Raw genomic sequence first — 72,089 nt, 5'->3', positions numbered from 1 at the left:
GCTTATTAGTGTAAAATCCAAGGAACTATTAATAGTGTAGATAATCCATATATATACTTATTAGTAGAATTCATGATTAATTAGTACAAATGCGTAGTACTGTGTCTTTTGGTAGTGTAGAAATCTAGACTTAATAGAAATATATTTGCAAGAGTATGTGTGAGGCTATTTATTAATTGATATGTTTTTCTTATTCAGAGATTGCCAAAGAACCTATCTGTGAGTTGTGGTATCGATCCTGATGAAGAAGGCTCAGTTGGACTACGCCTTACCGCAAGGGGCTCCGTCACCACATGTACTTACCGCATGGGCACAGATGGTCGCACACACTTGAACTCGGTTGGGTGGAAGAGATTCCTCGTTGGCAAGAATCTTCGTACTGGACAGGCCATCCTAATTACTATCAGGAACACCCACCGCCCAGGCTTGAGGATGATGATCGTCGTCGATATCATCTAGAACTACATATGTGTGTGTGGCTATATCATCTAGAGCTACATATGATGATCGTCGTCGATATCATGTAGAACTACATATGATGATCGTCGTCAATATCATCTAGAACTAAATATGATGATTGTCGTCGATGTCACCTTGTACTGCTTGAGGATGCATGTTGAGTATATATGAAATTGTTATCTAGTACTCCCTCGGTTCCAAATTACTCGTCGTGGTTTGAGTTCAAATTTGAAATAAAACCACGATGAGTAATTTCGAACCGAGGGAGTACTACCTAGTACCTATAATGCTTTATGAAATTGATATCTAGTAGTACCTAGTATCTGGAAATTGTAGTTTATCGAAGCTGGAATGGGGAAATGGTGAAAGATATAACAGTAGCGCTGGACCGGGAAATCGCTACAGCTAAGTAATAGCAGCGCGTTCCTGAAAAGCGTTGCTGCTATAGTCAATAGTGGTAGCGCGGGTACAGGCAGCGCTACTACTAAGAGTTAGCTGTAGCGCCTTATTGGTAGCGCGGTCACCCGCGCTGCTGATAGGCCTAAAACCCGCGCTGCTGCTAGCCTTTTCCCTAGTAGTGTGCCCCCCAAGCCAGGAGGGGAGGCTGCCCTAGGGGAGGCGCTCCCACCTCTCCTGGTTATGTGAGATGGGGTGGGAGGGGCTCACAACCCCTTAGTGGGCTGGTGTGCTCCTTCCGCTTGGCCCATAAGGCCCCCCAACACTTGTCGGGACCTCCGAAACCACTTTCGGACACACTGGTCATCACCCGGTACCCCCGGAACAATTTCGGACTCCAATACCCTTCGTCCAATATATCGATCTTCATCTCCGGACCATTCCAGAACTCCTCGTCACGTCCGGGATCTCATCCGGGACCCCGAACAACCTTTGGTAACCACATACTATTTCCATAACAACTCTAGCGTCACCGAACCTTAAGTGTGTAGACCCTACAGGTTTGGGAACCATGCAGACATGACCGAGACATCTCTCCGGCCAATAACCAATAGCGGGTTCTGGATACCCATATTGGCTCCCACATGTTCCATGATGATCTCATCGGATGAACCATGATGTCGGGGATTCAATCAATCCCGTATACAATTCCCTTTGTCAATCGGTATGTTACTTGCTCGAGATTCGATTGTCGGTATCCCAATACCTTGTTCAATCTCGTTACCAAAAGTCACTTTACTCGTTCCATAACGCATGATCCCATGGCTAACTCCTTAGTCACATTGAGCTCATTATGATGATGCATTACCGAGTGGGCCCAGAGATACCTCTCCGTCATACGGAGTGACAAATCCCAGTCTCGATTCGTGCCAACCCAACAGACACTTTCGGAGATACCTGTAGTGAACCTTTATAGCCACCCAGTTACGTTGTGACGTTTGGCACACCCAAAGCACTCTTACGGTATCCGAGAGTTGCACAATCTCATGGTCTAAGGAAATGATACTTGACATTTGAAAAGCTTTAGCAAACGAACTACACGATCTTGTGCTACGCTTAAGATTGGGTCTTGTCCATCACATCATTCTCCTAATAATGTGATCCCGTTATCAATGACATCCAATGTCCATGGTCAGGAAACCATAACCATCTATTGATCAACGAGCTAGTCAACTAGAAGCTTACTAGGGACATGTTGTGGTCTATGTATTCACACATGTATTACGGTTTCCAGTTAATACAATTATAGCATGAACAATAGACAATTATCATGAACAAGGAAATACAATAATAACCATTTTATTATTGCCTCTAGGGCATATTTCCAAGAAAAATACCCTGGGCACCGGCGGAAACACAACACGGACGGACCTGAAAGTACTCCCATAAATTTCCTTCTTTTTATTATTATTTTTCTTTCTTTCTTGTTTCCCTCCACAAGTGGCTCAATGGTTGGCCTCGGACCCTATCGGAGTTCGGGTTCGTATGCTCACTTAAGGGTTGTTTCCGTCAAGGAGTCCCTTCACCGAGGACAGGCGGCGCAGACGTGCGACAGGAGGTCCAAAACAACTTTTTGTAGGTCGCACTCTCTATTTCGAGCCTGTAAAGTGCCTTTTTCCACCGCCTTCGGCCCCTGGCATATCAAATAGCCGGGGTTGCGGCTGTATTATCTATATATACGATTGGCACATCACTCAGATCCCAGTAAAAAATAATCCATTCTTTTCTAAAAGGACCGAGTTTTGCCCCTACGGCTGTCTCAAACGTACACCTCGGCATAATTTGCCAGGGGCTCAGTATGGGAACAAAGGAGTTTCCGACAAGTCCGAACAGCTCTATAGCTCTGAATCATATCTTAGGTCAATAGTTGGGTTGCCCGGCTCCTGTGCTTGCTATCCTACGTTCCGCACTATCGCCTAGGGTAGTAAAGGGAGAACTACTGCGATTGTGCTTCCGGTTCACCTGGTTAAGCACCTCAGTAGAGAAAGCCGAAAACTGACTGTCATGATGCAGCGAGAGCTGGTCAACCACTCAATGACTTATCAGAATCTTTCGCTATTCCCTCCGTGTTACACGAAGCACCTCTTTCCGGTCGAATATGTAAACACATCGCATGAATAAGTCACATACATACCAGGGGTTATGTCGTAGACCCACCATAAAACTCCTATGGCTAACTGAAAGTGTTAACGCCCTATAGTCTGGTTACCTGGTTCGCCGCATTGACACCTCCTTCACGGACCAAGACGTTGGGTCAAGAGTGATCAAATGCTTTTCCAAACACCCCCGTACTTCCTATGAGGGGGCTGAAGCTGACGACTGGAAAACTTTCAATTCATATACAAATGGCCGCACAGGAGGAACAAAAGCCTTTAGGAAAAATCAACATATAGACTGATTATAACAATTGTCTTTTACAACCCGTAAAAGGTTCACTCGAATATTATGCCTTTCGAACATTGACTCTCTATCAAGCGGGCAGCCTCTAATACGCCCTCAAAGTATGATCTAGTGCGTGATGGTCCTTGCCCTTGGGTGGACCCTGCGCCGCAACATCGACGGCCTTCATCTTCCCCCAGTATGTCTTAACTCGGGCAAAGGCCATCCATGCACCTTCAATGCATGCTGACCGCTTCACGGTATCAATACGTGGCACCGCATCAGCAAGCCGCCGCACCAAGGCTAAATAGCTATTCAGAATCGGCTCAGTCGGCCACTGTTGAAGTATGACGTTCTTCATGGCAGCGCCGGACATCCTGTGAAGCTCAGCCCATTGGGACATCTGTTCATTCAGCAGAAGAGGGCGTTTTGATGCGCCGAACTGCGACCAGAAAAACTTCTCCGTTGCATATCCCTCTTGTGCTTGGTAAAACTGCGCTGCATCGGATGAACTCTTCGGCAGGTCCAAAAACACGTCTGGAGAACTCCACACTTGGTTAAGCTGAGCATAATTTGGATCTCCGAACTTCGTCTGTAATAAAAATGGCTTACCAGCTGCGATCTCCCCAGCTTGCCGGATCTCCTCACGGGCCGCTCTGGATTTGGACCGCGCTTCTTTCGCCTCTCGCAGGGCCTTGTCAAGCTCAGTGATACGTCTCCAACGTATCTATAATTTTTGATTGCTCCATGCTATATTATCTACTGTTTTGGACTATATTGGGCTTTATTTTCCACTTTTATATTATTTTTGGCACTAACCTATTAACCGGAGGCCCAGACCAGAATTGATGTTTCTTGCCTATTTCAGTGTTTCGGAGAAACAGAATATCAAACGGAGTCCAAACGGAATAAAATCTTCGGAAACGTGATTTTCTCATCAGATAAGACCCGGGAGACTTGGACCCCCCGTCAAGAAAGCCATGAGGTGGTCACGAGGGTGGGGCCCCCCCCAGGGCGCCCCCCTGCCTCATGGGCCCCTCGAAGCTCCACCGACGTACTCCTTCCTCCTATATATATCTATGTACCCCAAACGATCGGGGATGGAGCCAAAAACCTAATTCCACCGCTGCAACTTTCTGTATCCACGAGATCCCATCTTGGGGCCTGTTCCGGAGCTCCGCCGGAGGGGGCATCGATCACGGAGTGCTTCTACATCATCATCCAAGCCTCTCCGATGAAGTGTGAGTAGTTTACTTCAGACCTACGGGTCCATAGCTAGTAGCTGGATGGCTTCTTCTCTCTTTTTGGATCTCAATACAATGTTCTCACCCTCTCTTGTGGAGATCTATTCGATGTAATCTTCTTTTTGCGGTGTGTTTGTTGAGACCGATGAATAGTGAGTTTATGATCCAGTTTATCTATGAATAATATTTGAATCTTCTCTGAATTCTTTTATGTATGATTGGTTATCTTTGCAAGTCTCTTCGAATTATCAGTTTGGTTTGGCCTACTAGATTGGTTGTTCTTGCCATGGGAGAAGTGCTTGGCTTTGGGTTCGATCTTGCGGTGTCCTTTCCCAGTGACAGAAGGGGCAGCAAGGCACGTATTTTATCGTTGCCATCGAGGATAACAAGATGGGGTTTTATCATATTGCATGAAACTATCCCTCTACATCATGTCATCTTGCTTAAGGCATTACTCTGTTTTTAACTTAATACTCTAGATGCATGCTGGATAGCGGTCGATGAGTGGAGTAATAGTAGTAGATGCAGAATTGTTTCGGTCTACTTGTCTCAGATGTGATGCCTATATACATGATCATACCTAGATATTCTCATAACTAAGCTCAATTCTGTCAATTGCTCAACAGTAATTTGTTCACCCACCGTAGAATACTTATGCTCTTGAGAGAAGCCACTAGTGAAACCTATGGACCCCGGGTCTCTTTCTTATCATATCAATCTCCATCACTTTATTATTGCTTTGCTTTTACTTTTTACTTTGCATATTTATACCAAAAATATTATTTATCATCTCTATCATATCTCACTTTCGTAAGTGACCGTGAAGGGATTGACAACCCCTAAGCACGTTGGTTGCGTTGAGCTATTGTTTTGTGTAGGTATAAGGGACTTGAAGCGTAGCCTCCTACTGGATTGATACCTTGGTTCTCAAAAACTGAGGGAAATACTTACGCTACTTTGCTGCATCATCCTCTCCTCTTCGGGGAAATCCAACGCAGTGCTCAAGAGGTAGCACTCAGCCGCTTTGGCTTTATACTCCTCCTCTAGGAATTCACAGCGGCTCATAGCATTTTTCAGTTCGAGCGCCATTGAGGATATTTTCTCCTCATATTGGTGTCGAGCAGCTTGTTCGGCCTTTAACTTGGCCGATGCCTTTTCGGCAGCCGCATTACTAAACCGGGCCTGCTCCTTGGCCCGGGCCTGCTCTGCCCAAAGATTCTCAACGGCGGCGGCACCATCTGCAGCCATGCACATTCCAATATGCAATTTTCAGCGTCACGCTTATATTACAAATACGTATATGTAAGGATTGCTCCGAATACATACCTTGCGACTCGTCAAGACGCATGTTGATAAGCGCAATATCAGCATCTGCCTCATCAATCTTGTGTTGCAAATTCGCAATCTCCACAGTCCATACAGTTTCCGGGGAGGTTACAGCCTGTGTTCCAATTAATCATATTACTTCCTGGGCATATCTTTTGATCCTCTCATAGCCTCCCTCGGGAAGCCAATCAGAGTCTCGGGGGCTACTATCTATACACAGGTGTATTCTTGAATAAAACACAATCAAACAGATTACGGTACAAACCTCGAAGCCTCTTAGCAGGCCCACGGAGGCCTCATGCAATCCTCTTTTCGTGGCCAGGACCTTTTCAACCACCGTGCCCATCAAGGTACGATGTTCCTCTGAGACAGATGTCTGTCGCAGCATGTTCGTCAATATATCCGGCGCCTCTGGGTCTCCGGAGGCTGCCGTACGAGTACGACCTCCCGTTGAAGGAATCTATTTATTCGTATCCAGCTGTAGACCGGAATGTTCGGGGCCTTTATTGTTGGTCCCCGGACCCTGGGCCACCGAAGTATCACCTTCGGGTTGTGTCTTCATCACCCCTCGCACCGCTTGATGGGGAGAGACCCTCCGCGACGACACCTCGAAGTCATCCTCCCTGTTGGGCGAGGAGATTGGTGGAGACATCTCGCTTTCCATCATCTCCGGCAGAAGATCCCCCAAGGAAGAGGATTGTTGAAGAAGACTGCATACTGAACTACAAAAAACATATATTCTAGACGTTATAAGAAAGGGACAGGACGTGTTTAAAACACCCTTGTTCACTTATGATTTGGCATGAGGCTTGTCCTTGTCATGGGACTACGCGATGACGTTGTCCTCCGAGCCCGAGCCACCCGACGAAGGCATCTTGCCTCGCTTAGGAGCCTTTTCCTCCCAATCTTCGAAGGCGGCCCTTTTCTTCCCATGGGGGGAAGAGACATTGACTTCCCCTTCATTTTTGTCTTCGGATAATGGAATCTTGATTCCTCCGGACGCGATGCCTGGTGCATCTTTGGTCCTCTCTGCCTTGCCCTCCTTCACAGGCATCTAGTACGGTGTCGGGGTTAGCATCCTTGTTAATACAGGATCCGATGAACCCTCGGGAAGAGGGGCCGAACACCTAATCAGCTTCGCTCTCTTTATCCAGCCCTGGAAAGAGATAGTTTGCTCAGTAAAGTATTACAGCATACTTAAAAAAGAGGGGGTGTTCGGAAGTCAAATGCTTACCGGAGTATCCGGACGGTTACAGTCGAGGCATGTGTCCTCAGTAGTGTCCGGCCAACATTTTCGTTTTCCGAAAAACAACTGCCACATCCCTTTGTGCGTAATTCCGAAGAAGTGTTGGAGGGTTCGTGGTCCTGCTGGATTGAACTCCCACATACGGAGAGGCCTACGCTGGCATGGAAGGATTCGGCGAATCAGCATTACTTGAATCACGCTGACCCGATCGATGTCCCTCTCGAGGAGGGTTCGGATGCGGCTTTGTAGAGTTCGCACTTCATCAACTAATACCCAATCCAGCCCCTTGTTGACCCACGATGCAAGCTGTGACGGTGGGCCAGGGCAAAACGTGGGTGCAGCTACCCACTTGGTGCTGCGGGGCTCCGTAACGTAAAACCACTCTTGCTTCCATTGATTGGAAGTTTCGGCAAAAGAGCCTTCTGGCCAAGGAGTGTTGATGAGTGGGCTGACTACAACACCGCCGCACTCCGCCTGTTCCCTGTCGACTACCTTTGGTTTCACAATGAAGGTCTTGAGCCATAAGCCGAAGTGTGGGGGATTCAAAGGAAGGCCTCGCACGTAATGATGAACGCCGAGACATGGAGGAAAGACTCCGGGGCTAGATCGTGAAAATCAAGTCCATAATAGAACATTAGCCCCCGGACGAAGGGGTGAAGAGCGAGCCCTAGCCCTCGAAGGAAGTGTGAGATGAACACCACCCTCTCGCCAGATCTGGGGGTCGGGATAACCTGCCCTTGAGCAGGAAGCCTGTGGTGGATTTCCGCGGTCAGGTATCTGGCTGCTCGAAGCTTCGCAATATCCTCCTCTGTAACAGAGGAAGCCACCCATCGGCCTTGAGGGATGGACATAATGAGGAAGCTCGGAGCAATGAAATCGAAACCTTGGGTGCTAGAACTTGAGGCTGGAGAGGCTGAGGAGAAGTTTGGCGTCAAGAAGGACGGCCCTTGGTTCCTTTATAAAGGCAGCGGGGATTAAACGCCTCCTCCTGAGCCTGAAAGCCTGCCTATTCCTAAGGAATCTTTCTAATGGAGCGGTTGGGTTACCCGCGCTCGTATTAATGAGAATCCCCAATAAGGGGACACGATCTCTGCTTTGACAGAACGTGCCAATAGCAACCGCGCCTCGAAACGTGGAACGGCGGGACAGGAAACGGTTCGAAAAACCAGGCGAGCGTGATGTCATGTTGTAAAAAGTTGTCGGCAGTTTGGACTCCTGGAATATTATATTCTCTTTGCGGCTGTGTGGTGTGTGTGTGTGTGTGTTACAGGTCCGGACACGTTGATACATCCGAAGGCTATTGTGGAGTTTGGAAGGAGGAACACGCCTTGCAATGCCGAAGACAGGCCTATGCGTCGGATACCTTGTCATTGAAGCCAGGTTCAGGGGCTACTCGGGGAGTCCTGGACTAAGGGGTCCTCGGGCGTCCGGCCTGTTAGCCATGGGCCGGACTGATGGGCTGTGAAGATACGAAGACCGAAGACTACACCCGTGTCCGGATAGGACTCTCCTTGGCGTGGAAGGCAAGTTTGGTGACTAAAATATGTAGATTCCTTTCTTTGTAACCGACCTTGTGTAACCCTAGATCCTCCCGGTGTCTATATAAACCAGAGGACTTACTGCGGAGGACATACATTATCATAGCCGTACAAGCTAGACCTCTAGGGTTTAGCCATTATGATCTCGTGGTAGATCAACTCTTGTAATACTCATATTCATCAAGATCAATCAAGCAGGACGTAAGGTATTACCTCCATAAGAGGGCCTGAACCTGGGTAAAACATTGTGTTCCCTGTCTCCTGTTACCATCGACCTTAGACGCACAGTTCAGGACCCCCTACCCGAGATCTGCCGGTTTTGACACCGACAGCCGCCGCCCCGATTCCGGGCACTACATGGAGCACCCACCATTGCGCCAGCCATTGTCGCCGCCCATACAACAGCAACCGCCGCCGCGATCCCGCATCACGCGCCGTCGACGCCGGAGGAAGCTCCAGCCGCCAAGCGCGTCCTACGATGTCGCCGGGTGCGGGATCCCAAGATCCGCCGTCACCGGCGCCGCCACGAGGACTAACCATCTGGTCCGTCATCCTCGGCGGAGAGGATGCCACCGCTGCCATGTTCAGATCCATGCCGGAGTCGCCGCCGGGTCCACCAACACCGGATCCGGGTCGGACGCCGCTGCGACCACCACCGCCGCCATGAGGACCAACCATCTGGCCCATCATCCCCGGCGGAGGGGACGCCGTCGCCGCCATGTTCGAATCTGGGCTGGAGTCGCCGTCGGGTCCGCCAAGACCGGATCCCGGCCGGACGCCGCCACCGGCCACGCCTAGCCCCACCTCCATCCTCTGTCCATCTCACCTCGCATCACCACAAACGCCTCCAGCAGGAGCCACCACGCCACCATGGATCGAGGAAGAGGCCGCACCTCCGCGGATCTTGCGCCCACGTCGTCGTATAGGGAAGGAGGAACAACCCACCGTCGCCGCTATCGAACACACGGGCTCTACCCGGTGTTGTCCCCTGCCGGCGATAGAGGGGAAGAAGGGATGGGATCGAGGCGGTTAGGGGCTAGGGTTCCCCCTCCCCCCCCCCCCCCCCCCCCCCCCCCCGGATCGCCCTGGAGGGGCGAGTGATGAGGGGGTACGAGCGTCCACACCACGTGAAGGATGGAGGCGATCTTATTGGGGGCGGGCAATCAACCAACAAAGCGAAGTGGGACGCCCACGTACTAAAACGTGTCTGATACATTTGTATCTAAACAAATTTAAGACATGTAATATAGATCGGAGGGAGTATTTCCTATAACACTAATCGAGCATTGGAAATGTGAGAACAATTCTTAACATGTAGTGTTGATGGAAAACACCTATCAAAACTAAGTTTTTTTTTTGTGAAGCGGAGGTAAAAGATTTACCTCGTCTTATTAGTTACGAGAGGATAGAATTCGTTTGTGTTACAACACACCGATGTTACAAATACAGTTTATCTAATTCATATCTAAATGTCTTTTAAAGATGTCACATCTAAACTCCCACAAATATATAATGCAGCAACAAGAAAAAAAAAGACAAAAAATAGATCACAAACAGAGTAGACATCAGTTTAGATGTGACGTAACTAGATGTGTCATGTGTGTGCTACCGAACCGGAGGACACTTTTCATGCTCTTTGCAGATGTCCTCAAGCGGTCGTCTTATGGCAAGCTATGGCGCGGCAATGGAATATTCCAGACATCCGCCGAGTCATGCACACTGGGCCAGAGTGGCTTTTTCATCTGCTCGCGGACTTGTCACCAGAGGAGCGGATGTATACGCTCATGATGATTTGGCATTGCTGGCATGTGAGAAATGAGATCGTCCACGACAAACGACCACCGCTGGTCGAAGCCTCGACCAGATTCCTAACCAGCTATATCAACTCATTGCTAGCCATCCAGGCGTACCCTTATGAAGATCACATCAAAGGAAAAATGGTGGCTGCGCCCTTGTACAGCAGGAAATTGTTATCACATGTAGAGCATAAGAAGCCATCAGCACTTGGATGGGAGGCACCACCGGCCGGCTGGGCTGCGCTCAACATCAACGGGTCCTTTCCTGCCAAGGACGGAACTACAGGAGCTGGCATGGTTCTCCGGGATGAACATGGAAATATATTTTTTTTGTCTTGCCATGAGCTAAGGTCGTGTGCATCACCACTAGAATTTGAACTTGCTCATGTTCAGAAGGCATCTCTCTGACTACTCACTGGTCTGAGCTGCCTTTTGTGATTCAAATGGACTGCGTAGAAGTGATAAACTAATCGAAGAAGGTATTGGCGACTGGTCGGAGCATGTGATGTTGATCCGCAAGATTACTTCGCGTCTTCGGGAACATGATGAATTCTTAGTTAAGCTTGTGAGGTGTGAACAAAATGTTGTTAGTCACTTTTTAGCGAAATTTGGTCGAATAAAGAAGCGCACTGCGGTGTAGCTTCGTTCTAGGCCGGACAAGGTTTCGGACCTATGTAATGCAGACATGGTGCCACTTAATTAATGAATTCCAATCTTTCCTCACAAAAAAATGCATATCAACCTAACCAAAACCGAATTGCAGTTTGTCATCATGAACAAAAAGAACTGATATCTTAAATTTTGCACAGTACATCGAACCTGTAGTACGCACCAGGCCTGCAAAGCAATTAATAGATCATAGTTTACATGGTTGATCGCACTATGCACATGGAAAATCAACAAACTAGCTAGGGAACAAACCAACTAGGCTTAGTTGAGTATTCACGATTATCGTCTAGTGACATGTACAGGCACTCCATCTTGCCGTCATGCATCTCATAGTAGTACGCCGATGCTTTGGGATGCCACGTCCGGTGAAGAACATAATATATCCGAGCTCCGGTTCCAACACCATTATTGTCGCTAAAGGTCGCATGGTGGCAATCCATGAACACATCGTAGTTGCCACCGATTCCATCTCCTGTTACCTTACGCCAGGAGAGCTGGCCATCCCTAGATCCAGACGTTAACTCAAAGAAGGCAAAACCTGCTGGCTCAAGTGATTTCACGCTTAGAACGACCAAAAGTAGCTTGCTTGGCAATGCAACGAGATGGAAGTAGTCGAAATCGACAGGATCATCATGTTTGTAAGGCCAATATATCATGGAGTAAAGCTTGGACGTCGACTGTGGCGCATCAATCGAGCAGAGGAACTCGAGTGTGGTTGCGTCAAACACCAATGTGGCACCATTAGATTCCAAGCCATAAATCTTGCCCTGAAAAGAGGTTACATCGATGAAATAGTCGAAGCGAGAAGACGGGCGTTTTGGCAGCTTCGTCCAGGCCGCATCTCCCGGCCGGCAGACCACTATGCTCTCTCGTTCCAGCAAGCAGCGGTGGAACATGATGATCATCATGTCGTCTGTGCTTGCTGACAAAGAACCGGGCGGGGCATGAATGGCGAAGCGGAAGTGATCTGAGAATTCGAGGTATGTCCGGAAGGATACATCATAGAAGGGGGTGCGGATCTGGACCTTGCGCGCGCTCTCGTCAGCCGTATGGTGCACGTACCTGATGTCGGACATGGTCTTGCCGTCGTGGACCGCGCTGATCTTGGGCAGAGCGGCGGTGGCGCCGGTGGTCAGGTGCGAGAGGCGGCAGGACGCGTCGCGGGCATCGACGACGACCGACCACCCGCCCGGCAAGGGGAAGACGAGCGAGTGCGCTGAGCCGGCACGGGGAGCGGAGCGGTTCCGAGGGGCGGGGAGCAGCAGGCGAGGCGCTTGCCCTGACGCGGCGCGCCATGTCCGGCAGACAGACCGGAACGCGGTGAGCCCTGTGATGGGATCGCGGGATCGCTGGGCGATGAGCTCCAGCAGTTCGGAGGGGAGATCCAGCCAATCGAGCGGTTCGCGGTGAGCCGCTCTTGTGTTTCTCTTCTTCTTTGGCCGTCGGTTAATCGCCATTGTGACCACGGCCGTCTTCTTCCTTTAATTTGCTGTTATGTTACGTGTAGACCCCTGTAATCTAACCAGCCCGTAATATAACCAGCTTGTAGTCCGAACTGATTCCTTAGCTAGCCAGCCTGTAGTCCGATCCGAACTGATCCCGACCAAAAGCACCTTACTCGCGGGTAGCGTCGTCAAGGCACGGGCTAGCGTTCCAGATGGATTCCGATAAAACTACCGGGCTGAGATTTATACGAACTTAATTACGTAAACGTAGGGAAGAAATTCACACTAACCTCCTATTAACCTCCCTTGAATTTCGGATGTATCTATAGAAGACGTGATACAATTCTTTTCATTTTTGTGATGATAGGAAACGCGGCAATCTATATCTATATCTATATAGTGTTACTGTTCATCACTCAGGATGCAGAATAAATTATTCTTTATCCGAGGTAATCTTACGATCCCTTCTTAAATAAATTATGTTTAAAATATAAATAGTTACATGTGTATTGATTTAATATGTAAAATTTGGTATAAAAAACAAAAAAAATAGGTTATAAGACCAGAAAAATCATATTTTATGTATATTTTACACTATTTTTTACATTTGTAATTTTACGTAACATAAAATATTTTTACGGTGGGTACATATTTTCTTACATTCTCTTTTTATGTTGAAATAAGACAAAATTTACGAAACGTAAAAATACGGTTCATTGATGTCAAAATAGAGAGGGGATAAAGAATAACTATTCCCCACCCAGATGACGAATAGTACGACCCTATATATATATATATATATATATATATATATATATATACACCTACTATTAAAAGGAGGTGGTATTCTTGGTTTCTTCCCGCTTCGTTTGGTCCCGTTTCAATTAATTTCACGTAAGCTATTTGGTTTCGTTACTCGCCACCCGTTTTGGCCCAACACAGGAAGCCCATCTGGCGGTGCACTGCGGGTCAGGTCGGAGAAAAATAAAATTGTCGAGTCATAATCTGCTAACCGGTCACGCATAATTTGTCCAACTGACCCAGCTAAAGATATGACTGGATTTATTTTTCTCCTGTTGCAACGCTCGGGCCTTTTTGCTAGTGATTACAGAAGCTCTGCAGGACTTTTGAGGTGAGTTGTTTCAATTGGTAATTAGATGAGTCCGTCCTTATTATTGCAATAAAGTTAGTGTTGCAGAACCCACTAAAACAGACACTGGTGCAGAACCGGACTTTAGTCCCGGTTCGTAAAGGCCTTTAGTGTCGGCTCCATAACCGGCACTAAAGGGTGGGCACTAAAGCCCCCCCCCTTTAGTATCGGTTCGGCACGAACCGGCGGTAAAGTGCCACCACGTGGCACGAGCCAGGCCACGGGTGCGGTAGATCATTAGTACCGATTGGTAACATCAACCGGTACTAAATGTTTTTGGGTTTTGATTTTATTTTTTATTTTTCCTTTAAATTTGTGTTATCAATTTAATTTAGGATTGTTTTACGTTATAATGAGTTGTTAAATCATTAGGTGAAAATACCGCAGATTAGTTTCGACTGGATGCATATGTGGATTAGCTAGCTGAGTGATCAAGTATATGCCATATATCCATATATATTACTTGATCACCTAAGTGATCAAGTAATATGGATATGGCATATATATATATACTTGATCACTTAGCTAGGATCCATCCAGTTCAAACTAATTTGCGGTTTCTTTCATAAATAATATATATAATAACTCATCACCATTATCACATATTAATATATAAACTCTTGCATCATATCATCACCAACAACAGTATATACTAGCTAGCTAAAAATCATCATAGTCGTCATTACCACTATTTAATCATCATAGTCATTACCGCTATCTAATCACCACCAACACTAGCTTAAAGAAGAAACATTCACTTGTAACAGAAGCAAAGATATCATCGAGTTCAACATGGTCATGATATTATAAGCGTTCACAAGCAAATCACTCTTTGAGATTAATTAAGTTCAGGACGAGAATACGGACATGAGAGGACAAGTACTAAGAGCATGAACTAACTAAATCATTTCTGCTGCTCCCTCTCAGGTAAAATAGCATAGAACATGTATAGCTCTCATGATTCATCATACTGGAGCATGCAGATGAATTTGTCTCCTAATCGTGGGATGCGCTTCTCCTTGCTGCCCCTAGTACTTCTCTGGGATTGTTAATAATTTTGCTCCAATCTTTCACTATTAAGCATTCATCGCTTTCAGAAATCCTGAATGCACTCATGTGGAATGTAGGATATCTTGGTTGTAAGCTAACCATTGACATGCGACCTTTTGTCTCGATCCACTGAGGCACAACTATCATCGGGAGTCCCTGTTGAAGAACATCGTATAATAATTAATATACTTAGTAATGAAAGTTTAGCTTCAAAAATAATGTATGCAAAAGATGCACTAAGGGCAAATAGTAAAAATCTTACCATCTTTCCATTATAGATGTGACCGTAGTTCAATACGATCACTATTGGTCGCATGTTTTGAGTAATAACATTTCTAAGTGCAGGAAGAAAATTTTTCTTGATAGTATGAAGATCCTCAAGCCATGAAACATAATGACTTACCTCCTCGCAGTTTAGTTCAGCCCCGGGACATTAGTAGGTCCTGTCTACCAAGCGTCGGACATGTTTGCTTGAACCGAAATAAGCTGACAATAGAAATTAGTTGTCAACTATTTTTGAATAAACAATATCAAAGACATAAACATGGTTGAGAAAAACTCACATAATGGTAGAACTGGAGGCGTCTGCACATCGACCCAGATGTCTCTATTACCTTCAATATCATCTTCCGGACGAATATCAAAGGTGATAACCATATCAGGCTCAAATGCATAAGCCTTGCATAGTGCTTGCCAAGTTTTGCATTCAAAATGGGTGTATGTGTCCGCATTGTATCATTTGACGTTGAAAGTATACCCATGCTCGGTCTTCAAGTAAACTCTCTTTACCTCCATATCATTCATCGCACTGAAACCTATCTTATCTAAGAAAAAAATTCGAGCATGTCAGGGGATGCGCTAGTAGAATAGTGAAAATTTAAAATTATAAGTTCAAGTAAATGAAGCATAAGTCATGCTTTATTACGAAAAAATACTTGCCGTTGTGACTTACTGTATCCACTTCGAATGTCTCATCCAGCTTGATGCTGACGCGCCTATTATCAACAAGGAAATTTCTGTCGCACAGGCCACGTTGGTCTTCACAGTGCTCGCACATAATAAAATCTTTTTCATCGTCAGACGATATTTCCTATGTTCATATAGGTGAAACATTGAACACTTACTATCTAACATTAATTAATATCTAGCTAATTCTAATATTCATCTAACATTTGACATTAATATCTAACATATATTTTTATCTAATTCATCTAACATTTGACATTAATCTAACATTTATATAAACTAAAAATATATATATATAATTAAAAAATAGAAAAAAAAAATCATTAACAAATAACAAAAAAAATCATTAACATTAACATCTAGCTAGTTAAGTTCTATATATATGTGAAACATTACTAGTTCTATTATTTCAACTAATTCAACTAGTTCTATTAATTCAACAAGTTCTATTAATTCAACTAATTAATTCAACTAAGCATTACTACAAATAAACTAGTTATATTAATTCAACTAGTTCAAATCTCATATACCTAATTAATATCTATAGCTAATTCATCTAACGATTGACATTAATATTTAACTTTTCTATCTAATTCATATCTAACATTTCACATTAATCTAACATTTTTATCTAGATAATTCATCTAATTAACAATTTCACATGCATTAATCTAAAAAACAGAGAACAGAAAATAAGTAAAAAAAATTGTGTGTGTGTACGTACGAGCGGGGGCGGCGGCGTACGGGCGGCGGCGCGAGACGGCGACGACGGGGACGGCGCGACGGGGGCGGCGGCGTACGGGCGGCGGCGCGACGGGGGCGGCGACGGGAACGGCGCAACGGGGGCGGAGACGGCCGGGGCGCTGCGCGCGACGACGGGGACGGGGACGGCCGGGCGCGCGCGACGATGGGGACGGGGACGGCCGGGGCGCGCGCGACGCCGGGGACGGCCGGGGCGCGACGACGGCGACGGGGACGGGGAGCGACGACGGCGACGGGGACGGGGCGGCGACGAAGACGAACAGAGGAACTAACTGAAATTGTTCGTAAGTGTTGTATATATAGGAGAGGCCTTTAGTACCGGTTGGAGCCACCAACCGGTACTAAAGGCCAACTTTGGCCAGGCCAAGAGGCGGGAAGAGCAGGCCATTAGTACCGGTTGGCGGCTCCAACCGGTACTAAAGGTCACCCTTTAGTACCGGTTGGAGCCACCAACCGGTACTAAAGGTGGTGCGCTGTCACCACAAAGTTTAGTCCCACCTCGCCGGGCGAAGGGCAGCCGCACTGATTTATAAACCTAGCCGCAGCTGCCTTTTCGAACTCCTCTATAAAGCAGGCTTCTGGGCCTAACTACGGCGCGCTACCCTGTGAGTCTGCTGGGCCTTGTGGGCCTGAAATTGCACGCCCGTGGTCTAGCAGGCCCACAGGGCAGCGCCCCAAATTTTTTTATATAATTTTTTTCTTTTCTGCTTAATTTTTTTTGTATTTATTTCTGAGTAGTTTTTTTCTTTTCTGCTATATTTATTTTCTTGTATTTATTTATAAGTAGTTTTTATATAGTTTTTTTCTTTTCTGCTATAGTTTTTTTTTCTTTTCTGCTATTTTTTCTTTTCTGCTTTTTTTCTTTTCTTCTTTTCATTTATTTTTATATAGCATGCCAAGTTGATGGTTGAAACTTGATGGTTCAAAGTCTGGAGTTATAATAAGTTTTAAAAAATAAAGTGTCGGTGTAACAGATGAGTTTTCGTCTGAAATCGGCCCTGATACTTTGAAAGAGATTATCCGGTTTGTACACAAAGTGCATCCAGTTTTTGCCGTAACAGAAGAAGTCCGGAGTTGTAATAAGTTATTAAAAATAAAAAAGAGGTGCAATGCTCGTTAATTAGCTTCAAACCTTTCGGAATAGTGTAGATGGCACTGCATATAGCTCCATGCAGTCTACCACATTCCTCAAGGCTTGAAGCTAAGCAACGTGAGCATTGAGCCTCTTCTTCATCGTCTCTACACTCAGGGCTTATAAACCGCTCCTAGTGCCTCTCTCTTCGCGAGGTGGGACTAAAAACACCTTACTAAGAAACTGTAGTGCTGGTTCATGCCATGAACTGGTACTAAAGGTGCTCGTGGGGCCCCAGCCTGACCTGACACAACCTCATTAGTACCAGTTCGTGGCACGAACCGATGTTAAAGGTTCGCCACGAACCGGTACTAAAGAGCTCCTCCCGCCTAGCAGTTGGAACCGACACTAATGGATACATTAGTGCCGGCTCAAATTCAAACCGAGACTAATGTATCTCATTTTGTAGTGCTTTTCAATTTTAGGGTCATTTAGCTCAAAACAAATCATTAAATGCATGAAAAATAGTAAATGAAGGCAGAAATTGTTGAAAGTTGATGGCGTCGCTTTGAATGGTGCATACTGAATGCACAAAAAGTCTGGAGTTGTAATAAGTTTAAAAAAATAAAATGCCTTTGTAACAGATGAGTTTAATTTTGTCAGAAACCCGAATACTTCAAAAAAGATTGTCCAGTTTGTAAACGAAGTGCATCCAGTTTTTGCTGTAACCCTCTCTACTTTTTTGTACATGCTATGTGGGTGAAATGATGATACCATGTCAAGTTTCAACTTTTCCAGAGTTCATTTGTAGTGTTTTTCAATTTCAAGGTCATTTAGCTCTCAAAACAAATCATTAAATGCATGAAAAATAGCAAATGAAGGCAGAAATGGTTGAAAGTTGATGACGTCGCTTTGAATGGTGCATACTGAACACAAAAAATATAAGAGCATTTAGATCATGATCTTATATTTCTTTACAGTCTGAATTGTCAATATGATTTTATACATCAAAAATAATTTGATCATCAATGATCTTTTTGTGTACAATCTGAATTGTCAATATGAGTCCTCAACGATTTGTAAACTGGTGAAGACTCATATTGCGGCCACAAATTCTACACATATAGTTTAATGAAGACCAAGTGCTTGTGATAGTTTGAGAAGTAACATATTTAAGGTAGTAAAAGCCTTGTTAGGGGAGCGAGGTGGGACTAAAAACAGCTTGCATAACCTCATTAGTACCGGTTCGTGGTACGAACCGGCACTAAATGGTGATGGTGGGGCCATAGCCTGACCGCAGGCTGCCACAGCCTCTGTAGTACCGGTTCGTGGCATGAACCGGTACTAAAGGTTCGGCATGAACTGGTACTATTAATCGCCGCCACGAACCAGTACTATTGATCACATTAGTGTCGGTTCTGTTACAAACCGGCACTAATGTGCTTCACATTTGACCATTTTTCTACTAGTGAGACCTCGTGTTGCAGAAATATTCAATGGAGATTGTGTTGTAGATTTTTTTGTCTTCACTTTTTTGCAACATATATAATGTTGCGCAGCATCAACAACCGTTAGATCTAGTTCATTCAGCGGCCTAGCCTCCTCCTCATTATTGCAACAAAATCAGTGTTGCATAGATATTCAATGGAGATTGTGTTACAGATTATTTTTTCATCTTCACTTTTTGCCAACATAGATAATGTCGTGCGGCCTCAGCAACCGTTAGATCTGGTCCATTCAGCGGCCCAACCCCGTTCTCGTTATTGCAACAAAGTTAGTGTTGCAGAACCCATTGAAACAAAGCTCGATCATGTTGTACAAATATTTGACGGAGATTGTATTGTAGATTTTTTTTCCCGTATTCACTACTCTGCCACACAGATGATGTTGCGGAAGGACTTTACAACATGGATAGACGATGGTATAAAAATTGAGAGGTAGAACGTGACCTGCATGTGGTCCACATCAGCATGCTTGCTGCTGGCAAGTTGTCGGCGGCGGAGATGGAAGCAGCGCAGGGAGGCGCGCGACTCGACAAGGAACTTGGGAGCAACATGGGAGGCCGCTAGAGATAATATTAGGGATCCGGATCCAAATCCTACAACAAACGAGTTGTTGCGGTGGGAGATTGCAATAAGGGCTCGGTTGCAAGAGAAAATGCTTGAGTCCATGCAGGACACGCGTCACACAGAAGAGGCAGCGAATGCTTGCATGTGAGCTGTCGGGTGATTAGAAATGTTTTCCTTTAGGGAAATGCCATCTGGTGAATGTTCGCCAAAAGTCAGATCCTGACAAGCATTCCAAGATCCGTTAGACCTTAGTCCGATGGTGGCATTTTTATGCATAAAAATCCCCATAATTTAAACAAACTGCCATAGCATTTTTTTTTTAAAAATGCCAATCTAGCCTCACCCCTACATACACAAAACCGCCAGGGGAATGCCATGACCCCCAGCGAAGGTTCGTTGGGGATTGGCGTCCTTGTTTTGTAGATAGAGTATCATATCCCCTAAAAAGGGATAGAACATTCAAGAATTTTTTTTCTGAGCCCGGGCTTATCTGCACCCGTGTTGAATAAAAAATCAAAACAAATACTAAAAAAGTCCAAAAATTCCAAAAAAAAAAATCCATGGTAGACAATTTGATGCGTGAGACCCACTCCAATTTTCACATCATTTGGACAAATGAGCAACTCTCGGAAAAAAAGACAAATTCAGGGTCTGTAAAATAGTTTACTATTCATATATTGTTTTGTCCCGATTTTTTTTGCTGACAGCTACTCAGATGTCCAAATGAGCTAGAATTTGGAGCAAACCTCACGCGATAAATTTTCTACCATGGGAAAATTTTAGAATTTTTTGAATGTTTTTAGTATTTTTTGTGAATTTTTTTCTGTCTAGGTGCAGACGAGCCTGGACACCGAATCGCTGAAAATTCTTATTTGGTTGTTTGGATAAGGAGTATTTAGAGATACAGTTTTGGGAGTATCTAATCATCGGTCGGCTAATTTTGATTCGGGTCTTAGTCGAATCTTTGTCCAATTGTGGAATGACACATGTCAGCCTTCGTTCCTGCTTAACTTCCTTGTCAAAATAGTCGGCAGATTTTCCGCTCAATCGAATAACAATAATCCTAAATTAACGCGCAGACTTGTTACGGGGCTTTTACAGACTTCCTTCTAACTAAGAGGGACTTTGAAAGAGTACACCTTGTGAACAGAAGAAAATGTTTCTCCTGCATACTCAAGCGCTCGGGTTCGACTAGGACAGATAACACCACTGCTCGACGATGTCATTTATAATCCTGCACAAATGATATGCTGTACAATTGCTAAGTTAAGGGAACTCCTACATTTGACAAAAACACCGACTCAGCTAAGGTGATGGAATCAACATGTTTGGTCAGAATGAAGTATCCCTCCTGAATTAAAATCAAGACAAAGGTAACTTCCCAGTAAGCCAAAGTCGTCACGTGCATATGATGTTTATTCGAGCTACGAAAAGACACATAGTACCAAAAGGGCCTGGTGGCAATCTCCACAGCCAGAGGAGGTTAATAAAAACGTTGGGTATCAGCAGAGAACTTCCCAGTAAGCCAAAGTCATGAGCGAAGACTGTGTGAGGCTTTGTACAACCAGTCAAACGGAAGGGATCTATCCCAACAGAAGAGAATAATAAAAACGTTGGCTAAAATTATCATGGAGGTCTAATGGCCAGAATTTGCATATCTTGACACTTAGACAGGGAACTGCCTGCAGCCAAACATCAGGTATAATATGATTAAAATGGCCGTCAAATTATCATGCTGAATCAACTGAAATTTTGGATATGAACACGTGTAGACGATCAAAGCGCATTTACATTTCTTTGGGCAACAAAACGTGCACCACAGCAGATGATCACCCACATTCGAGATTCAACAAGAAACCGAGCAGCAACAGTTTCAAAGTACACATGTTCACGTTCGCATTGCATTGGTCAGCCAGAGAATCTGACGGCGGACAGACCGGATTGCATCAGGTGAACGCCAGACATTCTAGAGCACAAATCACCTAATCTATACAACTATTAACAACCAATGTACATACGTATAGTACTAGAAGAAGCGGGGACGTGTTTATCTGACCCACCAACTCATCAAGAGTTTCGAGCCCCACACACCGAGACCGTACAGAAGCGCTTGCGAAAAATCTCTCTCCGGGGCGCAGGAATGCAGGAAGGAATGGCAACAGAGGCTTACTGGTGATGGACTTGGTTGTTGACTCCTCCGCCGAGCGCGCCTGGCGCAAGCCCCATCATGGCCATGGCGAGCCAGGCCTGCTGACCAACGGCTAGCCCCATCATGAACATGTTGTCGCGCGCCATGGTGGCCTCCCTGGAGGCAAGCCTCGTGAGCCGCTCGGCCGCCCCCATCCAGGCGACGCGGAGCGGGGCTCCGAACGGAAGCACCGAGGCCAAGACGATGGCGTCCCCGGCCGCCATGTAGAAGGACGCGGCGTTGCGGAGCCCCATCTGCGCGCGGCGGGCGTAGGTGAGCACGGCGACGTTGCAGATCTCCCATCTCTGGATCGTCTCCGCGTCGGGTGCCCGGCCCAGTGCACGGGCGCAGAGGGGCAGGCCGCGGGCCAAGCTGTGGAGCGAGCGGCGGCGCTTGATGCCGCGCCGGGCGTCCTCGAGGAGCGCGGCGGGGAGGACCCCGTCGGGACCCGGCTCGACGTAGCCTGCGGTCGCCTCCTCGAGGGTGGCGCCGTCGCGGATCGCGCGCAGCAACCCGGCTCGCGCCTCGAGCTTGGCGATGGCGAGGTTGATCGACCTGAGGACTTCTTCGGGAACACCGACAGCTTGCGCGAAGGCTTGCGACACCACGTGCGCTGCCCCCCGCCACCGGTTCGCGTCCGCCATTGCCGCCGCTCGCCGCGCCGGTCTCTCTCCCTCTGCTTCGCGAGCGTGATGGTGTGGAATGTGGATGTAGAATAAGACGGGGAAGGAGGGGAGAGAGGGGAATTTATAGGGACGGGACGGGCCGGCGGCGAGGTGAAATGTGCTTTGTTACCGTGTCTTGGGAGAGAAGCCAAGCGGAATCGGCCGTATTACTGTGTCACTGACAGCGATTTTGAGATTTTTAGCCGCTCGTCATTTTCCCCACCCTTTCACTTCGGCGGCGCGCGAGGTAAATGATCGGTTACAGCCGCGGGGCCCACCTCGCCAGCCTGGCACACCGGAAGCATTCTCAGAAACCCAAGTCCCAAACCCACCGGCTAGTTTCATTTTAAGTTGTTTATTTTTTTTTCTCAGTTTTTCTTTTATGGTTTGATGTTTATTCTGCTTCCACTTTCCACATGTATAAATCATCAACATGTCAGACTTTATATGAACCAATCTATAGTTGGATGGTTAGAAAAATAATGGTATCTCCAGCCCATCAAAGTTTAATTCCTAAACTTGACATTGCTGCTCGCATTTTCCTGAATTTATTTCAGGTTTTTGGTGATGTCATTCAATGGGAGAAAATGTTCCCGTCGACAACGAAGACGTCTGTAACGACTTCATCAATCTTTATGCCGGTTCAGTCTATCAAAGATGCTTATAAAGATAGGCTGTGCGTGTGTGTCCATAAGGGTGATTGTATACTCATATATGTGAGCGACTTTGATTGTATTGTCTTAAAACAACATGTCATAGGTTATAAATAAAAGAAAAGCTTGAACCTACCTGACCGATTTTCATGACTCGGTCCGACGCCACGTGCCCCCGTGGGACCACACGCACCGCTTGTCTCTCTTATCATTATCTTCACAACAGCCATAAGTTTTTCTCAAGCCAAAGCAAACCCATCTCTCTCTCTCCTTTCTTTAGGCTACCTCTCATCGGTGAGGCTTCTTTCTGTGACGTCATGGATTCCCCTTCCACAAGGACGCTGCCCAACAAACAGTGGCCTCCATGCGCCTTTCAAAGCAGATGAGATGAAGACGTCTCTCACGCGGCTGGTGGTCGTTGCTGCAAAGGAATGGTCCCTGACGTTGCGGGGCATGGACACATCCTACGACATCTTGACAACGCGGGGTTGATGTGTTGGAAACACCGACGAGGTTGTGACGGCCACATTCAACAGCTACAAGGACAATATCGGATGTGCTTCAAGGAAAATCGAACATGCACAGCACTAAGGTACATCAGCGACGACCGCAACGTCGGCCATGTTAGAAAGCTTGGGAGCGTAGTATGGCTCATGTTGTGAAGTATTCATTGTGCAAATCTCAGCACAACATGATTCGTGTTGCAAACCTTCAAGCGCAATATGACCCATGTTGCAAACTTCATCAGCTGGATCAGACTGCTATGTCGCAATGGATCAAACGGCTCACGACCCAGTCGGCCGACACATATCGTCATCCTATATGTAGTGACTTTTTTGGATATCGGTTATAATGCTTCGAATCGTTTTATGGCCAAATCTAGAGATTATGTACGGTACATAGTACCCTGGTATTAAGTTAATCCAACCATTGATATGGTTCGCCTAAAAGTTCAGCTCGGGGATAGCTTAGTAATTTCTGATTTCTGACTAGGCTAATATTCTCAGCTTTGGGTTCGGCTCCCACGATCGCCCGATCGATTCCTCCCATTAATCCAGAGGAACAGGAAAATTAACTAATCACCACCACACGCCCTCGCCTCCCTGCGAACGACCCCAATATAACTTCGCCGTATGTGACAGTCTCCTACTCCCGTGTGCAACATCTTCTGTTGGAGTGAATATATGGTCCTAGTAGATTATAGCCTTATTAGTGTTCACTAGGGTTGTTATGATAACTTAATCCAGCTTTCTTCTTCATGGTACAAATAAACTGGCGTGCATCTCAATAATGATGGAACTGCAAGAAGCCATGGCCCAGCATGGTTCAGCAGAATATTACAGAATTGCCCTTTGATCGACTGCGCTTTCATGACTGGAACAGCAACTCCTACAAAATCTCCTGGCCACACACAATGCCGATGAATGATACTCCTAAAACTTTTTGCAACATCGAACCAAACATACACAGCTGTGATAATATGTTGACACTGCCAGATGATTATTTCACAGCCGCATGGAAAATCTTAGTCTGTTATTACAACCACTCAAGGGCCGCATGAATGTCATGTTGGAAAATACAGTTGTTACAAACAACAGAAACAATCTGCATTGCTATCTAGTGTAAGAAAAGGCGACTAATCAGATGGGCCAAGACGAACTGTACTGTTAACATAAGGGAAAACCTATACTACCTTCGCCAGCATGTAATTATTGAATTTTTCAATGCTTCATTCATTCTACTGATCTACCCAAACTCGACTAGGAACAATTCAAATCTAAGGCCTGATTTGGAGTAATGGATTTTTGTTGGGAGTTCAGGATGAATTGCTCCACGTCCAAAATTCCAGCTCTCCAAATGAAAACTAAATGGCAGCATATGTTGATCAATTTGCCATCATGATGCCCCGCTTCAGTCAGAATGCTCCAAAATTGCAATGGCCGATAAGGTTCATGATGCACAGGAATTGATAGATTTGCACCTGTCAGTAAAATATTGTTCTATGGAAGTTTTCCATGCTATCGCATCACGGATTCTTTAACGTACCATTGGTCTCCAGTACTGCACAGACAAGAGGGATGCAAAGTTATATCAAACTTGAAAGTGATAGTAGAAAATGAGTAAACTGGATAACACCAAACCAGAGCAATCAGACTCACAAATATTTCAGGCAAATGTTAAGGAACCGGGCATGTTGCTGGCTCTGAGATATGGTAACAGAACCTTCCATGATTTGGTCTTTCTTTAACTCGATAGGTTCAAATAAGTAAAGGAGAGTCTGCATTACAAAAAGAACAGCATTCTTGTGGATGTTAGCAATGCAATTTCTAGGAATCTCAAAATAACCATATACCTAAGTGAAAAGGAAACCAATATGGCACTTATTAAAGCAATCACCTGCTGCCAGTGAGTAGGGGCGTCCTCTGGGGCAGTTGACAGAACAATTGAGACATCTGCCTTTTTCTTTTTATTGCTTGGGTTGGAATTTTGCATATTGACATCCAAGGGTTGGCTTGCTTGCTTCTTGAATTTCTGGCGAACTGGTCCATTAAACTCGACATCGAACCAAAATGCAAATCCATGCAATGGAGCTGAAAAAATAACACAGAAGAGAGCAAGGTTAGAGCATTTACAGCCGGATCCCTCATATTGCTCCTATATGCCCGTCTGGACGGCTCGGTCAGTGACCGGTCACTTTTTTGCGACCCAACCTGACCCCTCAAACCGGCCCTATACGTCTGGGCCACCCGGCACCCCCAAACCCAGCCCATATGTGGGGCAGATATGGGGAGGCCCGGACGCGTCTGCCACGTCAGATACGGGCCACACTGGCCCACTGTTTCCCACAAATACCCCACCCCGAACCAAACCCTAGTTAAAATCCACTCTTCTCGAGCGCTCCGCTTCGTTTCCACTGCCCGTCTCCTCCACTCCCCTCCCCTCCACCATGCCAAACTACGGCAGCAATTCCGGCAACGAGTCCGATCCCATCAATTGGTACAGGCTATTGAAAGAGGACGGCTCCGGCAGCGAGGCCCTGAACGACGAGGAGCTCACAGTCTGCATTGCCCTCCGACGGCACGGATGGACCGGGACAGGAGCTTGAGCTCCATGTCGTCCCCAGTGGTCTGGCGACCCAATGCAGTCAACCACGTCGGCCATTCATGCTTCACGCTGCTGCACATCCGTCTCCGGGCGCACCCCTCCCCTACCCCTCCGGCCACAGCTCCTCCTAGCCGGCGTCGGGTGCTCGTGCCCGCGTACGAGGATACCCAAATTGAAGGCGCACACCGCATGCCGCGCCGAGGGCAGAGGAGGTCAGTTCCTCCCGCACCTACGCGATTTCCGCGTCGATCGATACGTAGAAGCAGCTCCCGCGCGAGATCCTCCGCCGGTCGCTGAGCGCGGCGGAGACAGATGCGGGGCGCCTCCACCGCAAGAACACGAAGGCATTCCGGCTCAGCATCAAAGAGTCTGAGCGCCTCGCGAAGGAGAAGCAAGAGGCCGCGACGAAAGCGACACGGCTCGCGAAGGAGAAGCAAGAGTACTACCTCCACTCCTGTGACCGCAAGGGGAAGGGGCAGGCGAGGAAATGGTGATGTTCGGCTCCCCTCTCCGTTTATCTAGCTATCGTTTATCTATGTATCTAGTGATGCTCGGTGATAAACTTTCTCTTTTGGGTCCAATTGTACAAAACTTATAACCCGTTTATCCCTGATCTATATAGATTATGCTATGTTGGTATGCTGATCCGTAGTTTCCATTACGTTGCATTAATCGCATGGATGTGTGTGTGTGGGGGGGGGGGGGGGAAATTTTGGGGGGGGGGTGGGGGGGGGGGGGGGGGGGGGGGGGCAAATTTGAGGGCGCGGTTGCGAACGGGGAGATATGAGGGGTGATCAGTCACTATCTACGGACGCGGCTGCGGACGTATAGAGGGTCAAATTTGACCAGTCCAGCTGTTGATGCTCTTAGCATTACATATTTAGATTTCCATGCAGATGAAAAAGACAAGAAAAAATAATTCAAGGAGTACAACTGTACCCAAGATTGTGCTGTTTTCTTTCGCATGTCTTCAGTAACTCTATAGAAAAAATGTATCTTCGGTGTAATTTGCATTAATAATTTCAAGTGACAGTATCTGAACAGGGCCTGGCAATTTCTTGCTCTACCACAAGATAAAAAATATGCACATAAATTGTATGTAGTCTATCTTTGCATGTATGTATCAGTACTGAAACAAACATCATTTATCATCGTTCCAGAGCATGTAATGGAGGGTACCATGGCCATTCTCTTTTGTGGTTTTTCAATCTTAGAACTTCTATATCTGTGTGCCCGACGAAAATGCAACTCAACGAGACCCTAAAGAGATGTGATTACTTATCACCATACATCCTTAACACCAGCTAGCTACCTGAAGCTGCTAAGAATTGCCACCTTGCTGCAATAGGTTCACACACAGGAAATAGATTCCTGACTTCAGTAAGAATCTAGGTAACACTTTTCCGGTACGCCTTATATAGTGGGTTTTCCGCTTCTGCAGGAAGCTTGTTCTATCAACAGAAACATCCCACAGCTTATCAAAAAGCCTCTCTAACAGCAGCACTGTCTTAGAGTGATCAAGCTTAAGTCCTCTCAAACAGACCTGGCACGATCATAGCTCGAGGACTCCACAGATTAAAATACACAACCTCTGTAAACAAATATAAGATGTTTTAGATACTTGTGTCAAGCCTATAAAACGTCTTATATTTGTTTACAGAGGGAGTATATCATACTATCAGTAGAAACCTAGCTGTGCAAATTTACTAGATGAAATCATGAATATGTTTCACCATGTGTATCTACCTCGAATGTAAAAAGAATGAAATACAACTTACCTTGCAACATTGAGGTAAACTTGTATGCAGCGGTAATAGTTTCAAGATCTGGAGCTTGTATGGTATAGCAATCCACTTGTGCAACCTGTTCAAGGGATCCAGTAAGTTGTACTAAAAAATAGTTCAGCTTACATAAAAATGTAGAGCTACACAAACAGGAACTAATTTATACGCAAAGCCCGAGGGTGATATGTGTGCAAAGCAGATGTCAAGCAGAGAAGAATACACAGTTCAGCAACAAATATCTCACCACCGTTGGCCATGTCAAAACATTCTCGCCACTAATTGTCTCAACAGAAGGCTCCATGAATGTGCATTGTTTTGCAAGAGGCATCATACAGGACACTGAATCAAGCAAAGAATAAATTACAGATTAATCTGAGAATGAGAAACAATAATTAGCTTCCATGCCAAGCTAACTTAGGAAGCTATTGGCACATTACGAACAAGCAACTAAGTCTCCTCATATTTAAGGAATCTATACTACTCCCTCCGTCCCATAATAGAGTGTTTTCGACAAAAACGCTCTTATATTATGGGACGGAGGGAGTAGTTATTAAGAGAACATATACAAAGGACAATGAACTTACTTTTTATACCATATACATCTCGCCAGAAGTAAATACTATCCTGATATCTGTGCGAATTTGTAATAGGCGCAAGATAAAGCTGCAGCACGATTACTTGTTTATGTCAGCCAAGCAATTTTTCAATCAATGTCTCAACCAAATCATTGCTACATACTCCCTCTGTTCCATATTAAGTGTTGCTGATTTAGTACAACTTTGTACTTAATCAGCGACACTTAATATGGAACGGAGGGAGTAACATTTTGCGGAAACACTTACCGACGCATGAGATGGAAGAATAAGACCCCCTGGCTTAAGCCATTTATCCCTAGCAAAAATTACGCTCCCCAGCATACTCTACAATCAACATGACTATATTTCAGATTTCACATATCAGGCAGATGTAAAGTGATGTGTTGAATAAGTCCAACTGCACAAACAATATATTTATAGAACCTCATAGAGAAGCATATAGCCCATCCATTCAGATATAATGACATCAACTTTTTCTTCAATTTCGACATCCTGCATTTGAATATTATAGCAGTCAACTTCCATAACGCTGAAGGCCTCAAATATTAGTTTAAGGATGCTAAAGCAACTACAATCAAGATATTATAATTGGCTATAATCTACAAGCAAGATAATGTTTCAACCTTTCATAAAATAAAGCTTTAGGTACATGCAAAAGGTGATGAAATAGTTATGACAGAAATGGCAAGAAAAGGTGTACCTCGATTCGTCCATGCAAAACAATGACTTTGTCAGACAGCTCATTTTCCCTCACAATTTCCATTGCCTAAACACATTTAGATTGAAGGAAATGGAATCAGCATTAAATTTGTAGAAGCAAATAATAAAACAATGAAAGTAAAAAATGCATATTAAAGAAATTGCAAAAGCATTTCACAAACATACATATTATTAGCAGATAGTATGGTAGCAGATCAAGCAAGGGAACTTGCCTAGCACCACTTTTCAAGCTACTAAGTATTTATCACTATTCTAAGAAAAATGTATTTATTTGATCATAAGGGGCTTCCCTCCATGTTGCATTTAGCTTTCAAGTAGCACACAGTATAAGAGTTGGGGTGCAGCACTAGTTTATTAAATTACTTGTAGTTTTGCAATCTCAACCATAAAGGAAAAACCAAGAGGGGAGGATATACCTGTAACGCAATATCACTTGCATCGACTGCATAGACCTGAACACAATAAACTCAGTAGATTAATTAAAAATTAAATATTAATGGAAAACAGGTAATCTGCCATCCACATCATAAAATGAATTAGCAACATTGCAAAATGAACCCGTAATAATTATTATTACACAGCAATATAGCATATATGTGTCTTATTGTAAAAGAAAGGGCTAAATTGCTGCAATCGAATGAAAGATGATTCAAAGCACAGAAAAGTGTAAACATGGAGGCTACTAGTATTGGTAAACAATGGGTACAATAGATCTTATGGTACAGATCAAATTATCAATGCGTGCATTGATGCAGCTTTTTAAATGACTATCTGGTGCTAATCTCTTTTTATTTTTTTGGTGAAAGAGTTTGCTCCTGTGTTCTCTCTTTAGAATATCATTTTTTTTGTCAGATATGTTGTTCACAAATGGACAGCTAAGATCCACAGAAAAACAAATTACACCGTGATTAAAAAACCTATCTGCTTAGTGTGAATTCACTAAGCGACCAACTTATACAGAAAGAAAAGAAAAAAATGAGGAAAAGGCTTGAGGAGCAACAAAGATTCGAAACATACTTAACATCTATATAGAAAGGGACACTTAGATAGGTGTCCAGCTAATAATTAATTACTTAAGTTACCCGAGTGGCACCAGCAAAAGCACAAAATATAGAAAGAACGCCAGTGCCGCAGCCAACATCCAATACGACCTGAAAATTGAAACTTCAGCCATTCATGAGTTAATTGAGTGAACAGAAAGCTGTATCCTGTTTGGTATCTATCCAAGAATATCATGTAGTCCAGTAAGCATACAAACTGTAAGCAACTCTGACCTTGCCTGAAATTAGATCTTTGTGGTGCATGATAGCATTTCTGTAAGTATTAGTCCTCACATGATCCTGAAATTAGCAATCTCAAGATTAATACTAATTCAAGAATGATGATGTTGCATTATCTTGAGACCTAAGCAATCCAGAGATGCTACTGAAATCACCAACACAACATAAAGCTCAAAAAAAAACTGGTGTAATTAGTGTATTCTGAGAAATCTTTTTTCAATAGGTGTAAGGTCTGTGGCACTCTGTGTAAGCATAGCAGCAGCTGCACATCACTCTCTACCAATGCATGCCAGGTCGTAAGGTTAGTAGCTTACATTAACAAATTACCAGATAACAACATCTGAATTTCCAGGTGCGCGACAAACAACAAAGAATGCTAGCATCTGATCATAGCATTTGGGCAACAACAGTGTTATGCTAGCTCCTCCATTCAGAATAATGACGCATCGTTTTTCTTGTTAATTTTCCTGACAAACCAAAAAAAAAACTGTGGCATGTCCATTATTTCTTTGTGTGGCTTATGTTGTGTTATAAGTGATTCAAACAGTGGTCATAATCTTTTACCTGCCAAAGCCAAACAAAACTTCAGATCCACACGGAGCATGATCGTAAACATTTAAGCTACCCATCTTCTCGTGGAGCATGATTGTAAACATTTTAACCACCCATCTCCTCGTGCAAGAACATTATTCATGCGATGTCTACTTAGTCAATAAACAGCCCTAACTATGCGAGCTTATACACGACACACTAACTGAACCAATGCTAACACTAGGTCACATCCTCGCAGGTGGTGGAACTGTAAGGAACCTCGGACATCCTTATTTGTTCGATGGAGACGATCCCGTGGACTCGGTCCACAGATCGCTGCCCGTAGTAAACAAAACCCTAACTCCACAGATGCAATAGCAAGTACAGGCAGGCGGCCAATCCTCCATCAAATACGGAGCATATATCATAGAGGGAGAATTGAGAAAGTGTGTGCTCGTGCACGCGTTACCTTGAGCATCTCCTCGTGGACGCCGATGTGGGAGTAGGCCTTGAAATAGGCCATGTCGTAGTCGGTGCAGGGGGGCGGCGCGGGGTGCGGCAGAGCCGAGGCCGCCTGGCCCGGAGGAGATCCCATGCCGCCGACGCGCCGCGGCCTGCGCGGCCGCGGCAGATGGCCGTTGCCGTCCTCGCCGCCGGCGAACATCGGGGCTGTCGCGAGTGGGAATGGAGAGGGCGAACTACTGCTCCGGAATTCAGATTCCTCACGTGGGCTCTCTCGTGCTCAGATGATCTAACGGGCCCGTTACCATGTCTGGAGGTCCCGCCTATTGCGAGACAGAAACTCAGGCCCAGCGCGACGCGCATCTGCTACACAGTGCTCCATCACGTCAACAGTTGCACATATTTCTCAAAAAAAAAACAATTGCACATAAACTTGCCAAATATTCACTCTCACTAGGGCCGGGGCGCCACATCTGGTTAGGACAACCCCAGGCTCCGGCTTGTATCTCACACTCTGTGGACTTCGATGAATAAATTGGCTTTACCCCTTAAAAAAAAGTTGCATTGCGTACTCTCTCAAAAAAAAATATTACACATAAGTAGTGATTTAGAAAGTCTTACATTTCTTTACAGAGGGATTTCTTTTTTGTCTTTTTTCATAAGAAACTACTTTTTTATTATTACTTTTTAAATATTTAAAAATATATTATATTTCAAAAGTTAATTAACTAAATTTTATAAATTTTAGTGCATCATAAAAAAATTCGTATAATGTAGATTTTGTTCGTGTAATTTTTAAATTATGTTCATATTATCCAAAAAATGTTCAATACATTTTAAAAATGTTTGCAAATTTAAAAAATGTGTTTATGACATTGTAAAAAAATTATGCAACATAAATATTTTTTAAACAGTTTTATAAAACTGTTCATACCATTCAAAGGATCCATATGTTCAAAATTTTGTTCATCTTGAAGTAAGGTATTCTTTTTTAGGTAATGTTCATCTTGAAGTAAGTGAGACATGGGGAGCGTCAACTCAAGGATTCGCCTTAGTGAGCCAGCCCAGTAGAGAGAATTTTGGAAGCTTCTATGGACAGACCGATTTCTGAAGCTTCCACGCGGTATTTTCCTTTTTGTGTTTTCTATGTATTTTCTCCTCTATTGTTTTCTTCTTTTTCTGTTCTTTTTTTTTGTTCCTTTTCATTTTTGAATACATGTCAACTTTTTAAAAAGACATTGAAGATTTTACGTATCTAGGTTGAACATTTTGCAGGTACAAGTTAAACCTTTTGCGAATACAGGTTGAACATTTATCCTAATAAATGTTGTACATTTGCCAAATGCACATTGAACATTTTCTGAATACACGGGAAATAAATTAAACACACGTCTGAACATTCTTTTATGTGTTACAATATTTTTTATATGGCACGAATAATTTTTTATATGTTATGAACTTCTTCCTAAAATTGCATGAACAAATATAAAACATATCTTTAATCACTTGAAAATTTTATAAATGTCATGAAGAATTTTTGAATGGTACAAACCTCTTTTACAAATTACGCGAACAATTCTTCATATTTTTATGAATTTTTAAAAATGCCACAAACATATTGTTTTAAACATGCAAACATTTTTTTAATGGTATGATTTTTTAAAAATTGCCCAATCAAAATTTGACCTTTGATGAACTTCTTTTTAACATGCAATTAACGCTTCTAAAAGTTTAAGCAAATTAATTTTTGAAATATATATAAAAGTTTAATGGAACATTTTGAAGTATAAAGAGAAGAAAAAAGAGAAGGGAAAAAACAAACGTAACCAGCAAACAAAGGAAACTAACTACTAGGCCGACCCACTACATGTTGTGGTTTGACCAAGGCGAGCTACTGTCTGGCTACAAGCCAGTCATAGCCACACCCTACCAAATCAAGTATTTGTTGCGTGGGCAAATGTTTAGGCTCATTTTGGGGCCAAGATCACCTACAAAATCAAGTGGGAGTAGTAGACAAGCTCTTTGTTGTTCTATTCGGGAATCAAGTTATAAGACCTACTTGAGCTAGAGTGATATGTTAAAAAATCCGCATTCTGTGTTTATTGCGTAGGATATAAGGGTTTCTTTGATTCAAAGGATTTTCATAGGATGTGGATGGCGAGCTACTAATAGGCTAGGTATATAAGCATCGTAGCCTGTTCCTTATCGGCGGATGTGGCATATTTTTTATGTTATCTTCGTTTTGCAATCGGATTGTGAAACTTTTGTGGATCTCAAACTTTGTTACACTTTTATTAATAATATGGTTGCATGCATCGATTGATGCAAAGGCCAGGTGTTTTCCTTCTTTTCAAAAAAAGGATTTTCATAGGAATTTTGAAGGATTAGAATCCTCAAAACTTTTTTCTATATTGGTTGTTTGATTTATAGGATTGAACCCTATATGAATTGCTCGTATATATTTCTTTGTAGTAGTTCCCATACGATTTTCTATCATGAACTAAAATCTCTTTGAAATATTCCTTTGTTTTTCTATGATGCAAACAAACAACCCAAAATTCACAGGATTGGCATGACCATCTTAATCTTGTGAATCAAAGAGGCCCTAAGTCTTAGCCCCTATATGTCGTGCGTTGCGGAAATATGTCGAGCAAACACACAGGTTCATGCATTTCTGGGCCGGCCCAGTTTGGTAGATGTGGCAGAGATATGTTTGGTTGTTCGGTATACGTGAGGTTCGGTGGATGTAGCATGGTTGCATTTTTACAATTGATTTAAGTATAAATTTGAATTAACATGAATGCCTATTTATTTTAAAATAGAAATTTTTAAAAAATGTGAACATTTTAAGATATTTTAATGTAATCATTTTTTAAAACATCATGAATAATTTTTTTCAATTTTAACCATTCTTTATTTTTCAGAATAAACATCAAAAAATGAGAATGGTCATTTTTAAGGAGGTTTTTAAAAAATTTAAAATTTAGAAAACTAAACATGAATACGTTTTGAAACTTTTAAAAAATAAAAAAAATAAAATTCTGAACTTATTTTGGAAAAAAAAACCTGAAAAATACAAAAGGAAAGAAAACAGGTGAAAGAAACAAAAGGAGTTTTTTTTTTTGAAAAACCAGACCTTGACTAGACTGGAACCTTCCAAAAGGTTTCCAAAACAAGGAAAACTCGAAAGATAACCTGGCTAAAACAAATCGACCAAGTTCAAACCGCTCCTTTTGCTCCCCCCTACGAATACGATTGGGCATCAATTTGCTACATCGAGCGGCAAACAGGAATCACAATAGTCTTTCCGTAAAAACACAAACCCCTTACAATGTTTAGTTCTGGTAAAGGCCGACCCATTTGGCCTACTTTCATTGCTAGTATTGGGACGGTCACAGAAGCTTTCAGGTGGTGACGATGTCCCCGCTAAGGGGCTTCTCACATGGGGAACGTAGTAATTTTAAAAAAAATTCTACGCACACGCAAGATCATGGTGATGCATAGTAATGAGAGGGGAGAGTGTTGTCTACGTACCCTCGTACACCGTTCGCGGAAGCGTTATATCAACGCGGTTGATGTAGTCGTACGTCTTCACGTCTGACCGATCCAAGTACCGAAAGCACGGCACCTCCGAGTTCTGCACACGTTCGGCTCGGTGACGTCCTCGCCTTCTCGATCCAGCAAGAGGGGCGAAGTAGTAGATGAGTTCCGGCAGCACGACGGCGTGGTGACGGTGTTGGTGAAGAACAATCTCCGCAGGGCTTCGCCTAAGCACTACGAAAACTATGACGGAGGATAAACTAGAGGGGACGGGGTTGCCGGCACACGGCTTGGTGTTTCTTAATGTGTCTTGGGTGCTAGCCCTACCCCCCTATTTATATGTTGAGACTTGGGGTCGAAACTTGGAGTAAAAGCCTCCACAAAGTTGGTTTCACCCAAAAGGCAAGAGTCCTTCTCGGACTCCAGGGCCAGACGCCAGGGTTCCCGGCGTCTGGACCCAGACGCCAGGGACCCTGGCGTCTGGCCCCTGGACTCCGCAAAACTTCCTTTTGCGCTTTCCAAAAACCTTGTGGGCTTTCCCCTTTGGCCCAAATAAAGTGTTCTCGTACCAAATATTTCGGGAAACATCCGGAACCCCTTTCGGTGACCAAACACTATTATCCCATATATCAAACTTTACCTCCGGACCATTCCGGAGTTCCTCGTCATGTCCTTGATCTCATCCCGGACTCCGAACAACATTCGGTCATCAATATACATAACTCATATAGTACTATATCGTCAACGAACGTTAAGCGTGCGGACCCTACGGGTTTGAGAACTATGTAGACATGACCGAGACACCTCTCTGGTCAATAACCAATAGCGGGACCTGGATGCCCATATTGGCTCCTACATATTCTACGAAGATCTTTATCGGTCAGACCGCATAACACCATACGTTGTTCCCTTTGTCATCGGTATGTTACTTGCCCGGGATTCGATCGTCGGTATCTCAATACCTAGTTCAATCTCGCTACCGACAAGTCTCTTTACTCGTTCCGTAATACATCATCCCGCAACTAACTCATTAGTTGCAATGCTTGCAAGACTTATAGTGATGTGCATTACCGAGTGGGCCCAGAGATACCTCTCCGACAATCAGAGTGACAAATCCTAATCTCAAAATACGCCAACCCAACAAGTACCTTTGGAGACACCTGTAGAGCACCTTTATAATCACCCAGTTACGTTGTGACGTTTGGTGGCACACAAAGTGTTCCTCCGGTAAACGGGAGTTGCATAATCTCATAGTCATAGGAACATGTATAAGTCATGAAGAAAGCAATAGCAACAAACTAAACGATCAAGTGCTAAGCTAATGGAATGGGTCAAGTCAATCACATCATTCTCCTAATGATGTGATCCCGTTAATCAAATGACAACTCATGTATATGGTTAGGAAACTTAACCATCTTTGATCAACGAGGTAGTCAAGTAGAGGCATACTAGTGACACTCTGTTTGTCTATGTATTCACACATGTATTATGTTTTCGGTTAATACAATTCTAGCATGAACAATAAACATTTATCATGAAATAAGGAAATAAACAATAACTTTATTATTGCCTCTAGGGCATATTTCCTTCAGTCTCCCACTTGCACTAGAGTCAATAATCTAGATTACACAGTAATGATTCTAACACCCATGGAGCCTTGGTGTTGATCATGTTTTGCTCATGGAAGAGGCTTAGTCAACGGGTCTGCAACATTCAGATCCGTATGTATGTTGCAAATTTCTATGTCTCCCACCTGGACTAAATCCTGGATGGAATTGAAGCGTCTCTTGATGTGCTTGGTTCTCTTGTGAAATCTGGATTCCTTTGCCAAGGCAATTGCACCAGTATTGTCATAAAAGATTTTCATTGGACCCGACGCACTAGGTATGACACCTAGATCGGATATGAACTCCTTCATCCAGACTCCTTCATTTGCTGCTTCTGAAGCAGCTATGTACTCCGCTTCACACATAGATCCCGCCACGACGCTTTGTTTAGAACTGCACCAACTGAGAGCTCCACCGTTTAATATAAACACGTATCCGGTTTGCGATTTAGAATCTTCCGGATCAGTGTCAAAGCTTGCGTCAACGTAACCATTTACGATGAGCTCTTTGTCACCTCCATAAACGAGAAACATATCCTTAGTCCTTTTCAGGTATTTCAGGATGTTCTTGACCGCTGTCCAGTGATCCACTCCTGGATTACTTTGGTACCTCCCTGCTAGACTTATAGCAAGGCACACATCAGGTCTGGTACACAACATTGCATACATGATAGAGCCTATGGCTGAAGCATAGGGAACATCTTTCATCTTCTCTCTATCTTCTGCAGTGGTCGGGCATTGAGTCTTACTCAACTTCACACCTTGTAACACAGGCAAGAACCCTTTCTTTGCTTGATCCATTTTGAACTTTTTCAAAACTTTGTCAAGGTATGTGCTTTGTGAAAGTCCAATTAAGCATCTTGATCTATCTCTATAGATCTTTATGCCCAATATGTAAGCAGCTTCACCGAGGTCTTCCATAGAAAAACTTTTATTCAAGTATCCCTTTATGCTATCCAGAAATTCTATATCATTTCCAATTAGTAATATGTCATCCACATATAATATCAGAAATGCTATAGAGCCCCCACTCACTTTCTTGTAAATACAGGCTTCTCCAAAAGTCTGTACAAAACCAAATGCTTTGATCACACTATCAAAGCGTTTATTCCAACTCCGAGAGGCTTGCACCAGTCCATAAATGGATCGCTGGAGCTTGCACACTTTGTTAGCTCCCTTTGTATCGACAAAACCTTCCGGTTGCATCATATACAACTCTTCTTCCAGAAATCCATTCAGGAATGCAGTTTTGACATCCATCTGCCAAATTTCATAATCATGAAATGCGGCAATCGCTAACATGATTTGGACAGACTTAAGCATCGCTACAGGTGAGAAGGTCTCATCGTAGTCAATCCCTTGAACTTGTCGAAAACCTTTTGCAACAAGTCGAGCTTTGTAGACAGTAACATTACCGTCAGCGTCGGTCTTCTTCTTGAAGATCCATTTATTCTCAATTTCTTGCCGATCAACGGGCAAGTCAACCAAAGTCCACACTTTGTTCTCATACATGGATCCCATCTCAGATTTCATGGCTTCTAGCCATTTTGCGGAATCTGGGCTCACCATCGCTTCTTCATAGTTCGTAGGTTCATCATGATCTAGTAGCATGACTTCCAGAACAGGATTACCGTATCACTCTGGTGCGGATCTTACTCTGGTTGATCTACGAGGTTCAGTAATAACTTGATCTGAAGTTCCATGATCATCATCATTAACTTCCTCACTAATTGGTGTAGGTGTCACAGAAACCGGTTTCTGTGATGAACTACTTTCTAATAAGGGAGCAGGTACAGTTACCTCATCAAGTTCTACTTTCCTCCCACTCACTTCTTTCGAGAGAAACTCCTTCTCTAGAAAGGATCCATTCTTGGCAACGAATGTCTTGCCTTCGGATCTATGATAGAAGGTGTACCCAACAGTCTCCTTTGGGTATCCTATGAAGACACATTTCTCCGATTTGGGTTCGAGCTTATCAGGTTGAAGCTTTTTCACATAAGCATCGCAGCCCCAAACTTTAAGAAACGACAACTTTGGTTTCTTGCCAAACCACAGTTCATAAGGCGTCGTCTCAACGGATTTCGATGGTGCCCTATTTAACGTGAATGCGGCCGTCTCTAAAGCATAACCCCAAAACAATAGCGGTAAATTAGTAAGAGACATCATAGATCGCACCATATCTAGTAAGGTATGATTACGACATTCGGACACACCATTACGCTGTGGTGTTCCGGGCAGCGTGAGTTGCGAAACTATTCCGCTTTGTTTCAAATGTAGACCAAACTCGTAACTCAAATATTCTCCTCCACGATCAAATCGTAGAAATTTTATTTTCTTGTTACGATGATTTTCAACTTCACTCTGAAATTCTTTGAACTTTTCAAATGTTTTAGATTTATGTTTCATTAAGTAGATATACCCATATCTTCTTAAATCATCTATGAAGGTGAGAAAATAACGATATCCGCCACGATCCTCAACATTCATCGGACCACATACATCTGTATGTATGATTTCCAACAAATCCGTTGCTCTCTCCATAGTACCGGAGAACGGCGTTTTGGTCATCTTGCCCATGAGGCACGGTTCGCAAGTACCAAGTGATTCATAATCAAGTGATTCCAAAAGTCCATCAGTATGGAGTTTCTTCATGCACTTTACACCGATATGACCTAAACGGCAGTGCCACAAATAAGTTGCACTATCATTATCAAGTCTGCATCTTTTGGCTTCAACATTATGAATATGTGTATCACTACTATCGAGATTCATCAAAAATAGACCACTCTTCAAGGGTGCATGACCATAAAAGATATTACTCATATAAATAGAACAACCATTATTCTCTGATTTAAATGAATAACCGTCTCGCATCAAACAAGATCTAGATATAATGTTCATGCTCAACGCTGGCACCAAATAACAATTATTTAGGTCTAAAACTAATCCCGAAGATAGATGTAGAGGTAGCGTGCCGACCGCGATCACATCGACTTTGGAACCATTTCCCACGCGCATCATCACCTCGTCCTTTGCCAGTGTTCGCTTAATCCGTAGTCCCTGTTTCGAGTTGCAAATATTAGCAACAGAACCAGTATAAAATACCCAGGTGCTACTACGAGCTCTAGTAAGGTACACATCAATAACATGTATATCACATATACCTTTGTTCACCTTGCCATCCTTCTTATCCGCCAAATACTTGGGACAGTTCCGCTTCCAGTGTCCAGTCTGCTTGCAGTAGAAGCACTCAGTTTCAGGCTTAGGTCCAGATTTAGGTTTCTTCTCCTGAGCAGCAACTTGTTTGCTGTTCTTCTTGAAGTTCCCCTTCTTCTTCCCTTTGCCCTTTTTCTTGAAACTGGCGGTCTTATTGACCATCAACACTTGATGCTCCTTCTTGATTTCTACCTCCGCAGCCTTTAGCATTGCGAAGAGCTCGGGAATCGTCTTATCCATCCCTTGCATGTTATAGTTCATCACGAAGCTCTTGTAGCTTGGTGGCAGTGATTGAAGAACTCTGTCAATGACACTATCAACAGGAAGATTAACTCCCACTTGAGTCAAGTGATTATGATACCCAGACATTTTGAGTATATGTTCACTGACAAAACTATTCTCCTCCATCTTGCAGCTATATAACTTATTGGAGACTTCATATCTCTCAATTCGGGCATTTGCTTGAAATATTAACTTCAACCCCTGAAACATCTCATATGCTCCATGACGTTCAAAACGTTGTTGAAGACCTGGTTCTAAGCCGTAAAGCATGGCACACTGAACTATCGAGTAGTCATCAGCTTTGCTCTGCCAGACGTTCATAACATCTGGTGTTGCTCCTGCAGCAGGCTTGGCACTTAGCGGTGCTTCCAGGACGTAATTCTTCTGTGCAGCAATGAGGATAATCCTCAAGTTACGGACCCAGTCCGTGTAATTGCTACCATCATCTTTCAACTTTGCTTTCTCAAGGAACGCATTAAAATTCAACGGAACAACAACACGGGCCATCTATCTACAATCAACATAGACAAGCAAAATACTATCAGGTACTAAGTTCATGATAAATTTAAGCTCAATTAATCATATTACTTAAGAACTCCCACTTAGAAAGACATCCCTCTAATCTTCTAAGTGATCACGTGATCCAAATCAACTAAACCATAACCGATCATCACGTGAAACGGAGTAGCTTTCAATGGTGAACATCAATATGTTGATCATATCTACTATATGATTCACGCTCGACCTTTCGGTCTTAGTGTTCCGAGGCCATATCTGCATATGATAGGCTCGTCAAGTTTAACCTGAGTATTCCGCGTGTGCAAAAACTGGCTTGCACCTGTTGTAGATGGACGTAGAGCTTATCAGACCCGATCATCACGTTGTGTCTGGGGACGACGAACTTTGGCAACGGTGCATACTCAGGGAGAACACTTTTATCTTGAAATTTAGTGAGAGATCATCTTATAATGCTACCGTCAATCAAAGCAAGATAAGATGCATAAAAGATAAACATCACATGCAATCAATATAAGTGATATGATATGGCCATCATCATCTTGTGCTTGTGATCTCCATCTCCGAAGCACCGTCATGATCACCATCGTCACCGGCGCGACACATTGATCTCCATCGTAGCATCGTTGTTGTCTCGCCAATCTTATGCTTCCACGACTATCGCTACCGCTTAGTGATAAAGTAAAGCATTACAACGCAATTGCATTGCATACAATAAAGCGACAACCATATGGCTCCTGCCAGTTGCCGATAACTCGGTTACAAAACATGATCATCTCATACAATAAAATTTAGCATCATGTCTTGACCATATCACATCACAACATGCCCTGCAAAAACAAGTTAGACGTCCTCTACTTTGTTGTTGCAAGTTTTACGTGGCTACTATGGGCTTAAGCAAGAACCTTTCTTACCTACGCATCAAAACCACAATGATAGTTTGTCAAGTTGGTGCTGTTTTAACCTTCGCAAGGACCGGGCGTAGCCACACTTGGTTCAACTAAAGTTGGAGAAACTGACACCCGCCAGCCACCTGTTTGCAAAGCACGTCGGTAGAACCAGTCTCGCGTAAGCGTACGCGTAATGTCGGTCCGGGCCGCTTCATCCAACAATACCGCCGAACCAAAGTATGACATGCTGGTAAGCAGTATGACTTATATCGCCCACAACTCACTTGTGTTCTACTCGTGCACAACATCAACGCATAAAACCTAGGCTCTGATGCCACTGTTGGGGAACATAGTAATTTCAAAAAATTCCTACGCACACGCAAGATCATGGTGATGCATAGCAACGAGAGGGGAGAGTGTTGTCTACGTACCCTCGTAGACCATTCGCGGAAGCGTTATATCAACGCAGTTGATGTAGTCGTACGTCTTCACGTCCGACCGATCCAAGTACCGAAAGCACGGCACCTCCGAGTTCTGCACACGTTCGGCTCGGTGACGTCCTCGCCTTCTCGATCCAGCAAGAGGGGCGAAGTAGTAGATGAGTTCCGGCAGCACGACGGCGTGGTGACGGTGTTGGTGAAGAACAATCTCCGCAGGGCTTCGCCTAAGCACTACGAAAACTATGACGGAGGATAAACTAGAGGGGACGGGGTTGCCGGCACACAGCTTGGTGTTTCTTGATGTGTCTTGGGTGCTAGCCCTACCCCCCTATTTATATGTTGAGCCTTGGGGTTGAAACTTGGAGTAAAAGCCTCCACAAAGTCGGTTTCACCCGAAAGGCAAGAGTCCTTCTCGGACTCCAGGGCTAGACGCCAGGGTTCCCGGCGTCTGGACCCAGACGCCAGGGACCCTGGCGTCTGGCCCCTGGACTCCGCAAAACTTCCTTTTGCACTTTCGAAAAACCTTGTGGGCTTTCCCCGTTGGCCCAAATAAAGTGTTCTCGTACCCAAACATTTCGGGAAACATCCGGAACCCCTTCCGGTGATTTCCGGAACCCTTCCGGTGACCAAACACTATTATCCCATATATCAAACTTTATCTCCGGACCATTCCGGAGTTCCTCGTCATGTTCGTGATCTCATCCTGGACTCCGAACAACATTCGGTCATCAACATACATAACTCATATAGTACTATATCGTCAACGAACGTTAAGCGTGCGGACCCTACGGGTTCGAGAACTATGTAGACATGACCGAGACACCTCTCTGGTCAATAACCAATAGCGGGACCTGGATGCCCATATTGGCTCCTACATATTCTACGAAGATCTTTATCGGTCAGACCGCATAACAACATACATTGTTCCCTTTGTCATCGGTATGTTACTTGCCCGAGATTCAATCGTCGATATCTCAATACCTAGTTCAATCTCGTTACCGGCAAGTCTCTTTACTCGTTCCGTAATACATCATCCCGCAACTAACTCATTAGTTGCATACCGGCAAGTCTCTTTACTCGTTCCGTAATACATCATCCCGCAACTAACTCATTAGTTTCAATGCTTGCAAGGCTTATAGTGATGTGCATTATCGAGTGGGCCCAGAGATACCTCTCCGACAATCGGAGTGACAAATCCTAATCTCAAAATACGCCAACCCAACAAGTACCTTTGGAGACACCTGTAGAACACCTTTATAATCACCCAGTTACATTGTGATGTTTGGTGGCACACAAAGTGTTCCTCCGATAAACGGGAGTTGCATAATCTCATAGTCATATGAACATGTATAAGTCATGAAGAAAGCAATAGCAACAAACTAAACGACCAAGTGCTAAGCTAATGGAATGGGTCAAGTCAATCACATCATTCTCCTAATGATGTGATCCCGTTAATCAAATGACAACTCATGTATATGGTTAGGAAACTTAACCATCTTTGATCAACGAGCTAGTCAAGTAGAGGCATACTAGTGACACTCTGTTTGTCTATGTATTCACACATGTATTATGTTTCCGGTTAATACAATTCTAGCATGAATAATAAACATTTATCATGAAATAAGGAAATAAACAATGACTTTATTATTGCCTCTAGGGCATATTTCCTTCACTCACCACATGGACTCCCGACTAGGTGGGCCGGACTGAAGACCCCTTTGTCGGTTCCGTCCTAGACCACTTGGTGGCCCATGACGAGCAATAGGAAGATTCCGGAAGATTTGACGTGGACGTCAATGAGGTCTAATCTTAAACCCTGGGATTCATGGAGGTAGGGGCATTCGAGGCAAAGATTAGTGGCACAATAGATCAAACTAACACGTGGAGAGAGAGCGAGAGAAAGAGAGAGAGAGGGAGGGAGAGACAGAGAGATGCACATCAATTGGACCGACTGATGAAAGGATTCGATGGGACGGTAGCTCGTGAGAGAGGAAGAGTGAGAGACTAAATCTATGAATATTAAGAGTTGAGGGGCAAAGGTTACAATGACAACAAAGTCAAGACCTACTTTGACCCGAAAATGCCACCGCGAAGGACTAAATCTAACTTGTATTAAGAGTTGAAGGATGAAGGTTTACACCAAAATAAAGTCTAGGAGAAAAACCATACTTCACGATAAGTTGATGGAAATACAATTTACTCTGCAATTTTTTTGTTGGCTATAAATTGAATGTCAGATTATTTTTTTAGCATGGCAAATACAATGTTTTTTACGGCAAATTATACTGTCACGAGGATGGCAATTTATTTTAACAAGCATGCCAAATCCTTGTCATTATTCTTTTTTTTTGCTAGCATTTGTCATTTGCTTGCTAAAGAAAATTTTCATCCTCGCGACAACATAGTTTGCCCTAAAAATGTTCTATTTGCCATGCTTAAAAAATTCATTAGAAAATGGGTGAGATAACTTTGAATCTAATTTGAATGAGGGTTATTTTTATCCAATATGTGAATGTATTGATAGGTATAGGATTGGGTGTGAATGTGATTTGATCAGCACACATTTGAACCCTATTTGTTTATAGTCTACATCCCCTCTCCCGCAAGCAATCTCCTTTGCTTCTTTTTCTTTTCCTTTTTAGAAACTGGAAACTGATTCCATTAAACATCAAGCACACCTAAGTCGCTGGCCACAAGGTCACATACATCACCCAACACATCCTCCAACCATAGGGCGGTGGGGATTATTGCCATCTCTACAATTACTAAGCTCCCATGAAATGAAGCCCTCTGATTGATCATGGACTTTGGTTAAATGATGGACTCCGTCGGCGAGAGAGGATTGCTAAGCCCTCATGAAATGGAGCCCTCCGATTGATCGTGGACCTTGGTCAAATGATGGACCCCGTCAGAGAGAGAGGAAGTGTCGGTCTGCCTTTTGTGTATCGCTCCAGCGTGTATAGTGGCCCATGCAACATGCTGCTTTTCTAGGTAATGATTACTACGTGGCAGCGTATTAGTAGAAGCGAAAGAAAAACTGGTTTTCTAGACTGGATTGTTCATTTTTTTATTTGGGTCAACCGCTCATCCAACGATGGTCGACACATTTTTTTCACGCCCACTTAGTAAAACAATTTTAAAAACATATGCGTCTGAATTAAACATAATTAAACATTAAATGTCCCGTCAACCACCGGTCAAAGCCCACTTCAACATTAATAAAACATAAAAAGCTGAATAAACATGTTTCCCAGCCACCTAGCACGTTGTCCTAGGCGTCTCCATCGTTGTTGTCGTCGTCGGTGAGGACGACGAAGGCTGGCGGCAGCCCAGCCCACACGAATGCGGTCCACCATGCCTCCTGTGGCGCACGCGCTCCTCCTTCTGCTCCCGGCGCTCTTCCTCCACCTCTCGTGCCCAGCGGACATGACGCTCCTCCTCCTTGCGCTCGGCCTACATTCAGCGCTCGCCGTTGGCGCGCTCCTCCGACAGGTGGAGTTGTTGCCAGTGCTCCAGGTAGGCCTCCTCTTACTCCGGTGTGGCGCCTAGCATGATGGGTGGGCTCACCCACTCACGGAGGATGCCAGTCCACACACACATCTTCGACTCCGGCTCCGTGGGTGGCATGGGCGTGGGAGTGAGCGTGACCGCCAACGTGTGCTTCGGCTCGGCCTTGGGCTCAGGTAGCGGCGGGATGTAGGCGCAGTCCCCCATCGGCGATAGCGCAAGGGCCTCCTCCAAGCCATCCCAACACGTCTCCTCCATGTGATGGCTCTCCTCTTGGGCATGCTAGAGCGTCGCCTCCAATGCGGCCGGTAGGCCTCCTCCTCCTCCGGCACCACCTCCAGGGGCGACGGCACAAACCCATTGTTGAGTTGCACGCTGTAGCGCCGAGCCACGTCTTGCTCCATGGCGAACCAGGCCACCCAGTCGGGGGAGTCTGGCATGTAGGAAGGGTTGTGCGACTGCTTTGTGTTAGGAAACGTAGCATGCAATTTCAAAAAAATCCTACGCTCACACAAGATCTATCTAGGAGATGCATATCAACGAGAGGGGGAGAGTGTGTCCACATACCCTCGTAAACCGAAAGCGGAAGTGTTTGACAAAGCGGTTGATGTAGTCGAACTTCTTCTCATTCCGACCGATCAAGTACCGAACGTACGACACCTCCGAGTTCTGCACACATTCAGCTCGATGATGTCCCTCAAACTCTTGATCCAGCAAAGTATCGAGGAAGAGTTTCTCAGCACCACGGCGTGGTGACAGTGTAGTGATCCGCGCAGGGCTTCGCCTAAGCACTATGACAATATGACCGGAGGAGTAAACTGTGGAGGGGGGCGCCGCACACGGCTAACAGTTATTTTTGTGTGTTCTAGGCGCCCCCATCCCCACATATATATAGGTTGGAGGGGGAAGAGGCAGCGCCCAAGTAGGTCGAATCCTACTTGGGCTCCCACCCCAATTCGCCCCCCTTCCATGTTTTCCGGAGAGAGAGAAGGAAAGAGGAGGGGGGAGAAGGAAGGGGGAGGCCAAATCCCTCCCCTTCCTTTCTGTCTTCCCCCCTTTCCTTCCTCCTCCTATTCGGCCTACACGGGGGGTGCAGCAGCCCATGCTGGCTGCTGCGTTTCCCCTCTTGGCCCAATAGGCCCAAATCTTTGCCGGGGGTGCCCGGAACCCCTTCCGGTGACCCGATATGTACTCGGTACCCCCGGAACACTTCCGGTGTACGAATATCATCGTCCTATATATGAGTCTTTACATCTCGACCATTTAAAGACTCCTCGTCATGTCTGTGATCTCATCCAGGACTCCGAACAACATTCGGTCACCAAATCACATAACTCATATAATACAAATCGTCATTGAGCGTTAAGCGTGCGGACCCTATGGGTTCGAGAACTATGTAGACATGACTGAGACACCTCTCCGGTCAATAACCAATAGCAGAACCTGGATGCTCATATTGGTTCCTACATATTCTACAAAGATCTTTATCGGTTAAACCGTAATGACAACATACGTTATTCCCTTTGTCATCGGTACGTTATTTGCCCAAGATTCGATCGTCGGTATCTCCATACCTAGTTCAATATCGTTACCGGCAAGTATCTTTACTCGTTCCATAATGCATCATCCCATAACTAACTCATTAGTCACATTGCTTGCAAGGCTTGTGATGATGTGCATTACCGAGAGGGCCTAGAGATACCTCTCTGATACTCGGAGTGACAAATCCTAATCTTGATCTATGCCAACCCAACAAACACCTTGGGAGATACCTGTAGAGCATCTTTATAATCACCCAGTTATGTTGTGATGTTTGATAACACACAAGGTATTCCTCCGGTATCCGGAGTTGCATAATCTCATAGTCAAAGGAATATGTATAAGTCATGAAGAAAGCAATAGCAATAAAACTTAACGATCATTATGCTAAGCTAACAGATGGGTCTTGTCCATCACATGATTCTCCTAATGATGTGATCCCATTAATCAAATGACAACACATGTCTATGGTTAGGAAACTTAACCATCTTTGATCAACGAGCTAGTCTAGTAGAGGTTTACTAGGGACACGGTGTTTTGTCTATGTATCCACACATGTATCAAGTTTCCGGCTAATACAATTCTAGCATGAATAATAAACATTTATCATGATATAAGGAAATATAAAATAACAACTTTATTATTGCCTCTAGGGCATATTTCCTTCAGTCTGCCACTTGCACTAGAGTCAATAATCTAGTTCACATCGCCATGTGATTTAACACCAATAGTTCACATCTTTATGTGATTAACACCCATAGTTCACATCGCCATGTAACCAACACCCAAAGGGTTTACTAGAGTCAATAATCTAGTTCACATCGCTATGTGATTAACACCCAAAGAGTACTAAGGTGTGATCATGTTTTGCTTGTGAGAGAAGTTTAGTCAACGAATCTGCCACATTCAGATCCATATGTATTTTGCAAATTTCTATGTCTACAATGCTCTGCACGGAGCTACTCTAGCTAATTGCTCTCACTTTTAATATGTTCCAGATTGAGACTCAGAGTCATCTGGATCAGTGTCAAAGCTTGCATCGACGTAACCCTTTACGACGAACTCTTTGTCACCTCCATAATCAAGAAACATTTCCTTAGTCCTCTTAGGTACCTAATGATAATTTTGACCATGGTCCAGTGATCTACTCCTAGATCACTATTGTACCCCCTTGCCAAACTCATGGCAAGGTATAGAATAGGTCTGGTACACAGCATGGCATACTTTATAGAACCTATGGCTGAGGCATAGGGAATGACTTTCATTCTCTCTCTATCTTTTGCTGTGGTAGGGTTTTGAGTCTTACTCAACTTCACACCTTGTAACACAGGCAAGAACCCTTTCTTTGACTGATCCATTTTGAACTTCTTCAAAACTTTATCAAGGTATGTGCTTTGTGAAAGTCCAATTAAGCGTCTTGATCTATCTCTGTAGATCGTGATACCCAATATATAAGCAACTTCACTAAGGTCTTTCATTGAAAAACTCTTATTCAAGTATCATTTTATGTTATACAGAAATTCTATATCATTTCCAATCAACAATATGTCATCCACATGTTATATTATAAATGCTATAGAGCTCCCACTCACTTTCTTGTAAATACAGGCTTCACCGTAAGTCTGTATAAAACCATATGATTTGATCACCTTATCAAAGCCTATATTCCAACTCCGAGATGCTTGCACCAGTCCATAGATGGATCACTGGAGCTTCCACAATTTGTTAGCACCTTTAGGATCGAAAAAACCTTCTGGTTGCATCATATACAACTCTTCTTTAATAAATTCATTAAGGAATGCAGTTTTGACATCCATTTGCCAAATTCCATAAAATGCGGCAATTGCTAACATGATTCGGACAGACTTAAGCATTGCTACGAGTGAGAAAATCTCATCGCAGTCAACACCTAGAACTTGTCAAAAACCTTTTGCGACAAATCGAGCTTTGTAGATAGTAACACTACCATCAGCGTCCATCTTCCTCTTGAAGATCCATTTATTCTCAATGGCTTGTCAATCAATGGGCAAGTCCACCAAATTCCACACTTTGTTCTCATACATGGATCCTATCACAGATTTCATGGCCTCAAGCCATTTGTCGGAATCTGGGCTCATCATAGCTTCTTAATAATTCATAGGTTCGTCATGGTCCAGTAACACGACTTCTAGAACAGGATTACCATATGACTCTGGTGTGGAACGTGCTCTGGTTGACCTACAAGGTTTGGTAGTAACTTGATCTGAAGTTTCATGATCATTATCATTAGCTTCCTCTCTAGTTGGTGTAGGCCCCCAACCTTGTGGGCCCCTCGGTGACCCCCTGACCTAGATCTTCCTCCTATATATTCTCAAATACCCCGAAAACTTCCAGGGGAGCCACGAAACCACTTTTCCACCCCCGCAACCTTCTGTACCCGTGAGATCCCATCTTGGGGCCTTTTCCGGCATCCTGCCAGAGGGGGATTCAATCACGGAGGGCTTCTACATCAACACCATTGCCTCTTCGATAAAGCGTGAGTAGTTTACTACAGACCTACAGGTCCATAGCTAGTAGCTAGATGTCTTCTTCTCTCTTTTGATTCTCAATACCATGTTCTCCTCGATGTTCTTGGAGATCTATCCGATGTAATACTCTTTTGCGGTGTGTTTGCTGAGATCCGATGCATTGTGGATTTATGATCAGCTTATTTATGAATATTATTTGAATCTCCTCTGAATTCTTATATGCGTGATTTGATATCTTTGCAAGTCTCTTCAACCTATCGATTTGGTTTGGCCAACTAGATTGGTTTTTCTTGCAATGGGAGAAGTGCTTAGCTTTGGGTTCAATCTTGTGGTGCTCAATCCTAGTGACAGAAGGGGAACCGACACGTATTGTATTATTGCCATCGAGGATAACAAGATGGGGTTTTCATCATATTGCTTGAGTTAATTCCGCTACATCGTGTCATCTTACTTAATGCATTACTCTGTTCTTATGAACTTAATACTCTAGATGCAGGCAGGAGTCAGTCGATGTGTGGAGTAATAGTAGTAGATGCAGGATCATTTCGGTCTACTTGACACGGACGTGATGCCTATGTTCATGATCATTGCCTTATATATCGTCATAACTTTGCGCTTTTCTATCAATTGCTCGACAGTAATTTGTTCACCCACCATAATAATTTCTATCTTGAGAGAAGCCTCTAGTGAAACCTATGGCCCCCGTGTCTATTTTCCGTCATATAAGTTTCCGATCTATAATTTTAGTTTTCGATTTACTTTCTTTGCAATCTTTTCTTTTCATTCCATAAACCAAAAATACCAAAAATATTACTTTACCGTTTATCCATCTCTATCAGATCTCATGTTGCAAATAACCGTGAAGGGATTGACAACCCCTTTATCGCGTTGGGTGCAAGTTGGTGTTTGTTTGTGCAGGTATTCGGCGCGTTGTCTCCTACTGGATTGATACCATGGTTCTCAAAACTGAGGGAAATACTTACTCTACTTTGTTGCATCACCCTTTCCTCTTCAAGGGAAAAATCAACACAAGCTCAAGAGGTACACTACAAAAAAAGACACATCCTTGACATTTTGGGCCGAATGAAAAAAAATTATGTCATACTTATGACACTTCTATGACGATAATTGTGACAAAACCCGGTATCATCATAGATGTGGTGGGGTCCTACTTCTATGACAAAAAATCATGATAGAAAATGGGCTTTTCGTCCTGGGCGGGCCAGAGACGCAGCTGCATGACATTCTTTGGGCTGTCCATGACGGAAAAAACCATGGTAGAAGCGAGGGCGAGGAAAATATCGGGGAGTTCCCGGTTACGGTGGGTGGTCGGGGGCCGAGCGATGCGCGTTTCTCTCGTACGTACGTACATGCGTGTGTGTGAGGCGTTGGGCTCTAATTGAACCCGAGCAAGGCGTTGGGCTCTAACTGAACCCGAGCGATTGCACTGCAGGCTACACGTTACTGAACCCGAGCGATCGATCGATCCCTTACTGTTAACTGAACCCGAGTGATTCCTTCGCTACTGCTGCTAACTAAAGCCGATCGATACTGCCTCTGGATGAACAATGAGCATTGTTGGTGGGTTTGGATGAATAGTTCCTGGTGGGGGGTGGATGAACAGGACCCCGTGGTAGTAGAGGCCGTTGCTGCTGGATGAATAGTACCCTGATCGATTGAGTCGGTGGATGAACAGGACCCCGTGGAGGGCTGGATGAACAGGACCCCATGGAGGGCTGGTTGAACAGTAGCGGGTGGAGGGCTGGTTGAACAGTAGCCGGTGGAGGGCTGGTTGAACAGTAGCCGGTGGAGGGCTGGTTGAACAGTAGCCGGTGGAGGGATGGATGAACAGTAGCCCGTGGAGGGGTGGTTGAACAGGACCCCATGGAGAGGGCTGGCTGAACAGTAGCCGATGGAGGAGCGGTGGAGGCTGGATGAACAGGAGCCCATGGATGAACAGTCGCAGGTGGAGGCTGGAGGAGGTCGATGGTGGATGAACAGGGGCCCGTGGAGGCAGTCGACGGTGGATGAATAGTAGCCCGTGGAGGTAGTCGACGGTGGAGATGAACAGTATCCCGTGGAGTCCCGTTTTGTGATACACCACACCCCTCCCGATGAACAAGACCCCTGTTTCGACCGTAGCGCTCCAACACAAGTCCGTTTCCTCCGTTTTGCGGTATGCCAGACCCCTCTCGATGAATAAGATCCCGTTTCGACCGCGGTCAGTCGAACACAAGGCCGTTTCCTCTGTTCTGCGGTACGCCAGGCCTCGTTTCCATCGACTGTTCTGTCCAAGCCGGTTGGCTCCCGATGAACATGACGACACATTCTGTTCCGACCCAGCCGGTCGCCTCCCCATGATCACGACGACTGCGCAACTTCTCTGTTCCGACCCAACCATGTACACGAGCCCTGGCCGTACGTATGCGCGAGTAGGCGTTCGAGACCCCACCCGTATGTACGTACATGGCCGTATTTTCTATCTTGCACCCTGGCCGCTGTACATACGTGTACATGCTACGTGCACGCCTCTACTACGACACGTGCGCGCCTCTACATCGACCAGTATGTATGTACATGTTCGCGACCAGAATGACAACGCTACGTACGCTTCGACCAGGTGGGTCCCGACTGCCAAGCACTTCCTTGCATGCGAAGATGTAGCTGGTGGGTCCCAGCAGTCAGGGGGCGAATCATTTTTTTGCCCGTAATATGCACGCACTTCCTTGCGTGCAAAGATGTAGCTGGTGGGTCCTAGCAGTCAGGGGGAAACATTTTTTTCACGAAATACGGTGGCCTGTCCGGTGGGTCCCTGCTGTCAGGTGGAGGAATCATTATTTTCCGCGTAATAAGGAGGCACTTCCTTGCTATGGCCGTGGACCCAGCTATCAGCCTCTCCACATACAGTACTCTTCCGATGGAAGCCGTTCCTTGACCACGTTGATCACGCCGCGCTGAGGGCACCATGGCGGTGGACGACAGCGAGGCCTAGGAAGGGGACGACGCGGAGCCGGGGAAGACGTAACAGTGGTTGCCCACGCGGAGAGGAGTACAAGGGTTCACTGATTCGGCTACGTTGTGAGGCTGTCGTCGCCGCAGAATAACAGGGGGTGTGCGTGAGTAGAGGGATGGCCAGGCCAACAGTGGGAGTAGTAGGGGGCAGTGAGGCCTCCGCGGCATCACAGCCGGCCACGGGAGGCAGGAGCACGCGACACGACTGGCGCTGCTTTGGGCGGCTGGAGCAAGAAGACCAGAGGTTGAAGAAGCACTACGGCCATTGGATGGACATCATACGGTCACTGGTGCTAGAATCGTTCATATTGACTAAGTTGACAAAGCCCTCCGTCCCCGTCAACTTAGTAGGCCCACAAGTCAGCCTCCCATTATGCCGGGTCCCAGCTAGTAGGGGGAGTATTCATTTTTGTGCGTAATAAGGAGGCACTTCCTTGCGTGTGAAGATATAGCTGGTGGGTCCGAGTTGTTAGCGGCGGGAACGTTTTGTTTTCACGAAATACAAAGGTCCTTACGGTGGGTCCTAGATGTTAGGTGGACGAATCATTATTTTGCGCGTAATAAGGAGGCATTTCCTTGCATGCGGCCGTGGACCCAGCTGTCAGCCTCTCCATGTACAGTCCACTTCAGATGCATGTCGGTCGTTGACCACGCCGCACCGAGAGCACCAGGGCGGTGGACGACGGCGAGGCAAAGGGAACGACACGAAGCCAGGGATGACTCGAAAGTTGTTTCCCACGCGGAGGGGAGTATGAGGGTTTACTGGTTCGTCTGCCATTGCCGGAGAATAACAGCAGGTGTGGGTGAGTAGAGGGATGACTAGGCCAGCGATGAGAGTACGGTGGGGTGGTGAGGCCTGCGCGGCAGCACAGCCAGCCGCGGGAGGAGGAAGCAGGCAATCCCGCCGACTCTTGTTTGAGCGGCTGGAGCAGGAAGAGTAGAGATTGAAGAAGCACGACGGCCGTTGGATGGACATCCAACAGTCACTGCTTGTGCGTCAACCTGTTTTTAGGAAAGCCTCAAATCCGTGAAAAATAGCATACACCCATCTGCCATTATTTCTAATCATTTACAACCCATTTTCTAATTCTTAAGGGTTTTTTTGGAGCCCATATTCTTTTTGTTAGCATTACAGCCCATATTGTGGCCACGGTTAAAAAATTATACGAAATTTTACATATTTCGGTGCGGTTCAAACTGTTTTTAATCCCGAAATTTCGAGTCACATTCAAACTGATTTTAGAAATAAATGTATATCAATATAAAATCCAAAAAATTGTCCACGCATAAAAATCAATGCAGTTTAAAATCTCGAAATGAAAAAAAGAAATTTGAAACTAATTGCCGATTTGATGTGTTTTAAAAATGTACATCCCATTTCTCGTTGCTGATAGGCCATTTTCTCGGCTAGCCGAATGAAGCTCTCCTCGTCTTGAAAGATTTGCAGCCCAACAGGCCTGACAAAGCGACTTACTTGACAAATCACAAAAAACTGGGCTAGCCATTTTCACAAAGAAAGAAAAAAATTACTGGGCTGGTCTGTGGTAAACATAAAAGAAAAGGTTGTCTAGACAGGCCAGAGTGCCCCGCACGGCCTAGTTGACACACTGCTTCTATCTCAAAAACAAATTAGATAAATGCCACTCCAATTATGACAATTCATAAAAATGCCACTGCAATTTCCAAACTTTGAAAAATGCCACTGCAATTTTTGCAAACTTTGAAAAACACCACTACAATTTTTGCAAACTTTGAAAAACGCCACTCCAGACTTCGAAAAATGCCACTGAAATCGGCATGAAATGGCATTTTTCAAAGCTTGGAAATTGCAGTGACATTTCTTGGAATCACCATATTTGGAGTGAAATTTATCAAATTAACCCAAAACAAAAATAACTGGGCGAGCTGCTGGGTCCCTGGTGTCAGCAGCTCGTTGTGCAATTCTCTCGTTTATTGACTACGTTGACAATGGCATGGGACCCAGATGTCAGAAATCCATTAGGAGGAGCCATTTTTTATTGGCTTGAAATAAGGAGGCACTTGCTTGCGTACTGCCATGACCTTGGTGGGTCCCTGCTGTCATCCTCTCTACGTACAATCATCTCCTGATTGTGTACGCGTCAATCTGGTAGGCCCACAAGTCAGCCTCTAAACCCGTGGCGGACAAATACAACCCATTTAAAAAAATAACAGCGCATTCCATATGTTCAAATGGAAAGTTCAACATTCAGAGCAAAGTAACAGGTCTGATCCAGATATAGAGTACTGAACTTCCATGTGGTCCCATTCCAACATGTCAGTGAGACGACGACGAGTCCTTTTATACAATTTCCTTTTATACAAGTTGTTGCTATCTTCGACAAGCTTGTTGCCTTCCTTACTTCTGTGCCTTGATGGATATTGCTGAAAAATCAATTTCTGTACATGGATGAGTACTATGATGCAATTCAATACGAGGGTCTTGTGTTTGCTGCCACCACTCGTGGCATTGTTTTTGCATGGAATCATCATGCTTTTGGTACATTTATCTTCCACCGTAATTATAATTGTTTCATCCACATGCATGCAGGTTAGCTAGTTTCCCTTTACTAATTAATCAACCTTCTTGTGTTTCCAAGGTCTTGTGAACATTCCACCACCTATACTTGAAAAAATTTATAACCAAGGGGGGATGACGATGCTGATGATCACAAGCATGAGGACGAGCAGGACCCATATACTCAGTGGCACCTGGCAACTTATTCCGATGGATCACTGAGGGATTCCTAGATTAGGGGGTCTCTAGACAGCGGGACTATATCCTTTGGCCGGACTGTTGGACTATGAAGATACAAGATTGAAGACTTCGTCCCGTGTCCGGATGGGACTCTCCTTGGCGTGGAAGGCAAGCTAGGCAATACAGATATGTAGATCTCCTCCCTTGTAACCGACTCTGTGTAACCCTAGCCCCCTACGGTGTCTATATAAACCGGACGGTTTAGTCCGTAGGACAACATACAATCATACCATAGGCTAGCTTCTAGGGTTTAGCCTCTACGATCTTGTGGTAGATCAACTCTTGTAATACTCATATCATCAAGAACAATCAAGTAGGACGTAGGGTATTACCTCCATCAAGAGGGCCCGAACCTGGGTAAACATCGTGTCCCTGCCTCCTGTTACCATCCGCCTTAGACACACAGTTCGGGACCCCCTACCCGAGATCCGCCCGTTTTGACACTGATATTGGTGCTTTCATTGAGAGTTCCACTGTGTTGTCACCATAAGGCTTGATGGCTCCTTCGATCATCGGTAGAGATGCGGTCTAGGGTGAAGTTTTCCTCCCTGGACAGATCTTTGTATTCGGCGGCTTCGCACTGCAGGCCAATTCGCTTGGCCATCTGGAGCAGATCGAGAGCTACGCCCCTGGCCATCAGGTCAGATTCAGAAACTTAAACTACACTGCCGACATCAGCGGAGACTTGATCTTCGACGGATTCGAGCCCGTGTCAGGTGCGCCACACAGTCATGACGAGCACGACGTAACTCTGCCGTCAGACAGTGTTCGGGAGATCGCATCTGCAACTACTCTGGCCGTCAATCCGGAGCAAATCGCGCCATCCGAGAGCGGAGGGATAGACCCCGCCATGGAGGCCGCACTCTCAGTGGCGATAGAGCCGGATACTGACTTCACCTCTTATGAGAGCCGTGTCGCCGAACCACTGGATTCACCTCCGGCCACGGACTCCGAGCCGCCTACATCCATGCCCGTCGAATCCGACTGGGCGCCGATCATGGAGTTCACCACCGTGGATATCTTTCAGCACTCGCCCTTCGGCGATGTGCTAAATTCATTGAGGTCCCTCTCCCTATTAGGAGAACCTTGGCCGAACTATGTCCGACTAGAATGGGATGCGGACGACGAAGAAATTCGCTGCCCACCCACCACCCACTTAGTAGCCACTGTCGACGATTTAACCGACATGCTCGACTTCGACTCCGAAGACATCGACGGTATGGACGACGATGTAGGAGACGAGCAGGAACCACCGCCCACGGGGCGCTGGACCGCTACCTCATCATACGACATATATATGGTGGACACCCCCAAAGAAGGCAATGGCGACGAGACAACGGAGGATGACCCTTCCAAGAAGCAACCCAAGTGCCGACGTCAGCGGCATTGCTCTAAGTCCCGCCACAGAAAAAGTAGTGATACCGACTCAGGAGATAATAACACTCCGGATGGTGCCGAAGACAATCACAATCCCCTCCAGCACGACGTAGAGCCGGAGGATGAACAAGCCAGCCCTCCAGAGCAGGCAGCAGATGGAGAACCGGAGGAGGACAATTACATGCCTCTTTCCGAAGACGAGGCGAGCCTCGGCGACGAAGAATTTATCGTGCCTGAGGACCCCGTCGAACAGGAGCGCTTCAAGCGCCGGCTTATGGCAACACCAAATAGCCTGAAGAAAAAGCAACAACAGCTTCAAGCTGATCAAGACTTGCTAGCAGACAGATGGACCGAAGTCCTTGCGGCCGAGGAATACGAACTTGAGTGCCCCTCCAAGAGTTACCCAAAACACAGGTTGCTACCTCACCTCGAGGAGGAAGCATTGAAACCCCATGTACCAGTGTATGATGCGGCTGACCGGCCACTACGTGGCCGAGCCAAAGAGGCGTTTCAGCCCGAAGTTCAGCCTGCACCCCGCCGCCACTCAATCCAAATACCAAGGCTCGGGGCAACACACGGGACCTGCGAGACGTATTGGACAGTAAGGCAAAACTCGCAAGGTCAATATACGGGTCACGGGCACGCGCGCCAACACGGGACGATGATCGTCGCGCCGGATACGCCAAAAGCAAATCCGGCCGGGCCAAATAGAGCAGATAAGACTCATATGAACTGCGTCGGGATATAGCCCGGCACAGAGGCGCTGCACACCCCCTATGCTTCATTGATGAAGTTATGGATCACGAATTCCCGGAGGGTTTCAAACCCGTAAATATCGAATCATATGATGGCACAACAGATCCCGCCGTATGGATTGAGGATTTCCTCCTTCACACCCACATGGCTCGCGGTGATGATCTACACGTCATCAAGTACCTCCCACTAAAACTCAAAGGACCAGCTTGGCATTGGCTGAATAGCTTGCCAGCAGATTCCGTCGGCAGTTGGGAGGATCTGGAAGACGCATTCCTTGACAACTTCCAGGGCACTTATGTGCGACCACCGAATGCTGATGACTTGAGCCATATAACTCAGCAGCCACGGGAATCGGCCAGACAATTCTGGACTCGGTTCCTGACCAAGAAAAACCAAATTGTCGACTATCCGGACGCAGAGGCCCTGGCGACATTCAAGCACAACATCCGTGATGAGTGACTTTCCCGCCACCTTGGCCAGGAGAATCCGAAGTCTATGGCAGCCCTCACGACACTCATGACCCGCTTTTGCACGGGCGAGGATAGCTGGCTGGCTCGCAGCAATAACACATCGAGGAATCCGAGCACTTCGGATAACAAAGATGCCAATGGTAGACAACGTCGTAACAGACCAAAGCGCCGCAATAATGGCGATAACACCGAGGATACGGCAGTCAATGCCAGATTCAGGGGCTCTAGATCTGGTCAGCGGGAAAAGCCATTTAAAAGAAGTACCCCGGCTCCGTCCAGTTTGGATCGCATACTGGATCGCTCATGTCAAATTCACGGCACCCCCGACAAGCCAGCCAATCACACAAACAGAGAATGCTGGGTGTTCAAGCAGGCCGACAAGTTAAATGCCGAAAACAAGGACAAGGGGCTGCATAGTGATGACGAGGAGGAGCCCCGACCGCCGAACACGGGAGGACATAAGGGGTTCCCCCCCACAAGTGAAGACGGTGAACATGATATACGCAACCCACATTCCCAAGAGGGAGCGGAAGCGTGCACTAAGGGACGTCTATGCGATGGAGCCTGTCGCCCCAAAGTTCAACCCATGGTCTGCTTGCCCAATCACCTTTGATCGCAGGGATCACCCCACTAGTATCTGTCATGGCGGATCCGCCGCACTGGTCCTAGACCCCATCATCGACGGATTTCATCTTACTCAAGTCCTTATGGACGGTGGCAGCAGCCTGAACCTGCTCTATCAGGATACAGTGCGCAAAATGGGTATCGATCCCTTGAGGATCAAACCCACCAAAACCACCTTTAAGGGCGTCATCCCAGGTGTAGAGGCCCATTGCACGGGCTCAATCACACTGGAAGTAGTCTTCGGATCACTGGACAACTTCTGAAGCGAGGAGTTAATCTTCGACATCGTCCCGTTTCGCAGTGGCTATCATGCACTGCTCGGACGAACTGCATTTGCAAAATTCAATGCAGTACCGCATTACGCATACCTCAAGCTCAAGATGCCAGGACCTCGGGGGGTCATAACAGTGAATGGAAACACAGAACGCTCGCTCCGCACGGAAGAGCACACTGCGGCCCTCGCAGCAGAAGCACAAAGCAGCCTTTCAAGGAAAACCCCTAATTCGGTGATACAGCCCCCGAACACCTTCAAGCGTGTCCGGAGTAAACTGCAACAGGATCGCCTAGCATGTTCAGAGCTCGCCTAGCAATTCGGCCCCCGTCCCAGTCCCAGTCAAGTGATGAAATCCATGCCGCACGTACATAATTACGCACTGAAAATACCATGGACATAGGCGGGGGCACGATCAGGGCACGCCCCGCAATGCGGCTTAACCGCCCTAGGGGCTGTATATCTTTATCATTTCTTTTCTCTTTCAGGACCTAACTCTCTGGAAGCCCTTTCCGGCAGTATGATTGCCGGACACATTACGGGAAGGAACAACCAAGGCAACAAGAAGCCGCGATGTACACGGGAACCCCCAGGTGGTCTCTAATAATAATACCCGCTTTCTACTATCCATACGCAGCTTGCCCTTGGATAGGACATTTTGAATAGTCCTACTTTCTGCTTATTGCACTACCTGTACCAGTACGCTTCGATGTATTATTTAAATAACAATGCATAGCATTAGTCTATTATTGCATTATTCATTCTTTTTTTCCCTTATGTCCATTTACGACAACCCGAACCCATAAATTCGGGTACGGTCAGTATGCCAGGGGCTTTCGTTTACCCCATAATACGGGCGAGAAGTCCAAACACTTTCGACAGTGTGGCACCCCGAACTTATAGCATTATATGCATCAACTCCGAATCATGTCTTGGGTCAATAGTTGGGTTTGCCCGGCTCCCATGCTTTGGTACCTTACGTTCCGCTATATCGGCTAAGGTAGCGGTGGGAGAACTACTGCGATTGTGTCCCGGTTCTTCCGGACGAGCACCTTAGTAGAGAAAGCCGAAAACTGACTGTCATGATAAGGTGAGAGACTGGTCGCTGTTCGAGAGGTCTCAAGTCCCTAAAGACTTTTTCCTCTTTGGGCGAGGAGTCGGCCTTGTCCGGCTTAGGCGTGTATAGCGCCCCAATTTTGGCCTTCCGAATACCAGGGGCTTCGCCAAAATTTAAAATTGTAGACTTCTATGGCTAAGTGAGGGTGATAAAGCATTATAGTCCGATTGCCTGGTTCATTGCGCTGAACACCTCCCTTGAAGGACCCAAAATTGGGGTAAAGAGTGCTCAGGTTCATCCCGAGCACCCTAGTACTAGTTACATGGGGGCAGAAGCTGACGACTGGCCAACTCTCAGATTTTATAAACGGCCGCACAGAAGGTAATATTTTAAATTAAAAAAGCGTCGCATGGTGCAAATGAACTCGTTTCATATTACAGGATCACATGAGCATGTTCATTCAAAAATTACATCCTTGGCACACTCATCCGCCACAAGGCGGGAACCCCTCAGGACACTCTCATAGTACAACTCGGGGCAGTGATGCTCCTTGCCCTCCGGCGGCCCCTCCTTCACCAGCTTCACGGCGTCCAGCTTCGCCCAGTGCACCTTCGCCCGGGTAAAAGCCCCGCGCGCACCCTCGATGCAGACGGACCGCTTTATAACTTCAAGCCGTGGGCAGGCATCCACCAGCCGCCTCACCAGACCAAAGTAGCTGCCAGGCAGGGGCTTGCCAGGCCACATCCAGACTATAAGGCCCCTCATGGCTTGTTCGGCCACCTTGTGAAGCTCGACCAACTGCTTCAGCTGGTCGCTCAAGGGCACGGGGTGTTCGGTCCCAGTATACTGAGACCAGAACAACTTCTCTGTCGAGCTCCCTTCCTTAGCTCGGTAAAACTCCGTGGCATCCAGTACACTGCGGGGAAGATCTACAAACGCTCCTGGAGAGCTCCGAACTCGGGTAAGAAAAAGGAATGTTTCCTTCACATGCTTGCTTTGCATAATGAATGCCTTACCCGCTGCTATCTTCTTCACCACATAAATCTCCTGGAGGGCCTTGTGGGCTTCGGCCTTGGCGCTCCAGACGCTTTCAAGCGCCTGTGCAAGCTCGGACTCTCGCATCTTGGAGTCAAGCTCCAAGGACTCATGCTTTTTGGCGAGAGCCTCGAGCTCTTGCTGCACCTCGCCTACTCAGGCCTCTTGTTTCTCCCGTTCAATGCTCTCCTTGGCCGCTTTGTCTTCGGCCTCGGACAATGCCTTCCTCAGGGTTGCCACTTCGGTCATGGCCCCTGGCAAATCCATGATGATCCTATTACTTTACATCCGAACTTCTTTTTCAATATATAGACAAGGGTATTGCTTACCTTTGCTCTCCTCGAGCTGCCTCTTGGTAAGGCCGAGCTCATCCTCGGACCGCTCCAGGTCCTGCTTCAGCGCAGAGACCTCCGCAGTACGTGCGGCAGCGGCCAGGAGTGAAGCCTGCACATACACATAGATATTTTTCTGATTAGACTCCTGAGTTATCATTTGATCCTCTATCCAGCCTTTCTTCCCGAACACCGAACAGAGCATCAGGGGATAGTATCCATGCGGGCTTATTTTCCTATATCTTCATTGCTTACCTTAAAGCCTGTTAGGAGGCTGGCGCAAGCTTCGGTCAGTCTGTTCTTGGCGGACTGAACTTTCTCGATCACCGCACTCATGATAGTGCGGTGCTCTTCGTCGATGGAAGCGCCGTGAAGCGCTTCTAGCAAGTTGTCCGGTGCCTCTGGATAGACAGAGGACACCGGCACGGGCGGCTTGCCCCCTTAACGGGGGGTCGCCCGCCAGAGTCCGGAGCCACCAAAGATTCCGGTGTAGTGTTCGGCTGGGGGCCGAACCTGGAGCCCATGGGAGTCCGGCTCCCTTTGCGCCCAGGGTCCGGAAGGTCGCCTCGAGGCGCCCCCAGGACTGCCTCCCCTTGGCCCGGTGCCCGTTGAGACAACACCTCGACATTGTCCGCAGGGCAAGGAGTGGAGGCGGTCGAAAGAGAACCGTTGTTCATATCCGACGAGTCCAACGAACCGCTCGACGAAGTTGTGTCGAGATGAGCTCGGGAGGGGCTGTATAGTCATGTTCGGCATGAGAAGAAGCAGTGCAGTACAACATACCACGAATTACTATGGTTTCCAGATACTTACGACTTCGCCAGGGGCTTGACCCTGGGTAGCCACTCATCGCCGCTGTAGGCGGCCGCCGTGGAGCAGTCTGGATGGAGGGTCCTTCCCTTCTTGGACCCTTCGACCTCCCCGGTTGGGTCGGCCTTCCTTTTCTTGTCTTCCCCGGCTGGGGGGGGGGTGACTTTCCTCTTCCTCCTCCTCATCTTCGTGGGAGGAGTGCGCATCAGAGTCATCGAGCGATGAGTCCGATACAACCTTGTGCCGGAGACCCTTTCGGGTCCCCGCGGCCTTCTTCTTGGTCTTCTTCATCGGCACCTCGTAAGGTGCCGGAGTCAGCATCTCCGTTAGGAGAGCGCCTGCAGGATCTTCGGGCAGGGGGCTGGGCAATCAAGCTGCTCCGCTGTCTTTATCCAGTCCCGTTAATGACATAGAGGTTTAGATCCTGCATATGACTAAACCGGGGCAAATAAATACCCTGAGAGATATAAAAACTTACCGGATTGGTGCGGCGCTTTGCACTGAGTCCGCGGTCCTCGGTGAGGGAAGGAGGAATCTCGATGCCCTTGAATAGCACCCTCCAGACGTCCTCGTGCATCGTGTCATAGAGCTCTCGCAGCGTATGGTGCTTGGCTGAGTCGAACTCCCACAAATCGAATGCCCGTCATTGACACGGGAGGATCCGGCGGAAGAGCATGACCTGGACCACGTTGACAAGCTTGATTTTCTTGCTCATCATGTTCCGGATGCAGGTCTGGAGTCCGGTCAACTCTACCGAAGAACCCCAGGACAGGCCCTTCTCTTTCCAGGAGGTGAGCCGCGCGAGGATTCTGGATCGAAATTTGGGGGCCGCCACCCAGTTGGAGTCGCACGACTCAGTGATGTAGAACCACCCCGATTGCCACCCCTTTATGGTATCCACATAGGTGCCCTCGAGCCAGGTGACGTTAGGCATCTTGCCCACCATGGCGCCTCCGCACTCTGCTTACTGGCCACCCACCACCTTAGGTTTAACATTGAAGGTTTTCATCCATAGGAAGAAGTGGGGCCTGGTGCAGAGGAAGGCCTCGCACACGACGATAAACGCCAAGATGTTGAGGATGAAATTGGGGGCCAGATCATGAAAATCCAGCCCGTAGTAGAACATGAGCCCGCGGTCAAACGGGTGGAGGGGAAATCCCAGTTCGCAGACAAAATGGGTAAGAAAAACTACCCTCTCATGGGGTTCGGGCGTTGGGATGATCTGCCCCGCATCTGGCAGCCGGTGCGCAATATCTGCGGCCAGATATCCGGCTTCCCGTAACTTTTTGATGTTCTCCTCCATGATGGAGGAGACCATCCACTTGCCTCCTGCTCCGGACATGCTTGGAGTGGTTTGAGAAGAAGAACATGAGCTTGGGCGCTAGAGCTCGAGTGTGCGGGAATGTGTAAATAAGGAGGAAGAAGGCGTGGGTGAAAAGAGTAAATCATTGTCCCTTTATAAGGGCGGAAGAGGTGATGCGTCTCCCCACTTTCCTGGTAAAACCGCTTATTCCCCAGGCGCCGTAATTGATGGCGCGGTTGGGTTACCCACGTCCGTATTGATGAGAATCCCGTAATAAGGGGGACACGATCTCTGCTTTGACAAGACATGTCGAGAAAACCGCCCCATGTTATGTGCGGTGCTGGTTGAGAAAAACGATTTGAATAATGACCGAGCCATGACATAACATTGTGCTATCAGAACGCGTCAACAGATTAGATTTGTGCAAATATTATTCTCTCTGCGGTAGTATGTGGAACTTGTTTTGCAGAGCCGGACACTATTCTGGTGTTCCAAATCTTCTATGGAGTATTCGGAGGAGGAACCCGCCTTGCAATGCCGAAGACAATACTGCGCGCCGGACTCATCGTCATTGAAGCCTGGTTCAGGGGCTATTGAGGGAGTCCTAGATTAGGGGGTCTCCGGACATCGGGACTATATCCTTTGGTCGGACTATTGGACTATGAAGATACAAGATTGAAGACTTCGTCCCATGTCCGGATGGGACTCTCCTTGGCGTGGAAGGCAAGCTAGGCAATACGTATATGTAGATCTCCTTCCTTGTAACCGACTCTGTGTAACCCTAGCCCCCTCCGATGTCTATATAAACCGGAGGGTTTAGTCCGTAGGAAACATACAATCATACCATAGGCTAGCTTCTAGGATTTAGCCTCTATGATCTCGTGGTAGATCAACTCTTGTAATACTCATATCATCAAGAACAATCAAGTAGGAGGTAGGGTATTACCTCCATCAAGAGGGCCCGAACCTGGGTAAACATCGTGTCCCTGCCTCCTGTTACCATCCGCCTTAGACACACAGTTCGGGACCCCTTACCCGAGATCCACCGATTTTTACACCGACAATCACCTCTTCTTGTCTGTATACAGGGCACTGCTGATGTTACTAAGGAAGCAGGTGTTGTCTCGCATGGTCGCACTCTTCGGACCTATTCCAACATCCATTGCAGGGTATTCGAGATGGATACTAGTGTACTAGCGCCAACACCTTCTCCCTGGTTCAATATTGAAAGTCTTGGAGGAAACTCGCTCTTCCTTGGACAAAACTATCCAATCATGGTGAAAGGAGATCCAGCTGCTATTGACACAACGTTAATACCGTTTATGAGAAGCAACTGTATCTATACCTCTGTCATTGCTATGCTTCCCTACCATCGCACTATGGGTCCTGACATAGCCCGTTTCAGCCTGGATGATCAGTCCTGCATTGGTCTCAAGACTGACAGTGGCTGGCCCTTCCCAGAGAATCACTTGTGGTTCAAAGCAAGCGTTTCCAACGCCGAGGATTCATTGAGCTGAAGTTCATTTCATTGCTTGTTATTTGTTGTGTGATGAGAACCTTAGTATTTACTAGAATGTATCGTCGTTGTCGTTGTGGGTTCATGACTTGTTGTATGTAATAAAATGATATGCCTGTGGTAGACTTACTAAATTTATGAATGGCTTTCGAGTCGCTTCTCTGAGTGGGTGCTGCGACGAGGAAAAAAATATATTTTCTGAATACATAATTGTACGTGCATTGCAACAGGTTATCAGATGAGTCCAATCAACAATAGTACTACTACTATTTGTACTAGCTTCACATGCTTCGCGCGTCAGGCGGGTGTTTTTACTGTAGCTGCAAATCCCATCATCCTAGGTCCTTGGATGAGTCTAGTAGAAATTGCATTCTGATGTTTGGGTTCAAACTGTCAAAACTGCTGCACTATCTCTACGTCTACGTATACGTAATACAACAAGTTTTAAACTTGAGACCAGCCACACACCCTCACAAAGAACACTTTTTAACCTATCAGATACTCCAGGAAATTTGGCCACAGTGTGAGGTGGGCCATATGTTAATGTGAGGTGGAGTAGTACACTAGGGTGGCATGGGCCAGAACAAGCATTCATGTCCAGGAGTACGTCACACGCCACCAGCATGACTTCCATCTGACACCATATTTCTTGAAGTCCATGCTACAGCTATCTCCTCAACCTCGTTGTTTCTCTAACTCAGCCATCACACGGTGGGCGAGGTGGGGGTTTGCCGATAGTCAGTTTCCTCAACTGTGGTCCCACTTGTAAGGCCAACTCCAACTCACGACCCCAAATGGACCTCTGTGGCTTCGCTCGTGTGGGGGACAGAAGCCATCCCGCGGGCGCTAGGTCTGATAGGGCGACCTTGTCGTCAGTGTGTGACCTCTGTGGCAACCGTCCGCTCCCCACTAGCCTCTTCGTTGACATGTGGTCCCGTTCCAACATGTCAGTGAGACGACGGCGAGTCCTTTTGTACAATTTCTGAACGAACGTCTATGTAGGCCGGGGCGCCTCTTCGTGTACCATGGCAACCGTCCACCAACTCTTCGCCTTTCCCTCTTGATTTGGAACTGTTGTTGCACGCTCTCCCTCCCTCCTCCATTTGCCTTCACCCTTCCTTCTGCCATTGTTCGATCGTCTTCTCCATGGAGGGACCAGACCGGAAACGACCCCGTTATTCTTGCCCCGATCTGAATGATGACGTGGTGGAGGAACTCATTGATCGGTGCGACGTCATCACCTCGCCTAGCATGGCAGGTTCGTTCAAGACCATTCTCGACTCAACTAATAACATCATTACAAGGAACCCAAAGGTCCAGGAGCGGCTTGATCTCCCCTATCTTCTTCACCGTGACCCTGCTCACTGGTGCACGGACGACAGAGGCCTCGCCTTGTGCAAGTTGGTGCCGCTTGATAATGATACATGTGATGTTAAGATGCCATCGCTTGAGGGTAAGGCTTGGGCAGGCGCAAATGGAGATTGGGTTGTTTATATTGGGCACAACTGCGAGTGGGAACTTGTGAGCGTGTACACTTGTCACCGGGTTCCACTTCCAAAATCTCAGACTGCCCAGAGGTTGAGCACACCGGTATTCTACGTACGTTCAACTACGATCATGGTGACTATCATCTATAGAAGATAGAAATTTGTCGAGTTCCCAACCGCTCTTGGGGTTATAAGAATGCTTGTGTTGTCGCCATCTTCGACAAGCTTGTTGCCGTCCTTCAAGGTTCGACTCGATGGATATTTCTCAAATATCAGTTTCTATACATGGATGAGTACTGTGATGCAATTCAACGCGAGGGTCTTGTGTTTGCTGCCACCACTCGTGTCACTGTTTTTGCATGGAATCCTGATGCTTTCGATACGTTTGTCTTCCACCGTAATTATAATTGTTTCATCCACATGCATGCGGGTTAGCTACTTTCCCTTTACTAATTAACCTTCTTGTGTTTCTAAGGTCCTGTGAACATTCCACCACCTATACTTGAAAAACTTTATAACCAAGGGGGAGATGACGATGCTGATGATCACGAGCATGAGGACCCATATAGGAGTACTCAGTGGCGCCTGGCAACTTATTCCGATGGATCACCTCTTCTTGTCCGTATACAGGGCACCACTGATGTGACTAAGGAAGCAGGTGTTGTCTCCCATGGTCGCACTCTCCGGACCTATTCCAACATCCGTTGCAGGGTATTCGGGATGGATACTACTGCGCTAGCGCCAACACCTTCTCCCTGGTTTAGTATTGATACTCTTGGAGGAAACTCGCTCTTCCTTGGACAAAACTATCCAATCATGGTGAAAGGCGATCCAGCTGCTGTTGACACAACGTTACTACCATTTATGAGAAGCAATTGTATCTATACCTCGGGCATTGCTATGCTTCCCTACCGTGGCTATCACAATATGGGTCATGAAATAGGCCGCTTCAGCCTAGATGATCAGTCCTGCGTTGGTCTCGAGATTGACAGTAGCTGCCCCTTCCTAGAGAATCACTTCTGGTTCAAAGCAAGCGTTTCCAACGCCGAGGAGTGGTTGAGCTAAAGTTCATTTCATTGCTTGTTATTTGTTGTGTGATGAAAACTTTAGTATTTACCAGAATGTTTTGTTGGAACTAATTTATAATCCAACATGTATCCTCGTTGTCGTTGTGTGTTGATGACTTGTTGTATGTAATGAATGGTACATTTGCATATGCATGTCATAAACTCAATTTATAAATGGTTTTCGACTCACTTCTTGGAGTGTTAGTGCCGTAGTGGTATAGCCAGCATCCGTAGTAGTATGCAGTTGCCACATCACATAGAGCCAACCAATAGTTAGTTCTAGTTAGATGAACTAGAGCTAGGTGTCGCACGGAGGCTGAGAAATATGGTGATAGCGTGACTGTGTGAGGTGGGCTTGTACGTAGTAGTATGATGTAGGCACAAGTCTTGCCGTGTTTCCTACTCCTCCGGTCTAAATGTGGAGAAGATTTCGTCGAGTTCTTCCTCCTTTCGTCGACACGTGGGACATCCAACATCCAGGTCGTGTCATGCAAGAAAATGGAGTGGTAGGTGAAGCCACGTGATGTGCATGTTGGGTTAAACTGTAAATAGAATCTTACTACTCTTGAGTAACTCCAAAAGCAGCCACCGAAGATCTTTATTGGATTTGTTTTTCATCACCAGCACATCAAGGTGAAAGATGTGCAGGTTCAGTGGGTCCTCTTGCGTTTTCACTAACATGTGGGACTGCATGTGAGAAAACAGACGATGGGCTCCACGCGTCTGCTGGCTGGCTGAGAAGAGAGATAGAGGAGGGCTGAGCACGAACTCCAGGAAATTTTTTCTACGTAACCAGCACCTCGATATAGGCTCGATATAGTGGGGTGGCATGGGCCATTACTAGCAGTACGACACACACCACCCACACGAGTCCTATCCGACACCAATTTTCTTGGAGTCTATGCTACAACCATCTCTTCTCCCTCATGTTTTCTCAGCCATCGCACGGTGGGAGGGGTGGGGATTTGCCGATAGTCGGTTTGCTCAACTGCGGTCCCACTTGTAAGTGAAAATGCAACACAACACACATTCCCCCTTGAGCGGCGTGCCGGACCAACTGTGTGGGGGTGCGACATACACGAACACAGTAGGCTTTTCCTTTTGAACTTGTAACTTGTAAATTTTGGTTCTGCTCCATGGCGTGACCGATAGGTAGAAATAATGATTTTCCCTAGAGTAATGAGAAGTTTGGTTCTGGCGCGGTTCATGCATGGAGTATGTACGAAAATTATGAAGTTGATGCGAAAGGTAAGATAATTACTAGTAGTACCATATACTACTACATGTATTTGACGGGAAGATAAAGATACATATAGATCCATCAACGACATCCTCACGCCCTAGTGCGCCGGGTCACCAACCGATGTGTGAGGAGCACCGGCGTTGGTGGCGAGCTCAACGTGCTTCTGAACAATGCCGTCCAAGGTTGCCCTGCGGGTCAAGAAGGCCAGCGACCTATCGTCCTCCTCTGGCATGTTGTAGTCCTTGTGGACGATTTGCGCATAGACGTGGGTGATTATGTCGATGGTGTCTTGCTACGCCAGGCGCTGCGCGGCGAGCGCGACCTCGAGGTGGACATTCTCCGGCGCGACGACAGGCAGTCGCAGGGCCACCAGTGCGTCGAAGAGGTTGTCACCATAGAGGCCGCTGAGGGTGGCGGGCATCGCAGAGCCTGGGTGTGTGGGCTGGAGGCGTACGTCAAGGTCGCCCGCGAGCTTCTTGACGACGGTGAACTTGTCGAGGAAGCCGACGAGGACCTTGTCGAACAAGGAGATGAAGCTGTCGTCCAAGCGGCCTCTCGCCCTGGCGGCCTCAAGCATGACCTGGAGACGTTCCTCGGTGCCGGGCCGCAGGCCGGCATCATGGACCATCTGGCACAGCCGGCTGATGCTCGCGCTCATCGCCTCCATGGGTCTAGCTTCTAGTCAACTAATCTTGCGATTGGAGTGATCACTCTTGCCCTTGGTTAGGGTCCGTAGGTGCGTAGGATTTCGTAGATTGGACTTGCGGGGAGCCTTTAGGCTAGTGGGGAGTATCATATACTAGTATCATATCCTCGTTGGGTTTGACACTCTTACTTATCGAAAACTGTTGCGATCCCCTATACTTGTGGGTTATCAAGACCTTTTTCTGGCATCGTTGCCGGGGAGCAATAGCGTGGGGTGAATATTCTCGTGTGTGCTTGTTTGCTTTATCACTAAGTAATTTTTATTTGCTGTTCTTAGTTGTTTTCTATCTTTAGTTATGGGTAGGAAACGCAAAATACCAAAAAAATTAGTTGTACCTACTAAACCAATGATTGAAGAACCACTCAAAATCTATCACACTGCTGAAGCTTTTTACTTGGATCATCTTTGATCCCTTTGTGCTCGTGCCGAAACCCCAACTAGCTTAGTTGAGGGCAAATCTTTAGATGAGCATGCTTGTTATGTGCGACACCGTATATCTGAAAAAGGGAAATTATTATGGAGTCAAATTCAACGTTTGCAATGCTATGCTTGGAATTTATGTGAATTATATGATTTTACTTGTTGTTCTGAAAACCCTAAGAAACACCTTCCCTACCAATGTGAGTTTATTGATAATGGAATCTTATCTTCTTATGCTAAAGGTGTTTATAGTTACTATGATGTTCAACAAATTGAAGAATTTGTTGCTTTTAAGGGTGCTTATGAAATTGCTTCTTTGATTGAAAAGTATGATGCTACTTTTCACAAATCTGAAAATTTTGCTATATTTAAATATTGTTATGAGAATTATGCTTCTAATGCCTATGTTAAACTATATATTGAGGAATACTCCGCTGTCCAAGAAGAGACTAATATTTTGCAGGAGTCTATGGAAGAAGAAATTGATGAAACTATGAGCTCATTGGATGAAAAAGATGATGAGGAGAGCGAAGAACAAAAGGAGGAAGAGCGGATTGATCACCCGTGCCCACCTTCTAATGAGAGTAACTCTTCAACTCATACATTGTTTAATTCCCCTTCGTGCTTACCGAAGGATGATTGCTATGATGACTGTTATGATTCCGTTGATTCTTTTGAAATATCCCTTTTTGATGATGCTTGCTATGCTTGTGGCCAAGATGCCAATATGAATTATGCTTATGGAGATGAACTTGCTATAGTTCCTTATGTTAAACATGAAATTGTTGCTATTGCACCCGCACATGATAGTCCTATTATCTTTTTGAATTCTCCAAACTACACTATATCGGAGAAGTTTGCCCTTATTAATGATTATATTGATGGGTTGCCTTTTACTGTTACACATGATGATTTTAATGAATATAATATGCATGTGCTTGCTGCTCCTACCTGTAATTATTATGAGAGAGGAACTATATCTCCAACTCTCTATGTTTCCCACATGACAAAATTGCAAGAAACTGTTTATACTATGCATTGGCCTTTACTAGGTGTGCATGAATTGTTCTTTTATGACATGCCAATGCATAGGAAGAGAGTTAGACTTCGTCATTGCTTGATATATGTTGCTTTGTGCTCACTACTAAATTACAAATCATTGTTAATTAAAATTGGCTTTGATATACCTTGGGATCCGGGTGGATTCACTACTTGAGCACTATATGCCTAGCTTAATGGATTTAAAGAAAGTGCTGCCAGGGAGACAACCCGAAAGTTTTAGGGAGTCATTTATTTCTGTTGAGTGCTTTCATATAGTTTAAAAACAACAAAAATAAAGAGGGGAACCCAAAACTTTTCAAAAAGGAAAGTGAAAGTGAGAAAGACAAGCACTGTTGAAGTGGGAGAGCTCCTTGAACTTTGTTCATGCTCACGGCAACTTTGTGAATCTTGATTATAGAAACTTTTCAACAAAAATAATTATCCCCTTGTACAATTCCATTGTATTATAAAAATAATGTGCCAAGGTTTGCCTTTAGGATGTTTACGATGCTTGTTGGTTTGTGCGGTGCAGGACAGAAACTTTGGCTGTAGTGCATGAATTTTAATTTTTTACTGGAACGTCAAACGGTTCTGATTCTTTTTGCACCGTCTTTACAAATTTTTTATTTTTCCTAATTTTGGCAGAATTTTTCAAGTATCAGAAGTATGGTGAATGTTCAGATTGCTACAGACTGTTCTGTTTTAGATAGATTCTGTTTTTGATGCATAGTTTGCTTGTTTGGATGAAACTATCAATTTATATCAGTGGATTAAGCCATGAAAACGTTATACTACAGTAGACACAATGCAAAAACAAAATATGAATTGGTTTGCAATAGTACTTATAGTGGTGATTTGCTTTATTATACTAACGGATCTTACCGAGTTTTCTGTTGAAGTTTTGTGTGGATGAAGTGTTCGATGATCGAGAAGGTCTCAATGTGAGAAGAAGGAAGAGAGGCAAGAGATCAAGCTTGGGGATGCCCGAGGCACCCCAAGTAAATATTCAAGGAGACTCAAGCGTCTAAGCTTGGGGATGCTGGGTAGGCATCCCCTCTTTCTTCAACAAGTATCGGTATGTTTTCGGATTCGTTTCGTTCATGCGATATGTGCAATCTTGGAGCGTCTTTTG

The 72,089-nt window shown here is 45.7% G+C and overlaps 2 protein-coding genes across 2 annotated transcripts; both read right to left on the bottom strand.

Annotated features, from left to right (window-relative positions):
• Nucleotides 1-21,404: 21,404 nt before the first annotated feature.
• LOC125532022 lies at nucleotides 21,405-22,509 on the bottom strand. The gene has a single exon (XM_048696228.1). The coding sequence runs from the start codon at nucleotides 22,457-22,459 to the stop codon at nucleotides 21,794-21,796; it is 666 nt and encodes a 221-aa protein (XP_048552185.1). The 5' UTR covers nucleotides 22,460-22,509; the 3' UTR covers nucleotides 21,405-21,793.
• A 2,100-nt stretch (nucleotides 22,510-24,609) lies between these two features.
• LOC125508044 (probable protein arginine N-methyltransferase 6.2) lies at nucleotides 24,610-31,890 on the bottom strand. The gene is made up of 13 exons (XM_048672607.1): nucleotides 31,619-31,890; nucleotides 30,613-30,678; nucleotides 30,421-30,489; nucleotides 29,755-29,790; nucleotides 29,319-29,384; nucleotides 29,042-29,110; nucleotides 28,865-28,942; nucleotides 28,607-28,685; nucleotides 28,267-28,361; nucleotides 28,017-28,101; nucleotides 25,531-25,724; nucleotides 25,293-25,411; nucleotides 24,610-25,194 (listed from the first exon to the last, which is right to left on the bottom strand). Exons 1-13 carry the CDS (start codon nucleotides 31,811-31,813, stop codon nucleotides 25,152-25,154), a joined length of 1,194 nt encoding a protein of 397 aa, XP_048528564.1. The 5' UTR covers nucleotides 31,814-31,890; the 3' UTR covers nucleotides 24,610-25,151.
• Between the last annotated feature and the right edge of the window lie 40,199 nt (nucleotides 31,891-72,089).

Source organism: Triticum urartu, chromosome 1 (assembly GCF_003073215.2).
Source record: "Triticum urartu cultivar G1812 chromosome 1, Tu2.1, whole genome shotgun sequence".
NCBI classification, from domain to species: Eukaryota; Viridiplantae; Streptophyta; class Magnoliopsida; order Poales; family Poaceae; genus Triticum; species Triticum urartu.
Note: the sequence above shows the minus strand (reverse complement) of the source record. Positions and strands in the feature narration are given on the sequence as shown.

What these genes read in the sequence shown, in the direction of transcription:
- LOC125532022 (XM_048696228.1), bottom strand. Translation starts at nt 22,459, where the DNA reads ATGGCGGACGCGAACCGGTGGCGGGGGGCAGCGCACGTGGTGTCGCAA.
- LOC125508044 (XM_048672607.1), bottom strand. Translation starts at nt 31,813, where the DNA reads ATGTTCGCCGGCGGCGAGGACGGCAACGGCCATCTGCCGCGGCCGCGC. An exon ending in CAAGTGATATTGCGTTACAG is followed by an intron (nt 29,385 to 29,754) that starts GTATATCCTCCC and finishes AAATGTGTTTAG; the next exon opens with GCAATGGAAATTGTGAGGGA. An exon ending in GCTATATGCTTCTCTATGAG is followed by an intron (nt 28,943 to 29,041) that starts GTTCTATAAATA and finishes TGTTGATTGTAG; the next exon opens with AGTATGCTGGGGAGCGTAAT.